Source organism: Crocuta crocuta, unplaced genomic scaffold, assembly GCF_008692635.1.
Source record: "Crocuta crocuta isolate KB4526 unplaced genomic scaffold, BGI_CrCroc_1.0 scaffold334, whole genome shotgun sequence".
Lineage (NCBI taxonomy): Eukaryota > Metazoa > Chordata > Mammalia > Carnivora > Hyaenidae > Crocuta > Crocuta crocuta.
The window spans coordinates 444,536-515,604 of record NW_027533260.1 but is presented as its reverse complement, the minus strand read 5'-3'; the positions used below and the strand labels follow the sequence as shown (position 1 = coordinate 515,604).

The 71,069-nt window shown below is 42.7% G+C and overlaps 3 protein-coding genes and 1 long non-coding RNA gene across 6 annotated transcripts in view; all 4 read left to right on the top strand.

Annotated features, from left to right (window-relative positions):
* The window catches only part of ZNF613 (zinc finger protein 613), a 14,356-nt gene extending 1,327 nt beyond the window's left edge, over positions 1–13,029 (top strand). Inside the window, exons 2-5 of one of the 3 annotated variants that reach the window (XM_077747252.1) lie at positions 3,533–3,733; positions 5,911–6,037; positions 6,284–6,376; positions 11,289–13,029. In XM_077747252.1, the coding sequence (XP_077603378.1) occupies positions 3,719–3,733; positions 5,911–6,037; positions 6,284–6,376; positions 11,289–12,973 (1,920 nt within the window). In that variant the 5' untranslated portion in view covers positions 3,533–3,718 and the 3' untranslated portion in view covers positions 12,974–13,029. Of the gene's footprint in view, positions 1–3,532; positions 3,734–5,910; positions 6,038–6,283; positions 6,377–6,888; positions 6,996–11,288 lie in introns of those variants that run through there. The other 2 variants (XM_077747255.1, XM_077747253.1) reach the window with 2 other exon arrangements.
* Positions 13,030–15,337: 2,308 nt separating this feature from the next.
* Positions 15,338–26,990, top strand: LOC144217641 (uncharacterized). Its single transcript, XR_013330927.1, has 4 exons — positions 15,338–15,553; positions 20,296–20,420; positions 20,689–20,784; positions 25,954–26,990. It is a non-coding gene; the product is annotated as an uncharacterized LOC144217641 (long non-coding RNA).
* A 5,143-nt stretch (positions 26,991–32,133) lies between these two features.
* ZNF432 (zinc finger protein 432) lies at positions 32,134–46,918 on the top strand. The gene is made up of 5 exons (XM_077747251.1): positions 32,134–32,313; positions 33,710–33,900; positions 37,135–37,261; positions 38,625–38,720; positions 43,418–46,918. Exons 2-5 carry the CDS (start codon positions 33,886–33,888, stop codon positions 45,133–45,135), a joined length of 1,956 nt encoding a protein of 651 aa, XP_077603377.1. The 5' UTR covers positions 32,134–32,313; positions 33,710–33,885; the 3' UTR covers positions 45,136–46,918.
* Positions 46,919–52,191: 5,273 nt separating this feature from the next.
* On the top strand, positions 52,192–68,140 carry ZNF614 (zinc finger protein 614). The gene is made up of 5 exons (XM_077747259.1): positions 52,192–52,339; positions 55,504–55,716; positions 65,369–65,495; positions 65,773–65,868; positions 66,447–68,140. Exons 2-5 carry the CDS (start codon positions 55,702–55,704, stop codon positions 67,961–67,963), a joined length of 1,755 nt encoding a protein of 584 aa, XP_077603385.1. The 5' UTR covers positions 52,192–52,339; positions 55,504–55,701; the 3' UTR covers positions 67,964–68,140.
* The last annotated feature ends 2,929 nt before the right edge of the window (positions 68,141–71,069 follow it).

The following is a 71,069-nucleotide window of genomic DNA, read 5'->3' as shown; positions in this document are numbered from 1 at the left end:
TAAAATTATACTCTTTTATCAGCTTTGCATGCTTGTTCCATTGTTTATTTTGCAACGATTCCTAAAACTGGATTTTTCTGGATGCTACCAAAATCTCTATTGAAAGTATTCAATACAAACTGTTAAACCATGCCCCTAAAATAGTCATGTAACACTGCTCTAAGAAATGTATTTTAGGNCTCTCTCCTAGAAATAAATAAAAACATTAAAAAAATTAAAAAAGAAAAGAAATGTATTTTGGAATGCTATCAATATATTTATTTAATTTTAAAAAAATGTTTATTTACTTTGGAGAGAGAGGAAAAAGACAGAGTGTGAGCAGGGGAGGGGCAGAGAGATAAGGAGACACAGAATGTGAAGCTGGCTCCAGGCTCTGAGCTGTCAGCACTGAGCTCGACATAGGGCTCGAGCTCACAAATCATGACATCATGACCTGAGCCAAAGTCAGATGCTTAACTGACTGAGTCACCCAGGTGTCCCTATTTATTTACTTATAAGTAATCTCTACACCCAATGTGGGGCTCAGACTCATGACCCCAAGATCAAGAGTTGCATGCTCTTTGAACTGAGGCAGGTGCCCCAGAATGCGATCTACTTTTAGATACAAGTTCTGTAATCAGCCATCTGACCAAAACATTTTTTTTTCACACATCAGAAATATTATTTTTTTAGTTCATACAATGTAAGATGGAAAACTTATTTTTGGTATATGTTCACTCGAATCTCTGAAGTTCTGACCCTTATTTAATCACATTGGAGGAACTTTTAATAATATCCTTCCTCTTCTCTGATATTGATTATTCTTATTTGGTTCTTTTTTTCTCTTATTTGATTATCAGATTAATTGGGTAGGATTTCCAGAATAGTGTAATGAGGTGTTAATTGCTCATCCTTGTCTTGTTCTTGGCTTTAAAGAAGGTACTTGAGGGGCACCTGGGTGGCTCAGCCGGTTAAGCGCCCAACTTCGGCTCAGGTCATGATCTCACGGTTCATAGGTTCGAGCCCCGTGTTGGGCTCTGTGCTGACAGCTAACTCAGAGCCTGGAGCCTGTTTCAGATTCTGTGTCTCCCTCTCTCTCTGACCCTCCCCTGCTCATGCTCTCTCTCTCTCTCAGAAACAGGTAGAACGTTAAAAAAAAATAGAAAAAAAAGGTACTTGATTGTTTTACTGAACATATGTAGGTCATATTGGATTTTTTTTTATTGAGGTGAAATTCACAAAACAACATTAACTATTTTAAAGTCAACAATTCAGTGGGTTTTAATATAACATTGTGCACACACCACTTCTCTCTAGTTCCTGAACATTTTTATCTGAGAAAAAAACCTGAGAAAACCCGAAGCTGTCCCTCTGACTAATCTCTACACTCAATGCAAGCAGGAAATGAACAGTAAGGCAGAGTTGTAAATAGCTGTAATAGTTTGGCTAAGCACTGAAGGAGTACCCGGGAGCATCCTGGGATACAACACACAACCATGAAACATATCAAGTGAAAGAAGCCAGACACAAAGGTCACATGGTTTATGATTCCACTTATATAAAATATCCAGAATAGGTAAATCCACAAAGACAGAAAGCAGATTGGTGGTTGTCAGGGTCTGAGCGAGCAGGGGGGTGTAGAGAGACAGCTTAGGGTTTTCTCTGTTTTTTTCTGAGCAGGTTTCCTACCCTGTGCATGTACTTGGCTTTATGAATTCCGCAGTATGCACTGGTACTTTTTTTTACTTTAGATTTTTTTTTTAACGTTAATTCATTTTTAGAGACAGAGTGTGAGCGGGGGAGGGACAGAGAGAGAGGGAGACACAGCATCTGAAGTGGGCTCCAGGCTCCGAGCTATCAGCACAGAGTCCAATGTAGGGCTTGAACTCACTAACTGTGAAATCATGACCTGAGCTGAAGTTGAACACTTAACAAACTGAGCCACCCAGGCACCCCGCAAGTTGCCTGTTTCTTGATTGAGTGATCACTCTGCTGTTATAAACCTATGACTTTTTCAGAGTTATGATAAAGGTTTTGTTTTGTTTTTTATTCTGACAGTTCTTACTTTTTTTTTTTTTATGTTTCTTTGGAGGTATGAGCCCTTGAAACTTCCCTCTCTGTCATTGTCATTCAATGGGAATTTTCCTTCATGATGTACATGCGGGCTGTTTTGTTGATCACTGGTACTTTTTTAAAAAATAAACTGAACATGGGGCGTCTGGTTGGCTCATTTAGAGGAGTGTGCCACTCTTGATCTCAAGGTCATGAGTTTAAGCCCCACGTTGGGTGTAGAGATTACTTAAAAATAAATAAATAAAAATCTTAAAAAAAAAAATACACTGACTACAAATGCAATTTAAGTGATGGCTTCTAATCCATACCCTTTCTCTCCCCAGAGGTAATGGCTTTCCTTCCTTTCTTTCTACTTTCCTTCCTTCCTTCCCTCCTTCCTTCCTTCGATTAAAAAAAAAATTTTTTTAAGTCCATTTAGTTTTGAGAGAGTGTGCATGTGCATGAGCGGGGAGGGGCAGAGAAAGGGGGACAGAGGATCTGAAGCGGGCTCTGTGCTGGCAACTGAGAGCCTACTGCGGAGCTCAAACTCACAGACTGAGATCATGACCTGAGCTGAAGTCAGACACTTAACTGACTGGGCCACCCAGGCGCCCCGAGATTTTACCTTTTATATTTAATTTTTGTTAATGTTTTATTTATTTCTGAGAGAGAGACAGTGTGAGCAAGGGAGGGTGAGAGAGAGGAAGACATAGAATCTGAAACAGGCTTCAGGCTCTGAGCTGGCTGTCAGCACAGAGCCCAACGCGGGACTCGAACCCTCGAACCGTGAGATCATGACCTGAGCCGAAGTCGGCCGCCCAACCAACTCAACCACCCAGGCACCCCAGATATTACCTTTTTAAAGTAATCTCTACACCCATTATGGGGCTTGAACCCACAACCCTGAAATCAGGAATCACACACTTCACTGATTGGGCCAGTCTCTCATGACTTTCTTGAACTTGGTTTAAAGCATGTTTTTATACTTTCACTCAATGTGTATATGGCCAGAAAGAATAGTCTTGTTCTATATGCTTTAATTTTTTTCCATTGGTTTGTCTTTGTTTCTTTCACATAATCATTAATGAAAATGGTTTGTTAGGTAATGTTTTGCTGAGCACATTTGTCTTCAAACTGAGGCATGTACAAAGACTTTTGAACAGGTCCGTGAGCACCCGTGATTTTAAAGGAATAGATGTCCAGCTCCTCACCTTTCACATGACTCCTTCCAAACACTGGCCTCTGTGAGAGGCTCCAGTTGGGGGCGTCAAACTGTGTTATATCTCCTTTCATGACTCCTTTTACAGACCCCGCTTTCACTTCCTAAAAGAAAGCCCCCACATACTCACAATCAGGTTTCTTTGCTCCAGAGTGCAGTAGCCTCTGGGGCTCCAAACAAAGGGACAGGTGGCCTTGAAATTAGGTGAGCGACAGTAGCAGTGATAACATCTGGGCCCAGAGGAAATGTGCACTGAAAGTGAACTTAATTTTCATTCTACAGGTCGTAGTTTTGGGAGCAAAATCCATCAAGCGAAGCAAGGAGCAGATCTCAGGACCTGCGTGCAGTCATTTGTGGGGACACCATTGACCAGAGACCAAGATTTCTAACCAGGAATTTAGGGCGGTGCAAAGAGAAACTAAAGACACAGCGTCACCATTACTGGCTGTTTTCCAATAACAGAAGAAAATGATTAAGGACCAGGTGGCTTTATTTTATTCTTCATTCTGTGATTGATTTTGGGGGGACTTTAAAATGCAACTGAATTAAATGGAAAAGTAGAAACTAGTAAATAGGATTTGTGCAGAAGTAGATTTAGATTCCAACTCCAGTATCAAGACAGATAGGCTCAGGACCATGTTATTGTTAGAGTCCACACTGACTAACTCGTGTTAGAACATCCCAAGTGCCTGGAGCATCTTGCAGGCTACGTTAGCTTCAGCTTATGTCCAGTGTCTCCGACGGCCTTTGCAACTGGAGAATCACGATGATCATGGGATAGAACATGACTGGGGAAAAAGCAGACTTGTTCCACAAGGATGTCACTATGTAGTTCATGGCACTTAGGCATCCGGACTTTTGTTCAGGGGTGCTTCCTAGACGTGATATGGCGCCCTGAACTTCAGCTTTCTCCTAAATGCAAAAGAGGGTTTGTCAGAGGCCTCTTTGAGAGTAGATCAGGAGACCTCAGGGGGCATAGTTTTTTCTGGGACCATAATGAGGGGACCCATGGACCTTGCCTTGCAGCTGTTAGGGTTAATCTGGAAATAAATCTGGAAATTTAATCTGGAAATAAAACCCATGTGACTTAAGAAAATGGAAAGACCACATGACTTTCAAAGGTCCTTATGAACAGGGGGCTGAACTGATTGGTGTTTGAGTTCAGATATGGCAGCAGGGAGTTGAAGGTAATGTTGTCGGGTAAGGTTGTTGGGATCCAGGGGGTTTCCTTTCAAACTCCCCCTTATGTTAGCACACGTTCCTTACTCACGTTCAAAGCCAATTTCTGTCTCCTATTTTATTTTATTTTATTTGCTAAAAATTTTTAAAAATATTTATTTATTTTTGAGAGAGAGAGAGCATGAGCAGGGGAGAGGCAGAGAAAGAGAAACACAGAGTCTGAAGCAGGCTCCAGACTGTATCAGAGTCCGATGTAGGGCTCAAAACCATGGACCGAGAGATCATGACCTGAGCTGAAGTTGGATGCTTAACTGATTGAGCCATCGAGGCACCCCATTGAGATACAGTATATTTTAAAGTTTATTTGTTTTGAGAGAGAAAGTATGTGTGTGAGTAAGGGAGGGGCAGAGGGAGTGGGAGAGAGAGAATCTCAGCAGGTCCTGTGACTCAGAGCTCAAACCCACAAACTGTGAGATCATGACCTGAGCCGAAATCAAGTCGGCCACTTAAGTGACTGAGCCATCCAGGTGCTGTCTCCTTCTATTACCTTTTAAAAATTAATCCTACAGAAATACCTAGATATAATTTAAAGGTAAAAAAACTCCAGTGATTACAGAGTTACACAGCAAAAGTAGGATTCTTCTTCATGTATATATACAGCCAGTGCTTCAAATATATACATTGCAAATGTTTTTAGTTTAGTAGAATTTAATGACTGCTTACTACAGAAGCTTCTGATTTGTTGAATGATGCTTGACTGCATGCTTACTGAATACTTTGTTATACATAGGTTTGAACATAGATGTAGATGTATTTGGCTTCTATAACAATGTAGTTTAGGGGCGCCTGGGTGGCTTAGTCGGTTAAGCGTCTGACTTTCACTTAGGTCATGATCTCGCGGTTCGTGGGTTCGAGCCCCGCGTCGGGCTCTGTGCTGACTGCCAGCTCAGAGCCTGGAGCCTGTTTCGGAGTCTGTGTCTCCCTCTCTCTCTGACCCTCCCCTGCTCACGCTGTCTCTCTCTCTCTCTCTCTCCTAGAAATAAAAAAATAAAAATATTTAAAAAAACAAAAAAAACAAAAAAAAACAATGTAGTTTAATAAATATCCAAAGACCTGGGGTGCCTGGGTGGTTCATTCAGCTAAGTGTCCGACTTTGGCTCAGGTCATGATCTTGCAGTTCACTCTTTGAGCCCCGCATTGTGCTCTGTGTGTCAGCACAGAGCCTGGAGCCTGCTTTGGATTCTGTGTCTCCCTCCCCCGCTCACACTTTGTCTCTCTCTCTCAAAAATAAATAAACATTAACATTTTTAAAAATAAAATTTAAAAATAAGACAAAAATAATTAATTTTAAAAATATATCCAAAGACCTAAGTGTATAGATGTGGCCTAGTTGGTGAAAATGAGCAGAACAACTTCTTCATATTCTCTCCATTTCAGGAACTAGAGGACCAGTCGTATTAAACAGGACCATGTCGTTACAGGAATCGCTGACACTGGAGGATGTGGCCGTGGACTTCTCCCGGGAGGAGTGGCGGCTTCTGGCCCCCTCCCAGAAGGACCTGTACCGGGACGTGATGCTGGAGAACTACAGGAACCTGGTGTCCGTGGGTGAGGACGACTCCCCTGTGTCTCAGAAGGTGTCCTCTGTGGGCTTCGGAGAGCTCTGGCGTGTCTGTGCTGCTCTGCAGTGTAGATTCTCAGTCCCCTCTCTGGCCCCAGATTTGAGGGTGTCCTGTGCCTTTCCCGAGAGATCTTTATCTTTGCCTTCCAGCAAATTGCAATTGCATGGCCCCTGTGTGGCAGACTACGGCCCAGGTCACAGAGTCTGCCTCTTCTGTCATTTCCCACCAACAGGGTATGTGGCCAGCAAGCCAGATGCGCTCTCCAGACTGGAACGAGGGGGAGTGTGGACGATGGAAGATGAAATCCGCTGGCGAATCTGGCCAGGTGAGGGAACCAGCAGGGAGGATGGCGAGGAAGTCGCATTTAGTCACTCAGAGGTATCACAGCTGCAAGGGTGACTGAGGACCTGTGTCACAGAGCTCCGGAAATATCCCATAGAAGGTCCTTTGTCTTTCAGGTGCTTAGAGGACCTATCTCTGTTTGAGTTCAATCCGTGTTTATTTCATACAGGTCTCCGTTGTTTTTCTCCTCTGGGTTTCTTTTTAGAATCCTCCAATCTCTTCAGCCTTCTTTGCCTGGCACTGTATCATCACCTCTGCCTTCTTCTCTTGCTCCAAAAGTCCACCTTCCATGCCTCTCTCCAAAGAGAAATGTTCAATTTGAGTACCGGCTTCTGACTAGTGCCCCTTCCTGTCCCTTTGGATAACGTCAATTTCCCTTCCTAACATTCACCTCCAGTCATTAACTCTCTCTCCAGTCTCTTCCCCTCTGGAGAATGGAGGGTGAGGCTGAAAGTTCCAAGCTTCTCATCATGGCTTCGTCTTTCTGCTGTCCAGCCCCCATCCAGCAAGCAGCCCACCCAGAGTCACTTTATGAGAACAAAAGGCATTCTTATTACCCAGGAAATTCCAAGCGACTTGTGAGCCCTGTGTCAGGAACCAAGGTCAGTAACCAATCATTAGAACAGAAGATGCTGAGTGCTCTTATCACTGAGGAAATTGTAAGGGTTTTGGGGGCTTTCTGTGGGAACCAGGGCGGTGAAGTGTGTTTTTCCCTAGACACTTCCTTACCTCCTTAGCTCCCTTATTTAAAGCCTTTTGATTTCTTAAAATTTCTCATTCTTTGTTCTCCGCCCAGATGACATCATTCAACCCCATGCCTGCTTTGTTTTAATTTTCTTGTATAATTGTTCATTCTGATCATTATTTTATTTTATTTATTTTTTAAAATATAATTTATTATCAAATTGGCTTACATACAACACCCACTGCTCATCCCAGCAAGTGCCCTCCTCAAGGCCCATCACCCACCTTCCCCTCTCCCCCACCCCCATCAATCCTCAGTTTGTTCTCTGTATTTAAGAGTCTCTTATGGTTTGCCTTCCTCCCTCTCTGTTAACTATTTTTCCCCCTTCCCTTTCTCCATGGTCCTCTGTTAAGTTTCTCAAGCTGATCATTATTTTAGTCTTCTTATTTGAGCTGCTGGATTCATTCTCGTGAGTCTTTCCTTTTCCTTGTGATAATCACCAACATTAAGTCCCAACTAATCACATTACCAGTCTTATATAGGATGGAAATTTCTCTTCGGTTAACTGTCTCCATAATATGCTGTCTCTTGCTTATTTAGAATTTGCTCCCCTTTTCCTAAAGTCAAGGTCAGCTGTATTTGAAGGAGTCTTTTTAATGTGTTCTATACATAAGGATCTTTCCTTGGTTCATCGTCTGAAAGATTTTCTGATTACCTTAAATGGATTTTTGGTGGCCCAGTACATATGAGCACCAACAGCCGTGAGCGACAACAGCAAAAACAAATTATTTTCAGAGACGACATTGTACGAAGAGAAAGTTAAGCAAAATAAGCAAATAAATGTGATGTCTTGTGGGGAAAAGTCCAGGAAGATCGGTGAGACAGCAGTGGAGACAGCAGTGGAATCGTATGCGAGGCCCCGGAGCTGCCAGAGGAGATGGGAGTCGGGCTGGGGCCTCTAGGCTTAGGTCTTCAGGGATGGGAGTAACTCTTTGGTAAGAGCCTTTGAGCAGCTGTATGAGGGGTGTGAGGGCCTGGGGTGAACTGAGTTGCCAGAGGACATCATAGCAAATTCAAAGGCCTGAGGCAGGAACATGTTTGAGGAACTTCAGGGAAGCTAATGTGAGTACAGGGAAGGGAGCCAGAGGGACAATGGCTGATGATCACATGGAGATAAGGGCAATGGAGTCGCACCTTGAGTTTAGATTAGACAGCTTGTGTATGAACTTGGAAGGACATTTCAAGGGCTTGATATTTTTAAAACATTTTTTTTTTTGAGAGAGAGAGAGAAGACAGGCAGGGAAAGAGCAAAGAGAGAGGGAGAGAGAATCCCAAGCAGGCTGCATACTGTAGGCACAGAGCCCGTGCAGGGCTCGAACTTGCAGTGAGATCACGACCTGAGCCGAAATCAAGAGTCTGTTCCTTAAATGACTGAGCCACCCAGGTGCCCCAAGAACTTGATATTTTTAAATAATGAGATAAGAAAGCATTAGAGAGTTTTCAGTAGGAGATGAATACAAAGTCATTTATATTTAAGACGATAGCTTTGGCTACTTTGTAGAAAAGAATGGTAAGAGCTGAGGCTGAGGGCTGAAATCCAGTTGGGAACCTGTTGCTATAGTCCAGGATACCTGGACAGAGAGGGTGAGGGTGGTCAGCTTCTGAATGTGTTTATAAAGAGGGCAGGATCCAGTAGATCTTGTATAGTATGTGGACAAGTTAAGAAGAGCCTTGGACAAGGGTATCTGGGTGGCTCAGTTGGTTAAGCATCTGACTTCTGCTCAGGTCATGATCTCGTGGTCTGTGAGTTCAAGCCTCGCATCGGGCTCTGTGCTGACAGCTCAGAGCCTGGAGCCTACTTTGGATTCTGTGTCTCCCTCTCTCTCTCTCAAGTAACTATTAAAAAAAAAAAAAAAGAGAGAGCCGTGACCAACTAGGAGTCAGAAAGATGGTATACATTAAATGCAGGGTTTTCTTTTCTTTTGAGAGTGTGCTTTTGTTCGATTCAGGGTGATGGCCTGGGCTAGTCTATATATAATGCCATAAGCAGGCCCTCTTGAGCCTAATTGGTTGAGCCACAGTCTTCATATGTGCTGGAAGATACTGAATTTAGTGAGAAGTAAAGCAATATATTCTAGGAGTAAGATTTTAGTAGAAAATAGAGGACAGGGACTCCTGGGTGGCTCAGTTGGTTGAGTGTCCGACTTGGGCTCAGGTCATGATCTTGTGGGTATGTGAGCTCGAGCCCCGCATTGGGCTCTCTGCTGTCAGTGCAGGGCCCACTTCGGATCCTCTGTCCCCTCTCTCTGCCCCTCACCTGCTCATCCACATGCATGCACTCTCTCTCTCTCACACAAATAATAAACATTAAAAAAGGAAAGAAAGAAAATAGAGAACAAAATGGCATGTAAGATGTGGAAGTTCAGCTTTTAAATGAGGTGTCTTGTGCTACAGTTCTGGGCTGTGTGAAGTTAATTGTCAGTGAACAGTAAAGCTTGGAATACTTTAGAAACCAAGGGGAAACAGCTTACAGTGACATAGATGGGGGAAGGGTAGCATGATATGTGGGAGCCATAAATAGGATTGGAGTAAAGATGATGAAGGGCAAAGAATGCAGGGATGAGTGTGGAAATGGCCATGGCTATGTGGGGCTGTCAGAGAATCAGCCTGACTCCAGCCACATAAAGACCAGGTTTAGAAGAAATTTGTAGGAGAACTAGTGGAGCATAAGCATGGATAAATGGGGTATCGTTGGAGACGTAACTTATTTCCAGGGTAACTGTTGGAGACTTGCTTAGTTATTGAGGTAGAATGGTGGAGCTGTTTGATTTGTATCGTCCTTGGATATAGGGTCTCCCTTTTTACCTGGGTCACAGCAGTGTCTATGCATACAGTAGGTCTAAGAAAAATGGAAGGCAAAGCCACCAAGAGTCTTGGTCTGGGATCAGAAGTGTGATCCTTTAGCACCCCGTACATGATGGAAACCAAGAGGGGCACCTGGGTGGCTCAGTCCATTAAGCATTCAACTCTTGATGATGGCTCCAGTCATGATTTCACAGTTTGTGAGTTCGACCCCCACATCAGGCTTTGTGCTGACAGCTACAGCGCAGAGCCTGCTTGGGATTCTCTGTCTCCCTCTCTCTCTGCCTCCTCCCCTGCCCCACCAATGCTCTCTCTCTCTCTCAAAAATAAATAAACATTTTAAAACCCAAACTCCTAATGTTCCAGTAATTGTAAACATGGGTCATTCCTTCATCTTTCAACAAACTCATTTTTCCAAGCACGAACCCAATCCGGTTTTCGGTCTTTATGTGCTCTTTATACACTGATGACTTCTACGTTGTTATTTCTTGTTGAGACCTTTCTCAGGATTTACATAATCAATCAAGCTCTTCATGTCTGAAGATAGCTCTTCAGGGCTATCATCATAAACCCCTCTGAAGGCTGATATGCTCACTTGATTTCCCCACATTCCAAAGCCCAATAATATTTCCCATCTTATTAAAAGTCACTACCCCCTGTCCATTGGCCCAGGTCAAATACTTTAGAATAAGACCTGATTCCTCACATTTATAATTCCCCCCCAAGTTGAAACCGGCAGTGAGCCTTGTCTTCTCTGTCCACATTATGTTCTGACTTCCCTCCACCTTACCCTCGGTTGCTCCCTGAACCCACTTTTCACAGTTTGACTTTCTCTGTCACTGCTTGCTTATTCAGTTTTTCCAAACTAGAATATATGCTTAGTGGAAACAAGAAATGTATTTCTATGCCCTCATCACCAGCACAATGCTTGGTACATGGTCATAGTTTCCTAAGGACTTGGGGGTGTATGAATGTGTCCCACAACATTTTGAAACAAATATCCCTCTATCTCCTTGTGCTTCTAGGAACTTGGTTTTAACCATTTTACAATCTCAGCATGCTTTGTAAGGTTACAGTTAGAAAGCAGCCAAATCTATGTTTATTCATTTTGAGTGATCTAACATTATTTATGTACTGACTATTCTTACTTTTTTTCTTTGCTTATATTATTGTGCTAACCTTTGTCCAAATGATAACAAACATATTTCCTTGGAGTCTCTTTAAAATAAGGTCATAGTGTTGTCAGTAAGGAGCCAGCCTACACAAAGCCACTTGTGAAATAGTTTTAGTATATACCAAGCTGATATATCAAGCTCACAGAAAGATTCATTCTTCTCTTCTTTCCTAGAGATCAAGAAAGATGGTGGTCATCTTCAGGGGCACTTGCAAAATCAAAGATGTCCAAAGAGAATGAAACAATGCCATGAACATAATGCATTTGGAAACATCGTTCATCAGAATAAAAGTAATTTTCCTTTAAGGCAAAGTCATGACATCTTTGGCTTACATGGGAAAACACTGAAGTCAAATTTAAGTTCAGTTAACCAGAACAGGAGCTACGAAGTAAAGAACCTGGCTGAGGTTAATGGAGACATGAAATCCTTCTCCCATACAAAGCATGACCAGTATTGTATTGAAATTAAATTTCCTGAATGTGGATATTCTGTGGGTACAAATTTCCAATTCATCAAGCATCAGAGAACTCAGAAGATGGAGAAACCCCATGTATGTAGTGAGTGTGGCAAAGGCTTCTTCAAGAAGTCTCAGCTCATGGATCATCAGAGAGTTCACACAGGAGAGAAGCCTCACAGATGCAGCATATGCGGGAAAGCCTTTTCCAGAAAGTCCAGGCTAACCGAACATCAGAAAACTCACACAGGAGAGAGGCGGTACGAATGCACTGAGTGTGACAGAACATTCCCCAAGAAATCACGGCTCCTTGTGCATCAGAAGACACATACAGGAGAGAAGCCCTATGTATGCAGTGAGTGTGGAAAAGGCTTCTTCAAGAAGTCTCGGCTCATTAATCATCAGAGAGTTCACACAGGAGAGAAACCCCATGGATGCAGTCTGTGTGACAAGGCATTTTCCAGAAAGTCCAGGCTCATTGAACACCAGAGAACCCACACGGGAGAAAAGCCTTACGAATGCACTGAATGTGACAAAACGTTCCGCTGGAAGTCACAGCTCAATGCCCATCAGAAGACTCACACAGGAGAGAAACCGTATATATGCAGTGAGTGTGGGAAAGGCTTCATTCAGAAGGGCAATCTCATCGTACATCAGCGGACGCACACGGGGGAGAAACCTTATGTATGCAGCGACTGTGGGAAAGGCTTCATTCAGAAGGGCAATCTCCTTAAACATCAGCGAATTCACACTGGAGAGAAACCCTATGTGTGCACCGACTGTGGCAAAGGCTTTAGCCAGAAGACCTGCCTCATATCGCATCAGCGATTTCACACTGGAAAGACTCCCTTTGTGTGTACCGAGTGTGGAAAATCCTGTTCCCACAAGTCCGGTCTCATTAACCACCGGAGAATTCACACAGGAGAGAAACCCTACACCTGCAGTGACTGCGGGAAGGCCTTTAGAGATAAGTCGTGCCTTAATCGCCACCGGAGAACTCATACAGGAGAGAGGCCCTACGGATGCACTGACTGTGGAAAAGCTTTCTCCTACCTGTCATGCCTCGTTTACCATAAGGGAATGTTGCATGCGAGAGAGAAAGACGCACGCCCGGTCGCGGTGGGGAATCCTTTCTCAGAGAGCCACAGCTCATCACATTCAGGTGATAGCACGCAGGAGAAAGACCCTGTTAATAAAGTGGACATGCCTTCTGTAGCAGCTAAGACATTACACCTCCGTGGGCTCCTAGCAGATAGGAACATAGCCAGAGTGGGACAGCCAGGTGCTGATGTGCACCATCGGCAGATAACCGAGTTTGCACAGGGAAACCTTTTGAATGCAGTGAATGTGCTGGTTCCTTCACTGATCAGTTGCCTCATAGTTTATGCCCCCAAAAGCCCATAGGAATAAAGTGTGATACAATCCAAGTGGAAAACCCTTGAATAAAACCTTCCAGGTCAGTGTGTGGCTGACAACTGTAACACATAGTGTAAAGACCAGGGATAGTCTAAGGACAAATAGGATAAAGAGCGAGAAAGCCTCTGTGGAAAGGTAGACCCTAGTGGGTGTCTCATGGGGCCCCGATCAGCAGCGAGCTCATAGCTGGGAGACCTACGATGACCGTGGGAAAGTCCTTCCCCAGAAAGAGGACCTTACTAGGTGCCAGAGGGCTCCCGGGGAAATCCTACAGGAAAAGGGGCTCTGCACACACCGACTGTGGAACGTCTTCAGCAAACACATCAAGTGAATAAGCCCTGTGAACGTGACTATTTCAGAGACTTCTGCCAGAAGTCTAACCTCATTTCACATCAGATAATGTGCATAGTGTCCATTTTAGGACAATATACCTTGAATCAGATTCCTAATTTATATGATGGTGACTCCTTAACTCAAAGGAGGTGGTATGTGCTGCACATCAGTGGTTTGAATTATAACAGTGCACCCCCTTTTCGGGGGGGGGGCATGAATCTTTCATTCCAACCCAGGGTCATTATTTGGTTAGCTCTTGTATTTCTTTGGTTCTAAATTGATTCAGTTTATTTTAGACTGCTGAAGTCCTTCAAATGGAAGGTGAATACATTTAATTCAGTAATGTACCATGGCATATTTGGATATGTTTGACTTTGTAAATATCCCCCAAAGGAACAACTGCTCGGAACTCCTGAATTACCTATCAGCCAAGTTCTTTACCTAGAAGACAATTCCCATCCAGTACACACATCACTCAGAAAACCTTTCATTAGCTATTTCCTTTACTTGGTAAAGTATGAGCTACAGATGCTGACAGTAGCGAACTAAGTAAGAGTCCTTGCTGCCTTTGAACTGGCATTTTTTTTAAATGTTTTATTTATTTTTGAGAGATAGAGACAGTGTGAGCAGGGGAGGGTCAGAGAGAGAGGGAGTCACAGAATCCGAAGATAGGCTCCAGGCTCTGAGCTAGCTGCCAGCACAGAGCCCGACACAGGGCTCGAACCCACAAACTACAAGATCATGACCTGAGCCGAAGTCAGATGCTTAACCGACTGAGCCACCCAGGCGCCCCTCTTTTTTCTTTTTAATCTGGATTACATGCATATAGCTATTTGACCCTGTGGCACATGTAATCAAAGGATGGTTACACCTACAATTAGTTGAAACGGACATGGGATAGAAGGTACAAAGTATCCTGGTCACTTCTTGTTCAAGGGGCATGTTATTATTTGGAGAGGGAAGGGGAAAGGATTCACTTGGTTTTATGCGTGTAAAATAGGATATGGATACTTTTTAGCAGATTCATATCTTTCTACCTGGAGTATAAATTCCTATCTGGATAATTTATAGATATTCATATATTCCCCTGCACATAGCAAACTGGAAACAATTCCCATGGCTTTGAAAGGCAGTTGAAAGAAAATGTATGGCCTAAATGAATGACCCAGTGGACTGATCAATTAAGCGGATTTGTGTTCACTGAAGGAAAGGAGCCACAGGAAAGAAATTTCAAAGATCAGAAAATTAAAAAAAAAAAATCCTGACTAGAGGCCCCTGGCAATAGAGAAGGGGAGGATCACAGAAGGAATAGGATCCTCAGAGCAAGCTCAATTGTTAGAAAATGACATCTCTTCTAACAGGGCAGTGTGTTAGATGGATGGAGGTGAGATTTCTTCGAGCCGTGAAGAGCCCTGACCCTCGTTTGTCATCTCCGGGATCCCGGCTCCTTTGTGATGTGATGAACTGGAACGTGATGTAGCTTCATTGTGCTCACTGACCTGGGAACGGGCCTATGTCCTGTCTCCTGTACTCGGGGTTCTTGCCTTTGCTTCAGGAAAGATCTATCCAGCTTAAAAGCTGAGTGCTGCTGACAAGGGAAAAAAGTGGAAATTTGCCGTCAAATGGCTCTCATCATCAAATTCCGAACTCTGGGTTTTTGACGAATTTACTGCAACAGACTTTTTTTTTTTTTTTTTGAGTGCCTGCAATGTGCCAGGCACTGTTGTAGACATGAGGTACACTCTAGTGAACAAAACATACAAAATAATGGCATCTAGCAGGATGGATTTGGGGCAGACACTCTTCAAAGATTCAGAAATGGACTCTTGTTCGACTCAGGCTTCAGGTCATCTCCACTCTTCATGTTGCGAATCTGCAGGGCCTCTCATGATGGTCTGCATCTTTCTTTCTTTTTTTAATGTTTTCTTTATTTTTGAGAGAGAGAGCGAGCATGAGCAGTGGAGGGTCAGAGAGAGAGAGGGAGACACAGAATCCGAAGACAGGCTCCAGGCTCTGAGCTGGCTGTCAGCACAGAGCACAACGTGGGGCTCGAACCCACGAACCGTGAGATCATGACCTGAGCCGAAGTCGGACGCTTAACCAACTGAGCCACCCAGGTGCCCCTGCATCTTTCTACTTAAATCTTCAGTCAGAGTCCCTGAGTGGGCTGCCCAGGCCTGCCTTGAACCCTGAGGCCCAGGTGGTGAACTCCCCTCTCCAAGGCTGGATTCCCAGGTAAATAAAACATTTTAGTAGGAAAGATAATTCCAGATGGTCCTCTTTGAGAAGGCAATGTCTGTTTATATCCTCTAGGACTCTACTCCCTTACCTTCATAAAAATCCTGTTACTGAATAAGTGTGCCAACTGCCAGATGATGATGGCGTTGTTTGGTTACTTAGTACTCTGGAATGCTCCATTTCCATCTTCTGTATTTTAGGGGGCTGCTTTTGTACCTTTGAAGCCTTATCACTTTCTCCTTGGGTCCAGGTACCATGTTCTCAGCTGTTGCACAGGGTGGGTAAGGGTCTTAAGGTCTGAGGGCTTGGACTCTACATGGGTCACTCTGCCTTGTCTGGCACAGCAGGGTGGGTGTACTAGTCCACTTGGGCTGTCATAACAGAGCAATGTCTGATTTATACAATAGACATTTCTTTCTCAATTCTGGAAGCTAAAGTCTAGATCAAGGTCCCATGGTTGGTTCCCTCCACGGTCTTTCCTCAATTTGTAGATGCCACCTCCTTCCTGTGTCCTCACGTAGTCTTTCCTCTCTGTATCTAGTCCAAATTCTTTTTTTATTAACTAAGTTTTTTAATGTTTATTTTTGAGAGAGAGCGCGACACAGAATTGGAAGCAGGCTCCCGAGCTGTCAGCACAGAGCCCAAGGTGGGACTCGAACTCATGAACTGTGAGATCATAACCTGAGCCAAAGTCAGATGCTTAACTGACTGAGCCACCCAGACTCCCTGTCTTCTTTTATTTAATGTTTATTTATTTTGCTGGGGAGGGTGGGGCGGTGGACAGAGTGTGAGCCGGCAGAGAGAAAGGGAGACACAGAATCTGAAGCAGGCTCCAGGCTCCAAGCTGTCAGCACAGAGCCCGACACAGGGCTCAAATTTGTGAACTGCGAGATCCTGACCTGAGCTGAAGTCAGACGCTTAACCACTGAGCCACCCAGGTGCCCCCAAATTTCTTATAAGAAGACCAGTTATGTTGGATCAAGGCCCAGCCTATGACCTCATTTCAACAGAATTACCTCTTCAAAGACCCTATCTCCAAATCCAGTCACATTCTGAGGTACTGGATGTTATTATTTGAACATGAGGATTTGGGGAGTGAGGAACAGTCGTATTTGTCCATGAATGCCATTCAAATTTGGAAATTTTTATTGGGCTAGTTGATTGAGCTGGCAGGTCACCAGTTAATGGTGGTGTCTTTTCCAGTTTGAGGATTAATATAGGGCTGTATGTCAGTATTGGGGGAGGTCCATGTGTGTTTGTGGTTGAGAAGCTGAAGCTTTAGAGGCCCAGGACCTCTGGGCTGTTGAGATAGACTTGGTGAATGTTACTTTCTCCGGAGTCCTTCAGAATCCCTCTTCAGGGACTAGTTACGTGTGTATATATATATATGCACACTTGTACATATATTACATAAACACATGCATTTGCTGGAAAAGCAGCTGGTCCCTGGGGGACAATGACAAGACACAGCCACTATTGGTAACAGGAGAGATTTGGTTGTATTGAAAGTGCTTTACGGACCATGAAGGCTCAAGCAGAAAGGAGAGTTGATTTTTGGAGGAGTGAGCCCTGGGACACACTCTTAGGAGCTGCATTCACTGATCTCTGTCCACGAGTATCCATGCATTTCAGCTGTGCACCGTTTCCCCTGATGGTGTTGCCAAGAATCAAGTATGAAGTTTCTGTGGCCTCAACTAAATTGCCTTGATATCTGAGATGCAGGCCAGGCAGCAAGAGGCCCTGTGAATCTGGAGGATGCAGGAAAATTACAGAATGTGGGTAAGGTTAAGTTAAAGTTCTGAGTAAGCTATTTGATTCCAGAGGCTTAGTGTGACTTAATGAGAAATACATAGTTTTGTCTCTGCTCCCAGTTCCTGACACAGAGCTTCTAAAACCCTTGTAATTTCCTGAGCAATGGGGGTGACTGGAGCGTCTTACTCAGAGCTGTTGAATCGCTTGGAATTTCCTGGGTGGTGTAAGTCTCTTTTGTTTGGGGCACCTGGGTGGCTCAGTGGGTTAAGCGCCTGGCTCTTGATTTCGGCTCAGGTCATGATCTCATGGTTTGTGGGATTGAGCCCACATGGGGCTCTGCTACGGAGCATACTTGGGATTTTCTCTCTTCCTGTCTCTGCCCCTTCCCTGCTTATGCTCATGCTCTCTCTTTTAAAAAAAAAAAAAAAAAGAAAGAAAGAAAGTGTCTTTTTTTGTAATAAGGTGACTCTTGGTGAGTTCCCAGATGGCTCCTGGTTTGGGGCTGGACCAGAAGGACCATCACCCATGACCAGAAGCTTGGAACTTTCAGGGAAGGGAGAGGACCTAGAAATTGGGCCTACAGACTGTCTTGTCTATCTGCCTGCCTGCCTGCCTGCCTGCCTGCCTGCCTGCCTATCTATCTATCTATCTATCTATCTATCTATCTATCTATCTATCTATCCATCCATCCATCCATCCATCCATCCAGTCATTTGAAACTTTTATCTTTAAAATTCATACATGGGGGTGCCTGGATGTCTCAGTTGGTTAAGCGACCAATTCTTGACTTTGGCTCAGGTCATGATCTCAGTTTGTGAGTTTGAGCCTCATGTTGGGCTCTGTGCTGACAGAATGGAGTCTGCTCGCAATCCTCTCTCTCCCTCTCTCTCTGCCCTTCCTCTACTTGTGCTTTCTCTCTCAAAATAAATAAATACACTTAAAAAAAATTCATACATGAATCAAGTAGGTTGTTTATTAAAAAGTAAAAGCAATATGTGTGTATGTCTGTGTGTATGTATTTTTTTATTAAAAATTTTTTAATGTTTATATTTGAGAGAGACAGAGTGTGAGCAGAGAGTATTTATAGAAATAAATATATTTATTTTTTAGTTTGTTTTTGAGAGCGAGCGAGCAGAGTATGAGCTGTCATCACAGAGCTCGACATGGGGCTCGAACTCACAAACTGTGAGATCATGATCTGAGCCAAAGCCAGACGCTTAACTGACTGAGCCACCCAGGAGCCCCAACATATATTTATATGTAATGGTTAATATTTGTCCATATATTGTATATATATTCAAACAAGTGAGCTCCCTTTTACATTGCAGGTCCCCAAGACCCCCTCAGATTTGCTAATTTGCTAAGAAGACTCAGAACTCAGAAAGCCTTTTATACTCAAGGTTACATTTCTGATAGAAAGGATAGAGATTAAAACAGCAAAGGAAAAGCCACAGCGCAACTTGGGATGAGGCCGTGTGTCAGCGCACCCCTGAAGAGGCTGGAGACTGAGGGCAGGCGTGCATGTGTCCTGCCCAGCTGAGGTGATCGAGCCCCCGCCCAGAGTGGATATCAAGGCTCAGGAGAGCTTTCTGTTGGCAGTTTCCCCTGCCTTCTGTCGTTCATGCCGAGGAAGTAACGCTGCCCATGACCCCTCTGTGGAAGGACAGCTGGAAGCTCCGTGTTTGGAACTTGCCTGTGCTCTGCCCTTTGCACCACTTTTCTTGGCTGATGTTAATCTATATCCTTTAACATAATAAGCTGTAAACTAAGTGTCCCAGCTTTCAGTGAGTTCTGAGTCCCGTGAGCAAATTTTCACGGTCTTACAGAATATCCTCCGTAGCTGCATTAGCTCTGTGCTGCATTTCGGGGAATTTCTAGTTCACTAATCATCCCTTCAATGCCTCTAATGTGCTTTCAACCTATAGGGCTGCTGCTTTTTTCAGAAATACTGTTCCTCAAAGCTGCCTACTTGTCTCTTTATAGTTCCTAATCCTTAGACATTTGAAAATACTGCTTGCAATATTGAAAAAAAATTATTTACTTATTTTGAGAGGGGGGTGCAGAGAGAGAATCCCAAGCAGGCCTCACACTGTCAGTGCAGAGCCTGATGTGGAGCTTGAACCCACGAATCATGAGATCACGATCTGAGCTGAACCAAGAGTCAGACACTTAACTGACTGAGTCACCCAGGTGCTCCACCTTGCAACATTAAAAAAAGAAATCCTTTTAAACACACTTATTAAACATGTCATATCTGGTCATTCTGTCATCTATTGTCTCTACGTGGTTAATTTAGATCCACCAAGTCTGGGAAGGCCCTTGATGAGTGTAATAATATGTTTTCTTAATCTTGGTATCACCCAAATGTATAATGTTTGACAAGTAGGTGCTCTCATGTATATGATTCTCCGTTAGCAAGAGTATCCTATCAACTTATTACAGAAATTTCTGACTTGTTGAATAAATGGACTACTGAATGTATAAATGCAGAATACCCCAATAGTATTTTCCTTCTACAAAGTATTTTTTAAAAAAACTGCTTGTACTGACGTAGCCCATATGGTTAAAAAAAAAAAAACCAGAATAACTTCCTTTACATTCCTTCCTGTATCAAAAGGGAGGGCACCTGGCTGGCTCAGTCAGTAGAGCATAGGACTCTTGATCTCAGGATTGTGAGTTTCAGCCCCATGACGGGTATAAGAAAGAGTAAACCTTTTTCTTTTTAATTTAATGTTTATTTTTGAGAGAGACAGAACAGGAGGGGCAGATAGAGAGGGAGACACAGAATCCCCAGCAGGCTCTGGTTCTGAGCTATCAGCACAGAGCCCGACATGGGGTGCTCCAACCCACAAACTATAAGATCATGATCTGAACCGAAGTCAGACGCTTAACCAACTGAGCCACCCAGGTGCCCCAAGAAAAAATAAAATCTTAAAAAAATAAATAAAAGGGAAACAGTCCTATTAAACAGGACCATGTTATTACAGAAATCACTGACACTAGAGGACGTGACCATGGACTTCACGTGGGAGGAGTGGCAGCTCCTGCCCTCTGCTCAGAAGAACCTGACAGGATTTGATGTTGGAGAACTACAGGAACCTGGTGTCATTGGGTGAGGATGGCTCCCCTGTCACTCAGATGGTCCCCATCAGTGGCCTTTCCTCTGTCAGCTGCTTAACGCTTCAGAGTATCTGCAGCGCTTTCTAGTGGTAGATTCTCAGGTCCTTTTCTGGCTTCAGACAAAAGTGTATAATGTGTCTTCTCCTGTGAGAGAAAAGCCCCTGTTGTGCAGATGTGAAACCTGTCAGTCCCTCAAATGTAGCGTCCTCCCACCCTGACAGAGCCGAGCCCATTTAGAAATCTGTCTTTCCCACGAGCAGGGCATCAAGCCAGCCAACCAGACGCGCTCTCCAAGCCAGAACGAGGGGAAGAACTGTGGGCGACAGAAGAGGAAGTGCGCAGCGGAACCCGTCCAGGTGAGCAAATGACAACAGCAAAGTGCATGGCCTAAGAAGCCACAGTCTAATCAGCCAGGGAAGGTTCCAGGGCTGTGGGGGTGTCTGAGGATGTCTAAACAGCCGCGCCTCGTGTCCTTCCCTGATGAGAGCTTCTTTGTAGGAATTGAGAGGAAAATATGCCCCTTTTCTTCTTCCAAGAGCCAACCCCTGTTCATTTTATGTACCTCTTGATTTTTAAAAAAGATTTTATTATTATTATTATTTTAATATTTTATTTACTTTTGAGAGAGAGAGAGACAGAGTATGAGTGGGGGAGAGGCAGAGAGAGAGAAGCAGGCACCAGGCTCTGAGCTGTCAGCACAGAGCCCAATGTGGGGCTCAGACTTGTGAACTGAGAGATCATGACCTGAGCTGAAGTCAGATGCTTAACAACTGAGCCACCCAAGTGCCCCTAATGATTTTATTATTATTTTTTTAAAGTAACCTGTACACCCAACATGGGGCTCGAAATCATGACCCTGAGATCAAGAGTCACATGATGTACCGACTGAGCCAACTGGGCATTCCCATCTTCATTTTTTTGTCATTGTTTGCTTAGTTCTCTTCTTCCTACATTTCTCAACTCTTTTTTATCCACTGTCGTAGTGTCTGTAACTACTTCTTCCACACCTCCCTTGCTATGATATTCCACCTTCTAGGCATTACTCAAAACGTAGCTCTTTGAATTCAAGATAGTCTTCCAACTGGTTCATGTAACTGCTTTATTGCAAACTAGTGAGTTCCCTTCCTAGCCTTCAGCCTTGCTTTGGATGCTGTGTCCACACTGCAATCTGATCTCTGTGTTTCCATGGCTTCTTAGCTTCTTGTTCTAGACTAAATGTCTGTGTCCTCTCAAGATTCAGATGTTGACATCCTGATCCCCAAGGTGATGGTGTTGGAAGGTGTGGCCTTAGGTGATTAGGTCATTAGGGTCCTGCCCTTTCTGCCATATTAGGTTGCGGCTAGAAGGTACTGCCCATGAGGAAGCAGGCCTCACAGACACTGGTACCCTGATCTGGGACTTCCCAGCCTCCAGAAATATGAGATACATTTCTGTCCTTTTTTGTTCTAGCAACCTGAATAAACTAATAAGACACTTCTCTTTCCCTGCTCGGAAATTGTACATTTCTGTCCTTTTTTGTTCTAGCAACCTGAATAAACTAATAAGACACTTCTCTTTCCCTGCTCGGAAACAGAAAAGGTTCTGTTTTCCATTTCTTGTTCTGTTTACCTGTCCTTAAACTTTTCCTTCAATTTGTGAGGTAAGCTCTTATCCTCGATAAAAACTCCTAAGTTCACAGAAACTCCTAAATGAATTCAGACTTTTTAGTAAGGAACTAAAATCACTTTCTCTACGAGAAAATTTCTTCCAACTTTTTTTTTTTTTTAAGTTTAGGATCTTCTAACAATTTAGAAAAATGACAACCTACTAAAGGAGGGTAAGAAAGAGCAATGGGGGCACCTGTGTGGCTCAGCCGGTTAAGTGTCTGACTTCAGCTCAGGTCACGATCTCACGGTTTGTGGGTTCGAGCCTCACATCGGGCTCTGCTGAGAGTTCAAGCCTGGAGTCTGCTTTCAGATTCTGTGTCTCCCTCTCACTCTGCCTCTCCCCTGCTTGCACCCTGTCTCTCTCTCTCTCTTAAAAATGAATTTAAAAAAAAAAGAAAGAGCAATGGAAATTAAGAAAGGGGTGGTGAGGTTGGAAAATCTAAGAGAGGCTGGTTCTCCAGAAGCAGAACAAAGATGTCTTTCAGGAAAGTAAGAGCATAAATGTTATCTGGAGTTGCTGATTCAGCAAGCAAGATATAAACTAAGGGACAGGGATGTGATCTTAGTGCTGTCGTCCCAGTCATACAGTTGAGTGTGTGTGTATTGCTGCACTTTGAATTCTCTGTTCATGAAATGGTCTCTAACGGCTCCCTCGTGTCTTCCTTCTATGAATTCTGTTAGTATTTTGTGCCCACAGCATTGAAACACCCAATCTTGAAAACATCGTATCTATTTTTCAAACATTTCTTTAAATTTTTTAAATGTTTGTTTATTTTTGAGAGAGAGAGAAGAGAGAGAGGGAGGCACAGAAACTGAAGCAGGCCCCAGGCTCCGAGCTGTCAGCACAGAGCCTGATGCAGGGCTTGAACTCACAGACTGTGAGATCATGACCTGAGGTGAAGTCAGACACTTAACTACTGAGCCACCCAGCTGCCCCATTTTTCAAAAATTTCTTAAATCCAAGGCTTCTGTTGGAGATAATACATGCATCCAGGCCTCTCTCTCTCAGCCTGGGTGATTAGATCTCTGGTACAAGTCTGGGGATGTCGCTATCTGATATTCTATGAGGTTGCTGTTGCAGCACTTTATTTGGGGACTCAGAGCTACAATGCTGAATTTCAGAGGAAGCAAAGAAATACCACCTAGTAGCAAAGATGTTTGTGGTGAATATAGGACATGGATCCATGAAAATCTATATGCAGTACAGGTTTTGAGCATAAAGTATTGTTGCTAGAATTCAAGGTTGAGGTTACATGTCAAAATGATTAGCAGAGATGTGATACTGTGGAAATCTAGAGGAAATGGAACCTGCAGTTATATAGAGAGCCTGGAGAATAATGGCAGGTTATGTAGGAGCATACCTTGATTTTAAATAAAGAACATAATAAAGGACAAAGAACAGAGGCATAAATAGTAGGAAATCTGCAAGCCCAGGGCCAAGATTGCCACAGATCAGCCTGAAGTTTCGCAAAGACCAGTGTCAGAGGGTATTTTGGGGGGAGCACTGGAATGGAAACAGGTAAATGGGGTAATCATGGCAATGTTGACTTTTTTTTTTAAGTTTATTTATTTGAGAGAGAGAGAGAAAGTACGAGTGGGGGTGGGACATAGAGTGTGGGGGGAGAGGGAGAATCCCATGCAGGCTCCACATCAGTGGAGAGCCTGATGCGGGGCCCGAACTCACAAACTGTGAGATTGTGACCTGAGCCAAAGTTGGAGGCTTAGCCAACTAAGCCACCCAGGCGCCCCAAGGCAATGTTAACTTTTATTGCCAGGCTGACTGTTGAGACTTTATGTATTAGTAATTAAAAAACTAGTTGAGGTAGCATGATGAATGGTAGGGGTTTTTTGTTGTTTTGTTTTTTCAGTTCTGGGTTGCCTTAATTTCTACCTGGTGGCAGCTGATTGGAAGGGCCAGAGGTTGTAGGAAAAACAACCTATCGCTTACCCGAGTCTTGGTTCGGAAGGAGGCAAGTGGTCCTTTAGGCTGCTTAACCGAGGCCAACACGGAGACAGAAGTGTGGAATTATGGAAGAAGATGTAGTCCGTTGCAAGATGAGGGGTCAGTGTCGTAGGGATATCAAAATGGGAGGAAATCAGATGCGACATCTGTATAGGTACAGCATGCAGAATGTGACTGAAGGTGACAGTCTTCTTCTCCCATGTGGAAGCACATCTGTCCCTGGAGAAGTCTGCGTGTCCACCAGGCTGGTGGAATTTCCTGGATGCTCATTCTCTCTCATCTTTGCCCCTTTCTTCAGGAACGTGCCCCAACTTGACTAAAAGTTGGAGTGTGAAGATAATAGTCTCTCTTTCAATGTTGTATGACCAGGGTGATGGTGCTCTGCAGAATGAAGAAAAGGGTACATTTTAGAAAGCGGACAACCCCCCCAAGAGTATCAGACCTATGTCAAGCTCAACTACAGAGGGCCCAGCATTCTGAATTGCCTCTCTGAGATGTTCGTAACAAGTCTTTGACCACCATAGTCTGTTTGTCTCCTTTGCTGGGATCTTCCAAACCAGAAGTCTGAATGTTTGAGGGACTAACATCTTTGTCCTTTGCCTCAACTTTCTTTCAGTCTTTGCATTCTCTGAACACGACCTCAGCTTATCCTTTATCCTTAAATATTTACATACTGATGTTTTCTGCATCGTTGTGTCCACTCAGGCCAGTTCTCAACATTTATATATCCAACTGGGTACTGGAACCTTGCTGTCTGATAAAAATCGAAGTGGGGCCACCTGGATGGCTCAGTCGGCTGAGCGTCTGACTTCGGCTCAGGTCATGATCTCACAGTTTGTGGGTTCGAGCCCTGCGTCGGGTTCTGTGCTGACAGTTCCCAGAGCCTGGAGACGGCTTCCAATTCTGTGTGTGTCTCTCTCTGCCCCTCCCCTGCTCATGATCTGTCTCTCTCTGTCTCTCAAAAATAAATAAATGTTAAAAAAAAAATCAAAATGTTTTTATACTTCAGAAAGTCCACTTATTTCCCCCACATTCTGAACCTCAGTAACATCCACCCTCTTGAAGAAAGTTTCCACCTACCTCTTGACTCCAGCAAAATATTTAGGAGTGAACCTTAAGTCTTCATGTCCTTTCTCCTCCCATTTTGAACTCACCAGTGAGACTTGTCTTACTCCAGTGTGTCCTCATTTCCTCCACCTCTTCATCTCCTTTGCTTCTTCTAACCACTTCTCATAATTTGCAGCTGCCGCCCTTTTTTGTTTTTTCTTTTTTTAATATTTATTTTTGAGAGATAGAGCGTGAGTGGGGGGGAGGGTGCAGAGAAAGAGGGAGACACAGATCCAAAGCAGGCTCCAGGCTCTGAACTGTCAGCACAGAGCCCGACACGGGGCTCGAACTCATGAGCCGTGAGATCATGACCTGAGCTGAAATGAGTCGCTTAACCGACTGAGCCACCAGGTGCTCCTGCCTCCCTTTTTTCTTTGCTTAGTTCATTTTCCTTACCTAGAATGTAAACTCCGAATAATACATTCATGTGTCCCCAACACCAGCACTGTGGCCAGTACCTGACAGGCATTTTATAAGGATTTGTGGAAAGACTGAATGCAGCCCTCATAATGCTGGAGGAAGTTTTCCTTCCACCTGTGTTTTCTAACAGTGACTTTCTTATTTTTACTCTCTCTGCTTGTTTTGTAAGATGCTATTTAGAAAGCAGCCAACTCTATAGTTATTCACTGTGAATTATCTAAACTTGTTTGTATGCTTTTTGCTTTTGCCTCTTGATTTTTGTGTATTATTTTTAACCAGTGTTCAAGAAATAAGGAACATTATTAGATACTCTTACACTGAGATCACACGGTCAACACTAAAGATTGGCCAGTCCACACCTAGGCATTCATTGTTCTCTTCTTTCCTAGAAGCCGAGGAAGTTGATGATCATCTACTGTGACACTTGCGTAGCTGGAGGTGTCTAAAGACAACTAGATATGGAACGGTGCTGTGAACATAATGCTTTTGAAAATATTGTCCGTCTGGACCACCATCATTTTCCTTTAAGGCAAAATTAGGGGAAACTCTGAAATCAAATTTAAATTCAGTCAGTTAAAGCAGAGGCTGTGAAATAAAGAACCTTGTTGAGTACAGTGGAGATGAGAAATCCTTTCTCCTTATAAAGTGTGAGAAAATTCATACTAAAATTGCCTGAAATTGGAAAACCCATCAGCACTAGGACTCCCATTTGTAAGTATCAGAAGGCTCACAAAATTGGGAAATGCACATGTGCAGTGAATGTGGGGAATCCTTCATCAGAAACTCTCAGCTCACTAAACATGAGAGGGTTCACTGGGGAGAAAAACCCCATGGATACAGTACATGTGGGAAAGCACATACCACAAAGTTCAGGCTCACTGAACACCAGAAAATTCATACAGGGAAGAAGCCTTCTATAGGTGATGTGGCAAAGCCTATTTTATAGGAAGTCATAAGTCATTATACACAAGAGAAATGGAAGAGGAGAAAACCCCGTTGATGTACTAAATGTGGCAGAACCTTGCTCATTAAATGACATCTCATTTTACTTTAGAAAACTCATACCTGAGAGAAACCCTATGTATGATTGTGGAAAGGGCTTCACCCAGAAGGTTAGTTTCGTTGTACATCGGTGAACTTGTATTGGGGGAAAAACCCCCTATATGCAATGAATGTGGACAAGGCTTCATCCACAAGGTGGGCCTCTGATGACATCAGGGAATTCATACAAACACGGCTTCCTTTGTATGTAGGGACTGTAGAAAATTCTGTCCTCAGAAGGCACCTGGGTGGCTCAGTTGGTTAAGTGTCCAGCTTCGGCTCAGGTCCTGATCTAGTGGTTTGTGAGTTCGAGCCCAGCGTAGGGCTCTGTGCTGACAGCTCAGAGCCTGGAGCCTGCTTCGAATTCTGTGTCTCCCTCTCTCTCAGCCCCTCTTCACTCATGATCTGTCTCTCTCTCAAAAATAAATAAACATTAAAAAATTAAAAAAAAAAAAAGAAAAAGTCCTGTTCTCAGAAGTAATTTCTCATTACACATCAGAAAATGCACGCAGGAAAGAAACTTCATAAATGTAGGGAATGTGGGAAAACCATCAGGAAGCAACTTCTCATTATGCATTAAAGAATTCCTTCAGGAGAGAGATCTATGAATGCACTGGGTATGGGAAAGCTTTTGCTTACAAGTCTTGCTTTATTAAACATAAACACACATGAAGGAGAAACATAGATTCATAAAAGTGGAAAACCCTTCCACAGAGTCACAGCTTCTTAGAAGTGAAACTCTTAATTTGGTGACTGTGGAAATGCCTTCTGTCACCTCTCAGACATTATTAAATAGCAGTGGGCTCCTAGCAGATAGGAACATAGTCCTTTTGGAACACCTCTTGCTAGATTGGGCCCTCCAGAGATAGCAGAAAATCTGCCTAGGGGAACAAAAATCTTATAAACGTAACTGTGCCTTCAGTGGTTCATTATTTCACATACTATGTCTCAAAAAAAAAAAAAAACCTATAGGAAGGAAACAGATATCTTCAGAGTAGACAGTGAAGAAAAAAATTCCAGGCTATTATATAGTTAAGTGTATTTTGAGAGAACTATGAATGCAGAGACCGGGAAAGCCTGATAAATTTCATTCTCTCTATATATTGTTGATACAGAGACATAGTCTGATGTTAGTAACCCTGTTGTTTCTCAGTCTGCCTCTTTTGTTTCCTCCCCTATGTTCATTTGTTTCTTATATTCCACGTGGGTGACATAAGGTATCTGTCTTTCTCTGACTTATTTTGCTTAGCATAATATTCTCTAGCTTCCACATTGATTGCTCAGTTTTGTCAACTAATCTGGAATGCCTGAGATCATAAGTGAAGCAAAACACTGCTGTGAATATGAGATATGGTAGTTGGTATCTGGATGTTGCTAGGAATGAAAATCTTTATAATACAGAGTTGGTTGATAGGAAAAAGCAATATTTGACTAGTGGAGTTTGGGGAACATGTATCTGTTCAATTTCCTGAGGATAGTGTGTTTCCTGAGGATACTGTGGAGGATTAATTGAAAAGTGGTGCCCCTTTCACAGATTTTCAGGACTTTATATTATGTGAAGTCACCTGAGAAACAGCCATACAATGAATCGCTGTTCATTCGGTGAAGATTTGTGAAGTACCTCCTTTGTACCCAGTATTATTCTACCAGTATTAAGGACACAGAGGTGAACAAAATGTCTTTGCTCTCCTGGAATGAGTGTTAAGTTAGCTGAATTATATGTAAGTGGTATCTTCACACTTCATCTACCATACTCAGAGTATATAAACTCTACATTAGGTGAAATAGGTGTGAAATACTGCATCATGGGGTTTGTATTTAAAATAATGTGGAGTTAGCAATAGCTAAAACATGGAAAGAGCCTAAGTGTCCATCAACAGATGAATGGATCAAGAAGATGTGGTTTATCTATACCATGGAATACTACATGGCAATGAGAAACAATGAAATCTGGCCATGTGTAGCAACATGGATGGACCTTGAGGGTGTTATGCTGAGCGAAATAAGTCAGGCAGAGAAGGACAAATATCATATGTTTGCACGTATAGGAGGATTAGGAGGAACTTGACGGAGGAACAAGGGGGAGAAGAAGGGCGGAAATGGTGGGGGAAAGGGAGAGAGGCAAACCATGAGAGACTCTTGAATGCTGACAAAAACTGAGGACTGATGGATGTGGGGGGAGGGGGGATGGGCATGGAGGAGGACACTTGTGGGGATGAGCACTGAGTGTTATGTGGAAACTAATTTGACAATAAACTATTAAAAAAAAATAAAAAATAAAATAATGTGGAGTTAGAAAGATCCTAAATACATTTTTCCCCAAGGAGAGTATTTGAATAGGAGACAAGGGAAGGACTCCTATTAATAATGTATAAATAATCAGCTGATGGATAAGGAAGATGTGGTATATATATACAGTGGAATATTAGCCACCAAAAAAATGTGAAATCTTACCATTTGCAACGATGTGGATGGAGCTAGAGAGTATTATGGTAAGCAAAATAAGTCAGAGAAAAACAAATACCTTATGATGTCACTCATGTGGAATTTAAGAAACAAATGAACATAGGGGAGAAAAACAAAGAGGCAAACCAAGAAACAGACTCTTAACTATGGAGAACAAACTGATGGTTACTGGAGGAAGGGCAGGGAGGGATGGATTAAATAGGTGATAGGGATTAAGGAGTGCACTTGTGATGATCACTGGATGTTGTATTAAGTGATGAGGCACTAAATTCTACACTTGAAACTAGTATTACACTGTATGTTAATTAACTGGAATTTAAATCAAAACTTGGAAAGAAAAAAATAACATATAATTCAGGATACAAATATGTTTTTTAGAAATGCCTATGTCTTATTTCCCCACATTGGTTATACATTCCTTGATAGTTTTGTACTAATTCAGTAGCCATTAGCCACATGTGGTTATTTAAATGTAAATTAATTAAAATTAAACATGTATTTCCTCAAAATCAAGAGTTCACATTCCAAGAGTTCAGTAGTTATATGTGGCTAGTGACTACCATGTTGGACAATACAGATGTATTACATGACAGTTACATCATCACAGAACCGTCTGTTGATTGGTTGCTGCTTTATAGGGTCATACATTCTTTGTGACACAGAAGAATTAAAGGGATTATATGTTATTTGGAAGATGGTGAATGGACTATAAAGAAAATGTCCTATCAGTGCAAAGAATGAGCAATTGTAAGGCAGTTCTAAAGAATGGAATTGTTTAAAAAAAAAATCCTGTGTATATGTATGTTGTTAGGCTAAATGTTTGCCTATGAAAGGGGGAGAAGAGGAATGGGATCCCCAGAGAAGCAGAATAAAAAGCATGAGAACCTCAGTCTAAGATGGAGAAAAGCTGGGATATGAAAAGGGGTAAGATTCCTCTTGGGTGTACTGGAGAACCCTTAAATTTTTCACAGCCCTGTCGCCTTGAAAGTTGCTGTAATTTGAGTTCCCATTTCCTCTGTGACCTGCGTAACAGCACATGTGGTTTGTTCTTTCTATTCCTTTTTCCTCTTAAGAGTGGGGCTCTTGTCCTCTCTCTTCTTTCCAGAGTCTTCCTCTTGATCATAAAGATATTCTGCTTGAGTCCTGGTTAGAGAAAAAATGGATGTTTGCTACGCAGTAGCTGTTTTACATTTCCATCAGAAACCCTGGATTAAGGGGTAAATTCAACCCAACACATATTTTTTTTTACATTTTTATTTTATTTTTTGAGAGAGCATGAGCAAGGAGTGACAGATAGAGAGGGAGACACAGAATCCAAAGCAGGCTCCAGGTACTGAGCTGTGAACACAGAGCCGGAGGTGGGGCAGGAACCCAGGAATGCGAGATCATGACCTGAGCTGAAGTTGGATGTGTTCAATGGACTAAGCCATCCAGGTGCCCCACCTCAACATATATTTTTAAGCTCTTAAACTTGGTTATCTCAATACTTGAGATTTTATTCTGTAATGCAGTCATTAGATAACTGAGAACAGGAAAATTTTCATGATTGAGTTGTGTTTTACAAGCATCACTTTGCCTGCTATATGAAAAGGAGCTAGCACGGACCAACGGTGCAAGCAGGGGCAGTTTTAGTACCACGTGGGAGACTCGGCCAGCATAGTAATGATGGGGGAGTGTGAAGATGGAACTGTTTTTGTGCTTTGACCTGTGGTTACAGGACTTTATCAGGTGCATTATGAAAATTATAAGGGCCTACAGGTTTGCACATACAGGGGCAAACAGATTAACCTGGCGTCTGTGACACAGCCTGTGTTCTTGAGATCTCTGGTTCCTCGGGTGGGGGAGACTTCTAAGCTCAGGAACTGGCATTGCGGGGTGGGGGCGGAGAGGAGAATATGAGCCAGAGCAGGGCTAGAAATGGGTAGCAGGCCTGCAAATGGCTGGCAAACATGTCTCGGTGTAGCGATGCAGATACACAGGGCTGTGGTCAATCTGCTTTTTGTGCTCATTTTATTTCCTGCACGTGAATGTTCACAACTGGTGCAATATCCAAAACACTGGAAACAACCCAAAGGCAATTATGCTGTGTACAAGAAGCCAGAAAAAGGAGCACATAAGTACATACACGACTAATTTCATGAATATGCTGCAGACTAATCTTTACAATTTTTTGAATTAACATTTATTTATTTATTTTTGAGAGACGTAGCACGAGTGGGGGAAGGGCAGGGAAAGAGAGGGAAACACAGAGCCTGATTCCCGGCTGGAACCCACAAACCGTGAGAGCATGACCTGAGCCAAAGTCCCATGCTGCACTGACGAAGCCACCCAGGCGCCCCGAATCGTTAGTGACAGAAGCGGCTGCCTGGGATGAGTGAGGGACATGGAGGGGACGAGGCTGGCAAGAAGCTCACAACGTCCGGGAGTTCTGCTTTCTTTGCGACCGCCGAATGCCTCCACCGCGAGTGACTTTTCCAAACCGCGGTCTCCCCGGCACCCTCGCGGAGCTCCCGGAAGCGCCGGCTGCCTCCCGGCCGACGGGCACTCGCCCCGGGGCGCAACCCTCTCCGGCCACGGCGCACCTCCTGCTTTCCTGGCAAGCCTGCTGAGCTTTTACACGGCCTCCGAGGCTTTTCTTAATGAGAACCGAGGCCGAGGTGCCCAAAGGTTGTTTTAATTTCCCGCCGAGCTGAGACATCACGGCGGTAGGAGCCGAAGGGCTCTGGCCTTGGTCAATTGGGCGCCGTTCCGCGTCCCCTACAACTAGGGCCCTCTGTCCCTTCCAAGGTTACCGCCGTGTCACGTCTGCTTCGCGTGAGCCCGAGACTCAACATCTCCCCATCTTCCTGTGAGGCCCGGGGGGCGGCAGGGAGTGCGAGGGTTTCCGCGGCGCGCTCTCACGTCCGCGGCGCGGCGCCGACACCGCCGCCCAGGGTTCCGTACGTCAGGCGTGCCAAGATGGCGGCCCCCAGCGCCCCGAGGAGACGGCCGCGCGGATGTATGACCTCATAAGGAAGAGCCGGAAACCCGTATCCGTTCTCCATAGAAACGCGCCAGAAACGCCGCTGGTCCTCGTCAGGTGTTCCCGACAGAGGAGGCTGGACGAGGGAACTAGAGGGAAGGAAGTTTGGGGAAGTAAATTAGACCCTGAAGAGGTCGCTGCAGGTTCAGGAGAGACTCAGGTCATTGTGTGGGTCGGTTTGTAGAAAAGGCGGGGAGAGGGACGGCCTGTCGGCCTCTAGGTAAGTTGTTGCTCCCCTCAGTCGGTGAAGGTAGGGCAGGGCGGGTATGTGTTTGGAGGTGAGCACGCAGGAGTCTGTATTGAATGTGTGAAATAGAGATGTCTTTGGGGGTCAATCCTGGGGGGCTTTGGTGGTCAGTGATTAAAGGTGTCAAGAGATCAACTACTGAAAGTCCTGAGGTCAGGGTTGAGGGTCTTCGCAGGTCACTCAGCCTGTAGGTGATTGGCAACTGGTGGGGTGGTGTTTGCCAACGAAGGCGGCGTTTGGCTCTGGTTCTGCAAGAATTTGGAGCTTAGTGATTGAGGAACCATTAAGGGAGGTCAGTTTACATATGCAGCTGATCTGGTTTTGGTATTGATCCGGTGGGGTCGTGGCTTGTCTTTTCTGCAGGATTGTGTGACAGCAGGCTTGGAGGCTCAGGAGCCCTGGCTGGTTCTTGCGTTGGACTCAGACTGGCTCCTGGAACAGACGTGTTGAATGTTAACATTCCTGAAAAACTTTAGGTTCAAGTTCCTCCTGCATATAATTTTCTAATCTCTTTTGGCTCCCCACATCATTCCATCCATCTCAATACCCGGAAATGAAAGTTTTGGGGGAGATAAAGAATTCAGCAGATTTTGAATTAATTAGCCTGTTTTTTTTTTTTTAATTAGGCTTCTATTTAAGATTCTGTGTTGATCCTTCTGTAATTTTGCTGTGTATTGTTTTGGATATTTCCTCTCAGGTTATATATATATCATGTAAGGTCTGCTATTTTCCCAGTATTTATTTTTCAATTTTTTATGTTTATTTTTTTTTAGAGAGAGAGACAGTGTGAGAGGGAGAGGAGCAGAGAAAGAGGGAGATACAGAATACGAAGCAGGCTCTAGGCTCCAAAGTGTTAGCACAGAGCCCAAGGTGGGGCTCAAACCCATGAACTGAGAGATTATGACCTGAGCCCAAGTTGGACACTTCATCGACTGAGTCACACAGGCGCTCCTCAGTATTTATATTTTTGAGTTGTCTTTTAATTTTTAATTTTTGGAGGTTTTTTAAAAATTTGATTCTATAGCTCATATTCTCTCTCTCTCTCTCTGGGGTGCTCGTTGTTCTGCACATTGAAGCGTATGTACATAGGGTAAAGAGATAGGAGAGCAACATAAAGGAAAAAGTCACTGTTCCTCACTGTCCATATGGCCTTATTTCTAAAATTGATCTGAAAATTACTTGCCACTGAGGCATAGTTATGTTCTGATCTCCTTTGCCACTTCCCTTTACCTGCTACTTCAGGGTCTTACGGCTAAGGTGTGATTTCTGGGGAACCAAATAGACACAAATACTGGGGATCATATGTCAAGGTGAGTGCACAGCAAGAGAGGATGTAACACTGAAAGTAATTTTGCTCTTCGGCCTACAGGTCCTGACAAGAGACAAGAAATGAATTAAGAAAGAGGAGGTTCCAGGACCTAGACAGTGTCATTTCTGGAGCACTTTTGAGTGGCGACTAGATTTCTAACTAGAAATTTAGGACATATCCAGAAGAGACAAAGACAGACTATCCCAGTTGCTGGCCATTTCTCAGAACAGAAGAAAATGATCAATGCCCAGGTGAATTTTGTCTTTTGTTATTCTCTCCTTTCTTCCCAAGTGGATTGATAGAGGCTTGTAAAAAATTTAGAGAGCCTGGGTGGCTCGGTCGGTTGGTTAAGCATCTGACTCTTGGTTTCGGCTCAGATCATGATCTCACAGTTGGCGAGTTCAAGCCCTCCATTGGGTTCTGTGCTGACAGTGCAGAGCCTGATTGGGAATCTCCTTTTCTTCCTCTCTCTCTCTGCTTCTCTGCTCACATTCTCTCTCTGTCTCTCAAAATAAATAAACTTTATGTTTTAAAAAATCAGTTCAGTATCTAGAGAGAAATAAACTTAAAAAAAGTTTTTTTAAAATTTTCTTCTGAGAGAGAGCGTGAGCAGGGGAGGGTCAAAGAGAGAGGGAGACACAGAATCCAAAACAGGCCCCAGGCTCTGAGCCGGCTATCAGCCCAGAGCCTGACCCAGGACTCGAATCCACAAACTGGGATCATGACCTGAGCCGAAGTCAGACGCTTAACCGATTGAGCCACCCAGGCACCCTTAGAGAGAAATAAACTTTGAATCTAACTCCAACATCTTAGCAAAGTAGAATCAAGAATATAGTGTTCATGTGATTCCTAGGAAATGACCAGCAGTGGAACATAAAGGATCCTCTGGGTTACAGCAGCTGGCACACTGCATCTAATACGTGTGACAGCCGTTACAAGAGAGTCATGCTAAGTTATATGATACGCGGTGACTGAGAGGAGAAAGCAAAAAGGTTCCTCAGGCGATGTCAATATTTCTTGGCACTGAGGGCTCAGTAAAAAGTTTAGATTCTTTTTAGAGGTGATGGGGTGGACAATGTTTTTTTAAGTAACATCTTTTTTTTTTTTTTTTTTTTTTAGAGTTTATTCATTTTGAGAGAGAGACTATGAGTGTGGGAGGGGCAGAGAGAGGCAGAGAGAAAATCCCAAGCAGGCTCTGCGCTGGTGCAGAGTGTGACATGGGCCTGTGAGTTCACGACCTGAGCTGGGATCAAGAGTTGAATGCTTAACGAACTGAGCCACCCAGGTGCCCCAGAACAGTAACCTTCTAATGAAAGCAGCCGCTGACTCCCTACTGCTATTTATTACAGACTTACACAGAGACTTGTGGGGGGATGGACCAAGCCAATTCAGTGAACACAGTTTCTTCAGGGGACCAAACCAAAGCTCCAGGAGCAGGTGCCTGTAATGGCATTCAAGTACACATTTGGCATTAGATAGTTGCAGAAAATTTTGTCTGGTAAGGGTTTGAGGTACTGGGTTCCAGGGTGTTTGCTTTACCACTTCGTGTTATCTCAGAAAATGCAGAATCCTTTCCCATTTTTAGATCCACGTTGTTGTTTTTTTTTTTTACCTACTCTTCTTTTTAGTGTTTTTGTTTCCTATAACTATACAAATTGCTTACGAGTACCTTGTAAAGAAAAAAAAATCAGGGTACCTGGGTGGCTCAGTGGTTAAACATCTGACTCTTTTTTTTTAAACAATAGTTTTTATTTATTTCTAGGAGAGAGAGAGAGAGACAGCGTGAGCAGGGGAGGGCCAGAGAGAGAGGGAGATACAGACTCTGAAATTGGCTCCAGGCTCTGAGCTGGCAGTCAGCACAGAGCCTGACGCGGGGCTCGAACCCACGAACCGCAAGATCATGACCTAAGAGAAAGTCGGACGCTTAACCGACTAAGCCACCCAGGTGCCCCAAGCATCTGACTCTTGATCTCAGCTCAGGTCATGATCTCCTGGTTTGTGAGTTCAAGCCCCATGTCAGGCTCCGCAATGATGGCGTGGAGCCTGCTTGGGATTCTTTCTCTTCCTCTCTCTGCCCTTCCCCTGCTCATGCTCTCTCCTCTCTCTCTGTCAAAACAAATAAATGAAACTTAAAAGCAAAAACGTAAATTCCCTCTTCATGTCCTCTGTCCTCATTCCCTCATACCACTATAACAGATGTTTGGTACGTCCCTGCTGTCCCCGGACCTGTGTGTGCCTCTGTGTACATGAGCCCACTTAACAAATGTCATTGGATCTATGTACATCTGTGTATGTAAGCACATCTATCATGACATTTTGTGTATCAATGGAATCATACTTCAAAGAACACAATCTGCTCTTAATGCAAGTATTTAAAGAAATAATGACTGCAATGGATTGATGAAAATTAACTATAGAAAATTCCATTTGTGTGGAGTCATACTCAATGAATTAAACTGTGTAAAGGATTTAGTGGCTGCCTCCTAAGTGATCTGTGGATCATCTGTGCCTGAAATCTTTGCCAATGCTTAATGATAGGATATTGTCAGATTGCATAATTGCATTCTGGGGCTTGAACCCACAAACCGTGGGATCATGACCTGACCCGAAGTTGGACGTTTAGCTGACTGAGCCACCCAGGCGCCCCTAAAATCCTTGTAATTCCCTAAGTGAAAAGAGTACTAGAGGCATCTTTGGTCCAATATTTGGTCTTCGATCTCATCTGTGACAGAGTTCCTAAATCCCTTGGAATGTCCTGGGTGATAGGAACAGCTCTTGTTCTAATGGTGTGACTCTAGGTGGGCTCCTTCATGGGGGTGGTCTGCAGAGAGGCCAAGGCATGATCAGAAGTGTGGACTTTTCAGCTGTATCCCCATTATCCAGAGAGGGGAGGGGCCTGGAAATGGAGTTCATGACTCACCATGCCTGTGTAATGGAGCCTCCGTAAAATCCCAAAGGTGTATGGTTTGGAGAGCTCCGAGCTTAGTGGGTGTGGCTGCTGAGAGGGTGATATCCCCTCATACCTTGCCCATCCCTTTCATCTGGATGAAATCTGTGTCTGTATCATATATAATAAACTAGTACATGGTTAAATAAACTGAGTTCTCTGAGCCGCTTAAGCAAATTAATCAAACCCAAGGAGGGGGTCAATGGAACCTCCACTCTGTAGCTTGTTAGTCAGAGCACAGTTGACAACATGGACTCGGATTGGTGTCTGAAGTGGGGGCAGGGGCAGTCTTGTGGGACTGACCCCTTGACCTGTGAAATGTGACACTGTCTCCAGGTAGGTAGTGTCAGAATTGAGTTGAATTATAGGCCATCCAGCTGGTGTCAGAGAAGTGCTTTAAAAAACACAAAAAAACACCTCATATACTTCAGACTTGGTCTCAGCATCATAGTTGTTATTAGCAGGGCAACTTCCTTTATATTCCTCATGAATCAATAAAAGAGAATCGTTCATATTAAACAGGACCATGTCATTATAGGAATCGCTGACCCTGGAGGATGTGGCCGTGGACTTCTCCCGGGAGGAGTGGCGGCTCCTGGCCCCCGCCCAGAAGGACCTGTACAGGGACGTGATGCTGGAGAACTACAGGAACCTGGTGTCAGTGGGTGAGGACGGCTCCCCCATGTCCCGCAGAAGGTGCTCGGTCAATGGCCTTTCCTTTCTCAGCTGCTTACACTTCAGGGTGCCTGCACTGCTCTGAATGGCCAATTTCCAGGACCGCCTCTGGCACATTCTAAAAGGGTCTGATGTTCTATTCGCTGTTTTTATTACCAAAACAAATGATGCCAAGCATGTGGGGTTTTTCTGCACCAACAACCAGGTCTCCAGCTCTTCAGGTACCAGCTAGGTGTCCTGCAATCCATTTCGGTTCTGATGCTACCCAGAGTGGGCGTCAGACTCCACAGGTTTAAGGCTCAGTACCACAGGACTGCCCTCTCTTTGGATTCCAGTTGCAAGTATTGGGTACCTGGTGTACCCACACTTCAGTCCAATTATAAATTGAGCATTCCTGCAACCCCCCCCTTCCAGTCTGCTAATTTGCTGGCACAGGTCACAAAGCTGAGGAAAGCACTTTATTTACTTAAGATTACCATTTTACAGGGAGTTGGTCAGGTGTCTGACTCTTGATTTTGGCTCAGGTCATGAGCTCATGGTTTGTGAGATTGGGCCCCATGTTGGGCTGTGCTGACAGTACAGAGCCTGCTTGGGATTCTCTCCCTCTCTCTGTGCCCCTCTCCCACTCATGCATGCACACACTCTGTCTCAAAATAAAGAAATGAACGTAAAAAGGAGGTTACTGTTTTATTATAAAGTATAAAACTCAGGAGCAGCCGAGAGGAAGAGATGTAGATGGGAAAGTATGAGGGGAGGGGTGTGGACCTTCCACGACCTGTCCAGGTAAGCCACCCTCCCAAGGCCTCAATGTGTTCACCAGCCTGGAAGCTCGCCCAGCCTGGTAGTTTAGGACTTTTTATGGAGATTTCATTATGTAAGCAGGACTATGAAACCATTAGCCACTGGTGATTAACTCAGTCTCCAGGGGGAGGCGATGGCGGTTGGAGCTGAAGGTTGCAACCTTCTCATCAGTCTTGGGTTTTTCTGGCAGCAGCCTTCAGGTTAAAGCTAGATTGGGGCCCCTGTCACCAGTCATTAGTTCACAGAAAGACACCCCTCACTCTGGAGAGTCCAAGGGCGTTAGAAGTTCTTGTGTCAGGAACGGGAACTTAGACCAAATCCTGTGACTGATGTTCCTGTCATGGCTGCCACTCAGGAAGGGCCTCACGAGCTCTGTGCTGGGAGTCTGGTACGAAGACTAAAGATGTATTATTGTATCACAGCATCACGTGAGCCCTCTCCCGGGAGAAGAACCCTTACTGTGCAGATATGAAAACTGCCTCAGCCCCTCACATGTAGCGTCCTTCCATCCTGACACACCCCAACCCATGTGTCTGTCTTTCCTATGAGCAGGGCATCAAGCCAGCAAACCAGACGCACTCTCCAAGCTGGAACGAGGGGAAGAACCGTGGGCGACAGAAGAGGAAGTGCGCAGCGGAAGCCGTCCAGGTGAGCGGGAGCCAGCAAGCTGGGTCACTGCGGAAGTCCCCCTCCAGCGGTGCGCCATGCATGTCTGCCTCACAGGAGAGCTTTTCTTCCAGGTCTTCAGAGGGAAGTAGAACTCTTTTTTTCCACTTCTGATATTTGATCCTTCCTTTTTTTCATTTTACACCTTAACTTGTGTGACTTTTGCTTAGGTTTCTTCCATGGATTCTGCAGCTGACCCCTTCTTTGTGCCCTGTCAGAGTGGGTGTCCCCATTCCTCCCACCCCGGCTGTGAAATTCCACTCTCTGAGGCTGAGTCCAAAGAGGAATGCGTGAATTCACTCTTTTTCTGACTTCTGCACCTTCCGGCCCCTCTGGAAATGCTGATTCCCCTCCTGCCAGCCAACTCCTCTCTGTATGTCGTGTCTTCACAGTAACCCCGTCTCTTCCTGGCATTAGTTCACTTCCTAGCTTTCCCCCAACACAGAGGTCTTCAATTCCTCTCCATTTTCTCTGCTGTATTCCTGATACTTGAGATTTTCCTTTTGGCCCATGAATTAAGCTCTTTCTGTTGTCTGGATGAGCCTCCAAATCGATACCTCCCTATGTGCTGTGTAGAACTTTCGGTTCTAGATATTTTAGCTGCCTAAGATTTCTGAGTCCAGAATGAGGAATAGGAATCCTCTTCCCTCCACAAAATAATTCCTTTCGATCCCATTTTAACGGTAGATTCCCCCTTAGTACTGCACACCTTACCCTGCCCACGCTGTTAGCTGTGGTGTTCTCTTCTTAAAGATCTCTGCTGTTTCTGTTGACTGTTTCACTGGAAAAAATGGTTCAACATCATCAGTTCTAGCCTAAATCAGCTGTGGCAGCTTCTGTGGCTTCCTTCCTATGGTTGATATTTCTGATATTCCTTTGGTTCATTGTAGGTCTTCCCATTATACTACATTCTCTAAATCATTTGTTTTCCCATTTTTCTTTTTTGTAAGTAGCTTTAAGATAATTCACATAACCTACAATTTGCCAACTTAATGCATACAATTGAGTGCTTTGTAACATATTAACAGGGTTATGTTACCATCCCCAATTTTGAAAGATATTAATCACTTTAAAAAGAAATATTTCTGGGGCACCTGGGTGGCGCATTTGGTTAAGTGTCTGACTCTTGATTTTGGCTCAAGTCATGATCTCATGGATTCTGTGTATCTCTCTCTTCCCCTCCCCCATTCACACTCTGTCTCTCTCTCTTGAAAATAAACAAACATTAAAAGGGGCGCCTGGGTGGCTCAGTCGGTTAAGCGTCCAACTTCAGCTCAGGTCATGATCTCATGGTTTGTGGGTTTGAGCCCTGTGTCAGACTCTGTGCTGACAGCTCAGAGCCTGGAGCCTGCTTCAGATTCTGTGTCTCCCTCTGCCTCTGCCTCTCCTCTGTTTGTGCTCTGTCTCTCTCTCTCAAAAATAAATAAACATTAAAACAATGTTTTTAAAAAGTAAAATCTTTTTAAAAATAAGATAAAGAATAGAAAGAAAAATCTCTTCCCAGGCCTCCAGCCCCAGGCAACCACTGCTCTACTTTCTATCTCTACAGATTTGCCTGTTCTGGATATTTCATATAATCATAAAATATCTGTCTCTTGTGTCTGGCTTCTTGCATTTAGCCTAATGTTTCTGAAGTTCTCCTGTGCTTTAACACGTATCAGCACTTAATTCCTTTTTATTGGTAAATAATATTCCCATTATATAGATATACCACATTTTATTTACTTATTCATCCACTGATGGACATCAGGTTTTTCCACTTTTTTTTGGCCTTTATGAATTATGCTATGAACATTAATTTTTCTTGGATATACACCAAGGAGTGGAATTCTTGGGTCATATGGAGCACAGGAAGGGCTCAAACATGGGGCTTCCAGACTCACGGTCAGGATTTCCTCCTCCCAGCCACAGTGTGTGACAATTTAGAGAGTATTGCCAGACAGGAGACCTCACTTGATCCTTTGGTGTCCAGTGTTTTTACTGGGGCTCAATCACACATTGTCCACATGGCTGAACTTTAGTTTCTAGCTCCTCCAGAAATCAGGCTAATTCATAGAGTCTCCAGTTCCTGTGAGGATCTGGAGGTTGGAACTGATATGGCTGGCCCAAAGCCTCCATCATAAATTACGTTGTTAGAATGTTCAGTGGTCAAAGACCCCAGGAAAACAGAGACGCTCCTATCAGGTAGGACATTCCAGGGGCCTAGAGATCACTTTTCTGGAGCTGAGGGCAAGGACCAGACTTCTCTTTGGTGAGGGTAAATCTTCACTGAAGGTACTGTGAACACAAACAAGACAAGGATTAATGTAGAAATAAAGAGGAAATCGAGCTCATGGCCATCCAATCAGAATAGAATGACAGCATGATATGTATAAGGTATATCTACATTTTGAATTATGAAGATGCTGCCATGAATTAGGAATGAAGATATGAAATAGGAAATGTGCAAGGTCATGGGGTTGACTATTCAGAGTGGCCTGGAGTTGGCTGGATGAAAGCCAGCATTAGAAGGTGTCTATAGGAGAAGCAATGGGGACATGGGTGTATGGGAGTATTCAGGATAACATACACGTTTATTGCCAGGATGACTGGGTTTGATAGGTGAGTAATAGAGGTAGCATGGTCGAGGGCTGTGTTTGCTTTTGTACTTTTTGTAGCTCTAGGTTGTCTGACGTTTTGACCTGGGCAGTGGTAGTACAACAATAATAAGGAATAGCTAGGAGTTCTCAGAAGAAATGAGGGTAAAGCTGACACACCTCGGTCTTAGAGGAGAAAGTCGGTCCCTTAGTACAATCTATTGCCAATGGAGACACAAATGTTGAACTACTGAAGTAGATGCTGCTGGTAGCAAGTGAAGGTACAGCACAGCAGAGATGTCGAAATGGGAAAAGCTTGGGTAGGACTTGTTTCCATATCCTGTACAGTAGCACTTTAGCTTCTGAAGATGACTGTGGGGTTCACTATCCAGCTGCAAGATTTCCTGCCATTCACGTTTGCCTATTCCAATATGATTGGAACACATGATAATATGACCCGGCTAGACCAAGTTTGGACTGTTGTCCACTAAATCTGATTGATGTTTGGAAAGTTAGTTTGATGGTGGTCTACAGAAAGGCAAATTTAGGAACAGGATTACTATGCAAGAGTCTCTTTCAGCTCATGTTAAATTCTAAAGGCCTTACTCTCTTACTTGCTAGGTTACAAATGCATTTATTCTATATACACCTCGGTATGCATATTTCCCTGATCTCTCTAGTCAGAATTTGGTTTCTCTCAGTGAACTTAAAGAATCCCCAAACTGAATGTTGGACTGTCTAAAACTTTCCTCATCTTTCTTTCTCTACGTCCTCCCAATGTTTCACCTGGTCCTCTTTTCTTAAATAAAAGGTGTGTATTATTTCCACGTGACTATCTCCATTTATACCCCCAACCAGATCTTTATTTCTATACTACATTTCTTTTTTTTTTTTTTAAGTTTATTTTGAAAGTGAGAGAGACAGAGAAAGACCATGTGTGTGTGTGGTGGTGGGGGGCAGGGGGGGGGTAGGGGCAGAGAGAGGGAGAAAAACAACCCCAAGCAGGACACAGGGTTCCCTATCCCACAAACCATGGGATCGTGACCTGAGCCAAAACCAAGAGTTGGATGCTCAAACAACTGAGCCACCCAGGCTCCCCTATACTACATTTCTAATAATCCTCTCAATGTTTACAACACAGACTTTCCAACACTTTCTGGACTTCAGTAATAATCCTCATCTCCATTTGACAAGTTTCTACCTACCCAGTGGCTCAAACTGTATAGTTAGCAGGGTAATCCTGATTCCTAACCACTGTCAGCTGAATTCATCATTTAACTGTCTTTTCTTTATGCAAATATATCCTGTTTTTCTCCACTTTCCAGACTCCATTTCTCCTTTAATCACATTTAACAATATCCAACTCCTTTCTTTTTTTCTTTTCTTCTTCCTTTGGTTTTCCCCAGCTAGATTTAAGAGCAGTGAAAGTGAAGCATGTTTCATATGTTCCAAACACCAGAATAAGTGCCTGTACACAGGAGCCATTCAATAAACAGCTTGGAGTGAATAAACGCAGCCCTCCTAGTTCTGATAGTAGTCTCTTCTACCTCCGTTCTGTGGAATGGTGTTCCTCCAACCTTGTCATCTGCTGCCAAAAATGACTTGTGTTTTAGTATCTCTGCATGTTTTACCACTTCCTAGTTAGAAAGCGGCCAAATGTACATACGTTGTCAATTGTATAACCTTATTGGTACACTTATTGCTTTTTCCTTTTGTCTGTATTATTGTGTTTTTACCAGTGTGTAAGAGATCAGGAGCATTTATATATGGCATTCTGTATTATACTGTTGTCACTAAAATGCCGTTTTTAAGAAACACCAAGGAATTTTTTAAAGTTTTATTCAGGGGCACCTGGGTGGCTCAGTCAGTTGAGTGTCTGGTTCTTGATTTTGTGTTGGGTCATGATCCCCAGGGTCATGGGAGTCCCACATCAGACTCCAAGTGTGGAACCTGCTTGAGATGATCTTTCGCTCGCTGTCTCGCTCTCTCACGCTCTCTAAAATAGATAAAATAAAATAAAGTTTTATTCTCTCTCTCTAAAAAATAAAAAAGCAAAGTTTTATTCAAAACAACATTATGATTCATTGTTCTCTTCTTTTCTAGAAACTAGAAAAGTTGATAACCACCTGCAAGGTCACTGGGAAGATCAAAGAATGCTGAAAGGTATGGAGCTGGACCCTGAACATAGTGCATTTGGAAATGTCGTTCCTCAAAGCAAAAGTCATTTTCCTTTCAGGCAAAATCATATGTTTGAGTTCTATATAAAAACTTTGAAATCAAATATAAGTTTAACCAACAAGAGCAAAGTCTATGAAATTAAGAACTCTACTAAAGTCAATGGAAATGAGAAATCATTTCTGCATGGTAAGTGTGAAGATTTTCATTCCTCAGTTAAATTCCCTGTAAGTGCAAAACCTGTCAGCAACAAGTCCCAAGTCACTAAGCATCAGAGAACTCATGAAATAGAGAAAGCCCATGTGTGTGGTGAATGTGGAAAAACCTTCATTAAGAAGTCTCAGCTAACAGATCATCACAGAGTTCATACAGGAGAGAAACCTTATGGATGCAATATTTGTGCAAAAGTTTTCTCCAGAAAGTCTAGGCTCAATGAACATCAGAGAATTCATAAAAGAGAGAAATCCTTTATATGCAATGATTGTGGAAAGGTTTTCACCATGAAGAGCCGTCTGATTGAACACCAGCGAACTCACACTGGAGAGAAACCCTATGTATGCAGTGAGTGTGGCAAAGGTTTCCCAGGGAAGCGTAATCTCATTGTGCACCAGCGAAATCATACTGGAGAGAAGTGCTATGTGTGCAGTGAATGCGGGAAAGGCTTCACTGGGAAGAGCATGCTCATTATACACCAGCGAACTCACACAGGGGAGAAACCCTACATCTGCAGCGAATGTGGGAAAGGCTTCACCACGAAGCACTATGTCATCATACATCAACGGAATCACACAGGAGAGAAACCCTATCTATGCAACGAATGTGGGAAAGGCTTCACCATGAAGAGTCGACTGATTGAACATCAGCGAACTCACACCGGAGAGAAACCCTATGTATGCGAGGAATGTGGAAAAGGCTTTCCCCGGAAGAGTAATCTCATTGTGCATCAGAGAAATCATACGGTAGAGAAGTCCTATGTGTGCAGTGAATGCGGAAAGGGCTTCACTGTGAAGAGTATGCTCATCATACACCAGCGAATGCACACCGGAGAGAAACCCTACATCTGCAGCGAATGTGGGAAAGGCTTCCCCCTGAAGAGTCGGCTGGTTGTACATCAGCGAACACATACTGGAGAGAAACCTTACAGATGCAGTGAATGTGGGAAAGGTTTCATTGTGAATAGTGGGCTGATGTTACACCAGCGAACTCACACTGGAGAGAAACCCTATATATGCAATAAATGTGGAAAAGGCTTTGCCTTCAAGAGCAATCTTGTGGTACACCAGCGAACCCATACTGGAGAGAAACCCTTTACGTGTAGTGAGTGCGGAAAAGGTTTCACCATGAAACGCTATCTCATCGTACATCAACAAATCCATACAGGAGAGAAATCCTACATCTGCAGTGAATGTGGTAAAGCCTTCGCTGTGGAAACCGAGCTCATTTTACATCAGCAAATTCATACTGGAGAGAAACCTTATGAATGCAATGAATGTGGCAAAGGCTTCGCTGTGAAGAGCCGTCTAATCGTTCATCAGCGAACTCATACAGGAGAGAAGCCTTTTATATGCAGTGAATGTGGAAAAGGCTTCTCCTCAAAGAGAAATCTTATTGTACATCAGAGAACTCATAATGGAAACAAACCCTAATGACACAGTGGACGTGGTCACACCTTGAGGAGGAAAATATGCCTTGTGCAACATCAGAGATTTCACACAGGATTGACTTCCTTTATTTGTGCAAACTGTGGAAAATCCTATTCAGTACCTACCAGGGAATTTATGCAGGAGACAAACTGCATGTATGTGGTTGATGTGACAAAGTCTTCCTACACCAAGTCAGCACCCATTGTACATCGAAGAATACATAGAAGAGAAAGACTCGATGGATTCAGTAACTGAGGATTACCTTTCTCTCATTTGTCAAGCCTTGTTAATACACATAAGAAATGGGGGCATCTGGGTGGCTCAGTCAGCTAAGCATCCAACTTGGGCTCAGGTCACTTTCTCACAATTTGTGAGTTTGAGCCCCACATCAGGCTCTGTCTCCCTCCCTCTCTCTCTGCCCCTGCCTGCATTCTCTCTCTCAAAAATAAACACTAAAAACATACACACAAGAAATGTATAAGTCAAAGTATATAATCCTTTGCAGGGAATCTGAAATTACATACAAGTGAACTTAGGCAGGAGACAAATCATGATAGTTCAGAGAACTCATTAAACCATCAGTGTGCTCCCAGCATACCTGAAAAAGTCAGTGTAGATTAATTAGCTTGTTAGATTTTCACCCTTGGGAAGTTGGGGAATTTGCATAGGAGTGACATCTAATGAATGCAGAGAATGTGCTAGTGCCTTCAGTGATCAATTACCTCACACCGTAGGTCAAAACAGAAAAAAACCTCTGACACATTCAATGCAGAAAAGTCTTGAGGAAACATTTTTTAGGTAATTATGTATCTGAAAAGCATACACTAGGATGAATCTTGTGACTGGAAAGAGCAGGAAAGCCTCCTATGGGAATAAAGATCCTGTCTAATGAGTGATGATAACAGATCACCAGTGGGCTCACACACAGTAGCAACATGATGATCGTGGGAAAGTCTTTGCCTAGAAGTGGAACCTCAATAGTTGCCTGAAAGTCATGCTGACGGAAAATGGCAGTGAATATGGGAGGATTTTAGTGATACATTCTGCCTCATCACTTCTCATGAATTCATATAGAAATAAAATTCATGAACACACTAAATGTGGAGTAACTAGCAAAATATAAGAAATTCTGAAGAAAAGAAACCTCATGGAAATGATGCATACCTGAGTTTTCTGTCACAAGTCCAACCTTAATACCCCTGAGGGCCGGGTACCTTACACCATATTCTCAATGATTCCATAATTTTAAAGTAAGGTGTTCTCAACACTGATCAAATGTTAATGTTGTACACAAGGAAGGGGTGTTCTGTGCCCAACCTGTGTCATCTGATTAGCTGTTGCATTTCTGAGACTCTAAATTCATCTCTTTCGGGCAAAAGAAAAAGGAATATATTTATAAATGTAATTTAACATATTTGGGTGTTATTTATCCAAGTTTATAAGTAGCATTAAGTAGTTTACAAAAGTAACCTTATATATGATTTTTCTAAAATTTTTTGAAATAATTTTAGACTCACAAGAAATTATAAAGTGTACAAAGTTCCTGAGTACCTGCACTCAGCTTCCTCAGTGACATGATCTTACATAACTGTAATACACGATCAAAATCAATGTTTCCCCTAGTTTTTGCATGCGCTAATTTGAGTGAAGTTTTATTTTTTAGTGGAGAGTTCTAAGGAACTTTATCACATATATAGATTTCTGTAAGTTCCACCACAAGCAGGAAGCAGAATTGTGCCAACACAAAGAAGCATCCTTGTGCAGCTCTCTACAGTCACACTCTCCCCGCAACCCTGACCCATGGCGACCACCGACTCCATCACTCTGATTTTGTCATTTCAAGAATGCTGTTAAAATGAAATGATACGGTATAGCCTTTGAGACAGGCTTTATTTCATGCAGCAAATTGCCCTTAAGTTCCATCCACTTTGTTGGGCATATAGTTTTACTTTTAGTTATGGAGTAGTGTTCTTTGATGATGAATGTAACATGGTTTATCTGTTCATTGTTGATGGACTTTGGGTTGTTTCTAGTATTTCACTGTTATGAATAAAGATACTAATGAATCCAGTTTCGTGTGGACGTAAGTTTTCATTTCTCTGGGATAAGTACCTATGTTAAGTTTGTGTTTGTAAGAAACAGCCAACCTTTTCCCAAGGAGCCATACTAATTTACATTCCTACCAGCAGTGTACGGATGCCTCAGTTGTGTCTTTTCTAGTACTTGGCACGGTCATATCAGATCCTGGAAATCCCATCTGGTGTGTGTAGCATATAATGGTGGTCTTATGTTTCCCCAACAGCACGTGATGCTTAGCACCTCTACATAGGCTGAGAACCATATCAGGGAAAGTTGTTACTTTAGCTTTCAACCATCAAACATCATTTTAAAAACTCAAAGGGAAACAGCCTATTACATCTGATGATATATTTACCTTTTCCTCTTTTTATTTGATATTTGTATTCTATTTTTAAAATGTATTTATTGTTTAATATACATCCAAGTTAGTTAGCATATGTTGCAACAATGATTTCAGGAGTAGATTCCTTAATGCCCCTTACCAATTTAGACCACCCCACCTCCCACAGCCCCTCCAGCATCCCTCTGTTTGTCCTCTATATTTAAGTGTCTTATATGTTTCATCCCCTCCCTGTTTTTATATTATTTTTACTTCCCTTATATTCATGTTTTGAATCTTAAATTCCTCATCTGAGTGAAGTCATATGATACTTGTCTTTGTCTAATTTTGCTTAGCATAATACACTCCACTTCATCCATGTAATTGTAAATGGCAAGATTTCCTTCTTTTTGATTGCTAAGTAATACTCCATTGTATATATATACCACATCTTTATCCGTTCATCCGTCAGTGGACATTTGGTCTCTTTCCAAACTTTGGCTATTGTCGATTGTGCTGCTGTCAACCTTGGGGTGCATGTTCCCTTTTGAAATAGCACACCTATATCCCTCAGATAAACACCTAATAGTGCAATTGCTGGGTTATAGGGTAGTTCTATTTTATATTTTTTGAGGAACCTCCATACTGTTTTCCAGAGTGGCTGCACCAGTTTGCATTCCCACCAGCAGTGCAAAAGAGGGCCTCTTTTCCGCATCCTCATCAACATCTGTTGTTGCCTGCGTTGTTAATGTTAGCCATTCTGACAGGCATGAGGTGGTATCTCATTGTGGTTTTGATTTATATTTCTCTGTTGATGAGTGATGTTGAGCAATTTTTCATTTGTCTGTGAGCCTCCTGGATGTCTTCTTTGGAGAAGTGTCTATTCATGTCTTTTGCCCATTTCTTCACTGGATTATTTGTTCTTCACTGGTGTTGAGTTTGATAAGTTCTTTATAGATTTTGGATACTAACCTTTTATCTGATATGTCATTTGCAAATATCTTCTCCTATTCTATCAGTTGCCTTTTAGTTTTGCTGATTGTTTCCTTCTCTGTGCATAAGCTTTTTATTTTGATGAGGTCCCAATAGTTAATTTTTGCTTTTGTTTCCCTTGCCACTGGAGATGTGTTGAGTAAGAAGTTGCTGCGGCTGAGGTAAAAGAAGTTTTTGCCCGCTTTCTCCTCTACGATTTTGATGGCTTCCTGTCTTACATTTAGGTCTCTCATCCATTTTGAGTTTATTTTTGTATATGGTGTAATAAAGTGGTCCAGTTTCATTTTTTGGCATGTTGCTGTCCAGTTTTCCCAGCACCATTTGTTGAAGAGACTGTCTTTATTCCATTGGATATTCTTTCCTGCTTTGTCAAAAATTAGTTGGCCACATGTTCTCTTTTCTTCATTCTTGATGTTTCATGTTTCCTTCTGTCATTTCCTTTTTGTTAAAACTTCCTTTATCAATTCTTGAGCAGGTCTGCTGGCAACAAATTGTTAGTTTTCTTAGCAAAAGGGCTCTTGTTCTCTCTCTTTTTCTTCTGATTCTCTCTTCTTTGGTCAGTAATTTCTCTTGATATAATAAGGATATGCAATCCAGTTTACAAATCCTACTTGTGGCAAAAAAAAAAAAATTGCCATGTAGTGTTATGGTAAAATTCATACCAAATTAGTGTTGGGTAATTCATTTCTTTAAAAAAAATTTTTTTAATGTTCATTTTGAGAGAGAGTGTGGGTGCATGTGCATGAGTTGGGAAGGGGGCAGAGAGAGAGGGAGAGAAAATCCCAAGCAGGCTCCACACTGTCATTGCAGAATGCGGGGCTTGAACTCATGAACTGTGAGATCCTGACCTGAGGCTAAATCAAGAGTCAGATGCTTAAGTGATTGAGTCACCCAGGTGCCCCTAAAAATACAGTTTTTGAGCATTTACACTGTGCCAGGCACCATTGTAGTCACTGGGGACACATCAATGAACAAAATGAACAAAACAGGCAAAGTCATGGCCTTTATGACGCATGTGGTGTCGTGAATGTGACTGAGTAAAATATATGATAGAAATGTCAGTTCTGCTAAGAGCTACGAAGAAACTTTAAGCCTAGTACATAGGTTGTAATGGAGGAGCTATTTTATTAAGGGTTTTCAAGAAAGGCTGTTCTGAGCACATGTAATTTGAACCAAGACCTAAGTGTACTGAGGATAACCAACCAGCATATTTGTAAGCCAGGAACACTCCAGATCTAAGTGTTTCTAAGTGTTTTTTCTGGGCTTCCTGCCTCAGGATTCTCTGAGAAACTTGAAAAAGATACAAATCCTTGAGTCACACCCCAGACCTCCTAAACCAGAACTTCTAATATTGGGGCCCAGGACCCTGAGTTTAAAAAATGATCTTTGTGAACTATACTTAAATTTTAACATCTCTGCCCTAAATCCTGGATTAGTGTTCCCGTCACCATCTCCACACTGTAATAGAATGGATTCTGGGCAGACAGTTTACGGTAAGAAAATCAGACACAAATGCTCTAGCAACCAAACCCTTAGAACCCTTCCACTTCTTATCCTTTTGTGAATCTACACATCCTGCCATGGCAAGGTCTGATCAGCTCATTCCTGAAACTGCTCAGGCAGGGTCGAAGAATGGGCCACCGAGGCTGCCCTGAGCTCTCTGGACCAGATGCTGAACTCCCTTTTCAGAGCTTAATATCCCAGGTGAATAGGGCTGCCCACTTGATCCCTGAAGGGAATATAATACTCTTACTATTAAGAAATTATACAAACAATAAAGTTCTAAATGTATAGAAATTAGAAAACATATATAAGCAAATGAAGAAATTTGAAATCACCCATAACTGTACCTGAGTCTAGCACTATTAACAGTATCTTCTCCCAAATTTTCAAACATACATACTTATGTCTTTCATGAAAGAAAAATGAGGTCGCTTTTTATATTTACTATGTTTTGAACATCATTAAATACTCTAAAACTTTTCTAAAATTGACATCTTTTTATAATACTAAAATACCATAGAATCATGATGCGAAGATGTATTGACAATGGAAAACTGCAAAAATTGGCAATGTGAAATTTTTTTTTAAATGATCATACCTGTTTAGTGACTCAAGAATGAATTTTTTATTTTTTTTCCAAGATTTTATTTTTTTAAGTAATTTCTACACCCAACATGGGGCTCACACTCACAACCCAGAGATCAAGAGTGGTGGCACGTTTCATGGACTGAGCCAGCCAGGCACCCCAAGAATATGAAAACTTCTGACATTCACTACCCATAAGTACAAACCCTGAAGTAATCCAAACTAAATATTTATTTAACCAATCACAAATATTTATGATTTGTTCCTACAATGGGGTTTATAATATTTATACTATTCAGTAGATGTGTTTTTTCTTGAGAATATTAGAAAAGTTCTATTTCATTATATAGACAATTGTAGTATATTCTTTTCCCTCTTTTTTTAAGCTTATTTATTTTGAGAGAAAACAAGCAGAGGAGCGGCAGCAAGAGTGAGAGAGAGAGACAAAATCCCAAGCTGGCTCTGCATGGTCAGCGCAGAGTCTGATGTGGTCCTCTGTCTTATGAACCCATCTCATGAAGAGTGACATCATGACCTGAGCTGAAATCAAGAGCCAGAGGCTTAACCGACTGAGCCACCGAGAGGTCCCTGTAATATATATTTTTAAAATTGTATATACTGTTTCTCTGAGTGGATATTCCACAATTTACCAAAGTATTCGTGTATTATTGTACATTTAGGTTTTTTCTTTTAACTTACAAAATTCAATGTGGTTAATATTAAGAAAAAGTTTTTACCAAGTAAGCTATTGCAATTAGAATTTCTTAGTCAAAGAGAATCAAATTTTTAAATAGATTCAGGTTGCCTTCTAAAAAGGGAGTAGCTACTTAACATCCTCTATGATTAAACCTTCCACGCCTAAATAATACAATTTTAAAGTGTGCTTTTTTTTTTAATTTGGGAAATGTGCAATGTATGATCATTACAACATCTCGTAATTTCATATTCTCCCAATGCCCCACGGTCACCTTCATCTATCTTTGTAAGGAAACATACACGTTTGAACTTTCACTTCATCGCTTCCCCATAGAGGTTAGGTAGCAAAGTATTCCCTGCCAGCGGGACATTAGCATTTCTTTAGGAAGCTCTGCCCTATTGACTTCGTCTCTCCAATAGCTGTCTTCCTTAAAAACAACCGCTCTCTCCCCACCCCCAAGACGTCAAATGACCACCGCCTTTCCAGTGAGGTCTCAGCTTCTACAAACTTTTTTCCCCGCCACCAGTTAGGGTCTGAGCCAGTCTCAGCCGTACGGACACCTGCCTTCCTCTAAGATGGCCGCACCCATGCTGCTCCAGTCCGACGGCGGCGCTAGGCCGTTCACAAGGGTGCCGCCATCTTTTTCCCCTGACCAGGCACCAGGCCTGGTGGCCTTAGATAAACACCGGCCTTTGAAGTCTTGCCCGGTTAGCACCGCTTTGTTGGTCATCCCTCATAAGGAGAAGGTAAAAACACTGAAGTGGCCAGTAACGATTTTGCCCTCCTCTCATAGCCGCTCTTGCCCCTTCCGTCAGAAACTCCGGGATGGGCGTGGCCACTTACGTCATAGAGCGGAGCCCGCCGTCCGAGCTCCGAAATCCCGCAGAGCTCTCAGGTCCTCGCGGGATTCACTGGCTCAGGGGGATCTGGGTCCCCAGGTATCTTCAGGAAGGGCTTCCGAACAGGAAGTAGCTTCGGCCGTGGGCGGCGTTTCGTCTCTACCCGCGGCGTTTGGAGAGGTTCGGGTTCAGGTGAGTCGGGTTCTGGGCTTGGCTCGCGGCCTGTGGCGTCCGTGAAACGGGATCGTGTGTGAAGGACCGCAGTCGAGATTTTGTTTGGTTTCAGTCATTGAGGAATCTGGGGTAGCGATGGGGCCTGCGGGAGTCGGTGATAAGGAGACTGAGGAAATCATCGACCGAGAGGCCGACTGTGTTGGGGTTCGAGGTCCACGTGTGTCACTCTGCTTGTGGAACTCGGTGCTGAGAAGTGGGGTGGAAAGTTTTTTTCCGTGCGCGCTTTAGAGAAGCCTGGGTTGGTTCAGTATGGCGTTTAACGGAGGACACACTCTTAGAGACGCCTGGTGGGCGCTGTCAGTGTTTGAGGAGGTCCAGGGTCCCCGAGAATCGGAAGGTTCAGGCTCAAACCCTGAATACCCCAAATAGACCAGAAGCCTACATTTCCCCAGCTAATTCAAACCCAGTTCACTCCTTCAAGGTCTTCACGAACTTTAGTAAAAACTTTGTCTCCCTACATCACCACTCTTTTCACTGTTCCCTCAAAATTCAGTGTGTACGGAGTGAGCTGGTGATACATTTAAGTTTACTATACTTTTGGAGATTTAAAAAACATGTTTATTTTTTAAAGCGCGCGCATGTAAGCGGAGGAGGGGTGGAGGGAGGGGGACGGGATCTAAAGCAGGCTTTGCGCCCACAGCAGTGAGCCCAGTGCCTGCTGGAACGCAAACCTTGAGATCGTGACCTGAGTGGAAGTCAGGCACTCAACGGACTGAGCCACTCAGGCGCCCCTGGAGATTTCTTTTTAGGGTCATTCTAATTAAAAGCATCTCCCTTACCTTATATTCTGTTCTCTAGTAAGAGCTTCCCCCCTCCCCCCAACATATTTGGGATAATCTGTATATCTGTATAATGACAACTGATTGTATCATGTAATTTATCATCCTCCACATATCTGCATAGGAGATATTTATACATTTTTAATCATTGAAGTAGTGTCAACAGAGGTTGGTGAGCCAGTGACATGTCTGAATGAAACATAATCATTAATACAAGTAATAACATAAAATATTCTAAAGTATTCCATAATAATTTTAGTAGTAGTTTTATTGAGGTTTAATTTACATACCATAAAATTCACCAAGTCTGAGTATGTACATTTTAGCGATTTTAACTGTTTCTAGAGTTGTGCAGCCATGAGTACAATCCAATTTTTTTATTTTATGAATATAATTTATTATCAAATTGGTTACATGCAACACCCAGCGCTCATCCTAACAAGTGCCCTCCTCACTGCCCATCACCCCTTTTCCCCTCTCCCGCACCCCCGCCATCAACCCTCAGTTTGTTCTCTGTATTTAAGAATCTCTTATGGTTTGGCCCCCTCCCTCTCTGTTTGTAACTATTTTTTTCCCCTTCCTTTCCCCATGCTTCTGTTAAGTTTCTCAGGATCCACATATGAGTGAAAACATGATATCTGTCCTTCTCTAACTGACTTAGTTCACTCAGCCTAATACCTTCCAGTTCCATTCATGTTGCTGCAAATGGCATGATTTCATTCTTTCTTGTTGCCAAGTAGTGTTCTAAGCACAATCCAATTTAAAGCAATCCAATTTTAAAGCGTTTTCATTACTCGGAAAAATTTTCTTGGTTTTCTTTCCACTCCTTCTCCACTCCCACCCCCAGCCATGCACAACCACTGATCATCTTCTTGGGTCTATTACTTTGCAATTTCTAGACATTTCATATAAACAGAATCATAAAGTATGTATAGTCTTTTGTTGCTGCCTTTTTTGACTGGCATTAAATTTTGGTCTATATTCTAATTTTCACTAGGTTTTCCCCTTTCTCCCAGGTGATTTATTGAGGCAAAACTGACTTATAGTAAGTTCCAGATAGTTAAGTCATATTGATTGGGGGGCACCTGAGTGGTCAGTCATTTAAGCACATGACTCTTGATTTTGGCTCACATCATGACCTCATGGTTTGTGTGTTCGAGCCCACATGGAGCTCTGTACTGAGAGTGTGGTGTCTGCTTGGGATTCTCTCTCTGCCCCTTTCTTGGTTTCTCTCTCTGTCTCTCTCTCAAAATAAATAAATAAACTTTAAAAACCCATATTGATTGGTAAATTTGATATATATATTCATGAAAGTGTCACTACCATGAAGATCATAAACACACCCCTCACCACCAAATTTTCTTTGTTCCCCTTCTTAATCTATCCCTCTCATACTTCCCCATCTCTCCCCAAACCACCACGCATCTATTTTTCATTACTATTCTCGCCAAGCCACCACTCATCTATTTTTTATTACTATAGGCTAGTTTATATATTTTTAAGTTTTATGTAAATGGACTTATACAGGATGTACTTGGGTTTTTTTTTTAATTTTTTAGTGTTTATTAAATTTTTTTTGTTTTTAATTTTTGTTTTTAATTTTTTTTAACGTTTTATTTATTTCTAGGAGAGAGAGAGAGACAGCGTGAGCAGGGGAGGGTCAGAGAGAGAGGGAGTCACAGACTCTGAAACAGGCTCCAGGCTCTGGGCTGGCAGCCCAGAGCCCGACGCGGGGCTCGAACCCAGGAACCGCGAGATCATGACCTAAGCGAAAGTCGGACGCTTAACCGACTAAGCCACCCAGGCGCCCCTTGTTTTTAATTTTTGAGAGTGGGAGCAGGAGAGAGGCAGAGAGAGAGGGAGACACAGAATCTGAAGGAGGCTCCAGGCTCTGAGCTGTCAGAGCAAAGTCCCATGTGGGGCTTGAACCCACAAACTGTGAGGTCATAACCTGAGCCGAAATTGGATGCTGAACTGACTGAGCTACCCAGGTGCCCCTGGGCATACTTGCTTTTTAAAAGCACAATGTCCAGATCTTTGAACCTTCCATATATCCTAAATGGATGTGCCTGATAATCTGCCTCCGTGGCATCGTGCTCTTATGCTTTTGCTTTCCCACCTCCTCTTTAATAGCCATGCCACATCTCTACAGAGGAAAGGCATACCTTTCACACATTTAGATCCCCCTACTTTATTGCTTTACAGTGTGAAAGCCTCAGGGTCACCAGATAAAGGCACAGTTGGAAATATTGGGGTCCTTTAAGGTAAGTGTATAACAGCAGTAATAACACCTGCTCTCTGAGGGAATGTATAGTCAAAGTCAATTTGCTCTTCACCTCACAGGTCTTGGGTCCCCAAGAACAAGAGAGATCAAGAGAAGGAATGAGGGAAGAAAGAGGAAATTCTTTCACTTGGATATCATTGCTTCTGGGGACAACTTCAAGCAGACACCAAGATTTCTGACTCTAAAAACCTCGTCGTAGATGCAGGAGACACAAAAGTCATAGAACCCATGTTACTGCTTCCTGAGCACAGAAGAAAATGATCAAGGCCCAGGTGATTTTCGTTTGTTACGTCTTTTCTGTGTTTTCTGGCAGATTTGTAGTAGCCTGGAAAAAAAATCAGTTCAACTAAAAGAAGTATAAATTGGGATATTTGGATTCTAGGGAGAAATTAACTTAGACCCTAAATTCAGAACTAGGGCAAAATGAGATCAGGAATGGATTACTCTTGGGGTCATCCTGAAAGACTAACATCAGAACTCTGTGGGTTATGTTAGCCGTCACTTGGCCTCTGGCATCTCTAACAGACATCACAGCCAGACAGACATGAAAAGCTACGTGATGTCCACTGACTCTGTGGGGAAGGCAGACCAGTTTCTTGGGAAATTCAATAATTTATGTCACTTTAGGTCTTAGGAAATTTCTTTGGTTGATGTTTTTGGAGGGGATCATTGGGGTATATCCTCAACTCACAGCCTTATGATAAGTGGAAAAGCAGATTTCCTATAGCTGTTTCTTACTTGGCCTCCTCTGGGAATATGCCAAGCAGAGCTCAGTGGATACAGTTCTTCAGGGCACCATAGCCTGTTTACCCAGGGACCCAATTTCATAGCAGTCTGGTTTTATTCAGAAATAAAACAACTGAAATGGCCGAGGAATGTGAAAAGATTGCATGACTTTCAAATGGTCCTCCATTTGAATAGGTAGCTGAAGTGGAGTTTGACTGGAGATTTGGCAGTAGTAAGCGGAAAGTGTTTTTCTCTATTAAGGGTTTGGATTGGGGCTCTTGGGTGGCTCAGTTAGTTAAGCATCTGACTTTGGCTCAGGTCATGATCTCTCAGTTCCTGAGTTTGAGCCTCACATCGGGATTTCTGCTGTCAGCACACAGCCCGCTTCAGATCCTCTGTCTCCCTCTCTCTGTCTGCCCCTCCCCCACATGCACTTTCTCTTTTTTTCTCTCTCAAAAATAAATAAATATTAAAAATAAAAAGGTTTGGGGCACCTGGGTGGCTCAGTCGGTTAAGCATCTGATTTCAGCTAAGGTCATGATCTCACAGTTTGTGAGTTCAAGCCTCATGTCAGCTGTGCTAACAGCTCAGAGCCTGGAGCCTGCTTCAGATTCCGTGTCTCCTCTTCTCTCTCTACCCCTCCCCCACTCACTCTGTCTTTCTTTCTCTCAAAAATAAATAAACATTAAAAAGATTTTTTTTAAAAAGGTTTGGTTGTTGACATTCATGGGGTTTGATTTAAAACTTTCAGAAAGTATAGAAAAAGGGGTGCCTGGGTGGCACAGTCAGTCAAGCGTCTGACTTCAGCTCAGATCATGATCTCATAGTTCATGGGTCTGAACTCTGCCTTGGGCTCTGTGCTGACAGCTTGGATCTTATTGCCTGCTTCATCTTCTGTGTCTCCCTCTCTCTCTGCCCCTCCCCATTCATGCTCTGTCTCTCAAAAATAAATAAAAACATAAAGAAAAGAAAAGAAAAGAAAAAGAAAGTGAAAAAAAAACCTTTCAGAAGAAAAGTTTGGTATCTTGAAAAGAAAGTGTAGTATCTTTTCTTATGTTTAGGTTACCTCTCTTTTTTTTTTCTTTTAACCTTTTTCTTTTATGTACACAGGTGACTCATGATAAAAGAGTTCCTTTTAATCCCCTGGTGTAACATTAGCAAACACCTGATAGTGCACACTTTCTCTGTGTACATGTGTGTGTATTTACAAGTACATGCGTACATATCACATACCTAATATGCATTTATCACGACATTCTACATGAATGGAACAATACTCCAAACAACACAGGTAAGTATAAAGCGGCTTCCTTTTAGCTGAATGACCACAGGCCCAGTACCAGTTGAGCAGGAAAGATGACTGCATGTGACTGAAGCTCAGTACCTGTACAGCCATACGATCACGAGTTCATGGTCATACTCAAAACACAAACTAGGGCACTTGGGTGGCTCAGTCAGTTAAGCCTCCGACTCTTGGTGTCGGCTCAGGTCGTGATCTCATGGTCATGAGATTGAGCCCCACGTTGGGCTCTGCACTGAGGGCGCAGCCTGCTTGGGATTCTTGCTCTCGCTCTCTCTCTCTCTGCCCCTCCCCCGCACATGCACATGTGCACTCTCCATAAATAAACGTTTAAAAAAACCCAAAACTTTGGAGTTTGATGGAAATGAAATATTTGATTTTTTAAATGATAAATAGTATACTCACACATATGTTTTGAAGTTCACTCTGAATTTAATAGATTCAGGGTGAAATCATGCAGCCTTCACTGATAGTAGCTCAGTACACCTTGCTACTAACACTTGTATGTGAACCGCCTCTGCTGGGTGAACCATAGTTATCGTCAACGTACTCGCTTCACGCTGTTTTTAGGGTGTTGGCATTTTTTCCTTCTGGTGCCTCCAAGCCAGCTTTTGTGTTGATTACCTGACAGCAGTGAACTCCAGATGTTGCAGGAGTAACAATGAAATCATTCACCTATTGATGAACATTTAGATATTTTTGTTCTTACAAACCATGAGAATGAATGGCCTTGTTAATGGCTTTTTGTGAAATTATATCAGTGTTTGTTGCAGGATGGCTACAGAGAAATCAGTTATGGGGTGTGGTCATTTCACATTTTAATGTACACTTCCCGTTGCTGTCCAGTTGACTCTTCCAGCTCATGGTCAGTGTAGCCTCATGGTTAACAGTGTTGGTTCTGGAGCCAATTGCGAGCTGTGTGACTGCACAGGTCAGGTACTTCTCACACGCATGAGTTTTCTCGTGTCGAATGGGGTTAATGACAATGCACCTACTGTGTAAGGTAGGATCTAAAATGAGTTAATTTAGGGGCGTCTGGGTGGCTTAGTTGGTTGAACATCTGACTTTGCTCAGGTCATGATCTCCCAGTTCTTGGGTTTGAGCCCCGCGTTGGGCTCTGTGCTGACAGCTCAGTGCCTGGAGCCTGCTTCGGATTCTGTGTCTCCCTCCCTCTCTGCCCTTCCCCTGCTTGTACCTGTCTCTCTCAAAAATAAACATTGGGGCGCCTGGGTGGCTCAGTCAGTTAAGTGTCCGACTTCGGCTCAGGTCATGATCTCATGGTTAGTGGGTTTGAGCCCCTTGTCGGGCTCTGTCCTGACAGCTAGCTCAGCCTGGAGCCTGCTTCAGATTCTGTATCTCCCTCTCTCTCTGACCCTCCCCTGCTCACGCTGCCTGTCTCTCTCCCTCAGAAATAAATAAAACATTTAAAAATTTTAAAAATGAATAAATAAAACATTTAAAAAGTTAAAAAAAATTTATCTTACTGATTTATAGTTTATCTTATGGTAAGTTGATCCTTTTATATGTTGCAAATATTTTTCTAGAATCTTCTTGTCTTTTAGCTTTTGTTCTTAATATCTTCTTCCATGCAGAAGTTTTATTTTGTATTCAAATTAAAATTTGTTAGTGTTTTTCTTCATGGCTTTTTACTTCTGCTGTAAACATTCAACATTTTTTCTGTTTTTTCATAAGTTCTTTTTTTTAAAGTTTATGTCCCATATTCATTAACTATTGGTGCTGTGAAGTAAAAACATATAATCTCTGCTCCTGCTTCCTGTTAATATTTAGCCTTTTACCCTGGCTCGTGACAAAAGAGTTCTTCTGAAACCTGTATAATGTCCTGGGTGATAGGAATGTCTGTCACAGAGCTTTTAAATCCCTTGGAATTTTCTGAGTGATAGGACCATCTTTTGTTCTAATAAGGTAACTCTTGGTGTGGGCTCCTGTATGTCCCCTGTGGGGGCTGGTCACTAGAAAGACCAAGCCATGATTAAAAGCATAGACCTTGTAGCCCAACCCACCATCCTCCAGAGTGGGGAGAGGTACTGGATAATGAATTAGTAAACAATTATTAGATCATGCCCATGCAGTGAGGTCTCCATAAAAATCCCCAAAATACAGGGTTCGCAGAGCCTCTGGATTAGTAGACACCTCTACATTCTGGGAGGGTTGGCATACCCCAGCTCCACAGGGACAGAAGCTTGTGGGTGTGGGACCTTCTAGACCTTTCACTGGGTACCTCTTCATCTGGCTGTTCATTTGTATTCTTTTAAAAAAAAATTTTAAATAAACTTTATGCCACATGTGGGGCTCAAACTCATGACCCAAAATCAAGAGTTGCACAACTGAGCCAGCCAGGCTCTCCTCATTTGTATCTTGTATAATGTCCTTTATAATATAATAAACCAGTAAATGTAAGTAAATGTTTCTCTGAGCTCTGTGAGCTGTTTTAGCAAAAGATTGAATCTATGGAGAAGTTGTGGGAACCTCTGATTCTTAGCCAGTTTGGACAGTGTGTTACCTGGAGACCCCCTACTTGCTATTGGCATCTAAAGCAGGGGGCAGTCTTGTGGGACTAAGCCCTTATCCTGTGGGGTCTCTGCTGACTCCAGGTGGTTGGTGCCAGAATATCGTGGTGTGGGAAAGTCACACATCTGGTCACAGAGGTGTTCTGTGTGAGCGCGTAAGGGAAAACAGAAGTGAGTTTTTCTGTGCTGCCTGACAAATTACTCCAAATCTTAGCAACTTCAAACAGCACATATTTTTTAATCTCATATTTTCTGTGGTCAGTAATTTTAGCATGATTTAGCTAGACTGTGTTGTTTTTACTCAAAATACTTTTGACACCATATGAGATTTTTTCCCCTCCTGATGCCAAATATGTGATCTCTTCCAACACCATTTCTCCGGTTCTTGACACTGAGTACCTGTGGTTAGCAACTGGTTACACAAATTTAAGATTGCAGACCTGCAAGAATGCCCCCACTTCAGATGCCAATCACAAGTCTTTGTCTCCTGCACTGACTGATGGGCTCTAATTTTTTTTAATGTGTGTTTGTTTTTTTGAGACAGAGAGAGAGAGACCAGAGTGTGAGTGGGGGAAGGGCAGAGAGAGAGGGAGACACAGAATCCAAAGCAGGCTCCAGGCTCTGAGCTGTCAGTGGGGAACCTGATGTGGGATTTGAACTCACGAACTGCAAGATCATGACCTGAATGTGTGATGCTGAGCGAAATAAGTCAGGCAGAGAAGGACAGCTACCATATGTTTGCACGTATAGGAGGATTAGGAGGAACTTAACGGAGGACCATGGGGGAGAAGAAGGGGAAAAATAGTGGGGGAGAGAGAGGGAGGCAAACCACGAGAGACTCTTGAATGCTGAGAACAAATTGAGGACTGATGAGGGTGGGGAAGAGGGGAAGGGGGGTGTTGGGCATGGAGGAGGGCTCTTGTGGGGATGAGCACTGTTATATGGAAACCAACCTGACAATAAACTATTAAAAAAAAAGATCACGACCTGAATGAAGTTGGATGCTTAACTGACTGAGCCACCCAGGTGCTCCTAAATCATGGTTTCCATGGTCCCTTTCTCACGACAGAGTGTGGGGGATTGCAACCCTTCCAGGACCTCGATGTGCTCACCAACTTGGAAGCTTGCTGAACCTGTAGTTTTGGGGGTTTTGTGAAGATTTCATTATGTGGGCATGATGGATTAAATTATTGGCTGTTGGTGATTAAACTCCATCTCCAGCCTTTCTCCCTTCCGTGGAGGTTGGGAGGTGGGGCCAAAAGTTCCAACCCTGTAATCACGGGTTTGTTTTTTTGGCATCCGACCTCCATCCTGCAGCATTGTGATGGCCTAGGCTACCAGTCATCTCATTAGCACACAAAAAACACTTAACATTGGAGATTGTAGGCATTTTCAGAGTTTTGTGTACTTGGAACCAGGGCCAAAAGCCAAATATTTTTTGTCATGTCACTGCTGGGTACTTTGTTTCACACTCTCTCCTGAGCCTGTAATCGAGGTAAGCCAGGGTGGTGTCTCATCTGGAGGCTCAGGTGGGGAAGGATGCACTTGTAAACTCACTTACTGGGTTGTTGGCAGGATTCATTTACAGAAGGGTGATCAAATGAGATCCTCAGTTCCTACCTGTCTGCTCATATAAGATTCTTACTTTTTAGTTCCTTGCCACATGGGTCTCCCCAGCATGCCCATGTTGTTACATAAAAGTCATCAAAGGACAGGTTCTGTTAGCAAGATGGAAGTCACATGCATAATTGTATGAGGTGACCTCTCAACCCATGGAATTACCTGTGTGATTGGAGTGTCTTTGTTATTCATCTTGGGCCACGGGGACCACTCTTTCTAGTTTATGTCAATGAAGTGACTCATGTAGGCCCTACATAGTTTGTGCTAATGAGGTACCTCAAGGTGGGACTGTCCATGCCAGAAAGACCAACCATATGATTTATGGCTTTGAGCCAGGTGACCTCCAGAAGGGGAAGGAACCTGGAGATTGAGTTCAGTGATGTAGTCTGTGTTTCAGTAAATCATGCATAAATCATGAAGCCTCAGTGAAAACTTTGGGCACTGAGGTATAGGTGAGCTTCCTTGGTTGGCAGTAGTGTTAAATACTGTCATTGTGACTAGGAGTAGACAGTGCTGTCCACACTTCACAAGGAGAGTCCTTTGTTGCAATATCAGATGGCCTCCATGCCTGGCCATTTTGGCACAAAAAGTCAAGACTTTCAAAAGATTATTACGTGGGCACCTGGGTGGCTCCATTGGTTGAACGTCTGATTTCAGCTCAGGTCATGATCTTGCAGTCCGTGGGTTCAAGCCCTGTCTCGGGCTCTGTGCTGACAGGTCAGAGCATGGAGCCTGCTTTAGATTCTGTGTCTCCTTCTCTCTGTACCTTCCCTGCTCAGACTCTCTCTCTCTCTTTCTCTCAAAAAACCATTTTTTTTAAGTTAAAAAAAAAAAGAATTATTACATTCTTTTCTGAATTTGGTTGTTTCTTCTGTAGGTGATCTGGCTTTTGTCTCTGGATGCTTTTATAGTTTCCCTTTGCATTTGGCATATCATAGTCTTAGTCTAATGTGTTGAGGTAGATAGACTTCCTGCTTGGAGTTTATTGGGAGTCCTGAATCTGAGGTTTGGAGTATTTAATTAGTTGTGAGTTTTTCAACTTTTAGGCTTTGGATGCTGCTTCTTCATTACTCCCTTTTATTTTTGAGAAACTATAAGATCTGGTATACATCAGATCTTTTGACACTGTGTGTTTATTAATATCATCCTTATGTTTTCCTTCTCTTCTATGCTGCATTTTTGGTGATTTGTTCAGTTACATTCCAGCTTACTACAGTGTATCTGATATGCTGTTTTTCTGTCCACTGATAGATGTATGCGTATGTATATTTGTCTATTGGAAGTTTCTCTTCTCCCCCCATATTTTCCTAATCAACTTTAATGGTCTTTTTTGTAATAGCTATACCTCATATGGTTTCTCTTATTCTTTTACATTTACTAAAAACACTATGTTGTAAACTCTGGATGTGGAATCTAGTCATGGTTGATGCTCATATTGGCTGTGAAATTTTCTTGTAAAAATATTTTATTTGTCCTGGTGTTATTTGCCTATTTTTAGTATTTGAAAATGGTGCTTATGTAGTTGACTAATCTTTGACAAAGCAGGAAAGAATATTTAGTGGGGCGGGGGGAAGCCTCTTCAACAACTGGTGTTGGGGAAACTGGACAGCTTCATGCAGAAGAATGAAACTGGACCCTCTCTTATACACAAAAATAAACTCAAAATGGAAAAAAGATCTAGATGTGAGACGGGAAGCCATCAAAATCCTAGAAGAGAACACAGGCAGCAACCTCTTTGACCTTGACTATAGCAACTTCTTACTAGACACGTCTCCAGAGGCAAGGGGAATAAAAGCAAAAATGAACTATTGGGACCTCATCATGATAAAAAGCTTCTGCACAGCAAAGGAAACAACCAACAGAACTAAAATGCAGCCTATGGAATGGGAGAAGATATTTGCAAGTGACATATCTGATGAAGGTTAGTATCCAAAGCCTATAAAGAACTTATCAAACTCAGCAGCCAAAAAACAAATAATCCAGTTAAGAAACGAGAAGAAGACCTGAATAGACACTTTTCCAAAGAGGGCATCCAGATGGCTAACAGACACATGCAAAGCTGCTCAACATCACTCATCAGCAGGGAAATACAAATCAAAACCATGATGAGATACCACCTCACACCTGTCAGAATGAATGGCTAAAATAACAACACAAGAGACAACAGGTGTTGGCAAGGATGCAGAGAAAGGGGAACCCTCTTACACTGTTGATGTGAATGCAAACTGGCACAGCAACTCTAGAAAACAGTATGAAGATTACTTAAAAAGTTAAAAATAGAACTACTGTATGACCCAGCAATTGCACTACTAGGTATTTATCCAAAGGATACAGAAATAAGGTTTTGAAGGGGTACCTGCACCCCAATGTTTATGGGAGCATTATCAACAATAGCCAAAGTATGGAAAGAAAGTATGTCCATCAATGATGAATGGATAGAGAAGTGGTATATATATGCAATGGAATATTACTCAGCAGTCAAAAAGAATGAAATCTTATCATTTGCAACCACATGGATGGAGCTAGAGTATATCATACTAAGCAAAATAATCAGAAAAAGACATACGATTTTACTCACATGTGGAATTTGAGAAACAAAACAGGTTAACATATGGGAAGGCGGGGAGAAAAGAGCAAGAAACAAACCAAAAGAGACTCTTCATTTTTTTTAATGTTTATTTTTGAGAGAGAGACAGTGCGAGCAGGAGAGGGGCAGAGAGAGAGAATCTGAAGCAGGTTCCAGGCTCTCAGCTTTCAGCATACAGCCCGTTAAACTTACGGACCACAGGATCATGACCTGAGCCCGAAGTCAGACATTCAACTGACTCTGCCACCCAGGCAGCCCAAACCGTAAGAGACTCTTAAGAATAGAGAACAAATTGAGAGTTAATGGAGGGAGGTTGGGGGGTGGGCTAGATGGGTGATGGATATTAAGGAGGGCACTTGTTATGATAAACACTAGGTATTATAAGTAAGTGATGTACCACTGAATTCTTTTAAGTTTTTTTGTTTATTTTGATAGAGAGCAAGCAGGGGAGGGGCAGAGAGAAAGGAGAGAGAGAATTCCAAGCAGGCTCCACGCTATCAGCACAAAGCCCAGTATGGGCTCAAACTCCCGAACCAAGAGATCATGACCTGAGCCAAAATCAAGAGTTGGATGCTCAACCAGCTGAGCCACCCAGGCGCCCTATGATGAACCACTGAATTCTATTTTTAAAACCAATATTGCACTGTATGTTAAGTAACTAGAATTTAAATAAAAATTTGAAGGAAAAATAAATGAAAAAAAACAATGGTGCTGAAATATATAAAAAGATAGCATTTTACTTCTACTAAAATGCATTTAAGAAAAGTAAATATGGGTGTCTGGGTTCCTCAGTTGGTTAAGCCTCTGCCTTTAGCTCAGGTCATGATCTCACGGTTCCTGAGTTCGAGTCCCACATCAGGTGAACCTGAGCTATGCATCAGGCTTTGGGTGAGCTTGAGTCTTGCTTGAGCCCAGCATTGGGCTTTGGGTAAACATGAGCCCTGCTTCAGGTGAGCCCCGCTTCTCCCTCTCTCCCTCTACCTATCTCTTCCTCTACCTATCTCTCCCTCTCTCTCTCTATCTGTCCCTTGCTCACTTGCACCATTTCTCTCTCAAAAAAGAACAACATATATAGATGAGGCTATGTTGATTACAGCTTCCCTCATGCTTCCATATTAATAAAAGTAATTCACATCATATTAAACAGGACCATGTCGTTACAGGGATCGCTGACACTAGAGGACGTGCACGTGGACTTCTCCCGGGAGGAGTGGCAGCTCCTGGCCCCTGCCCAGAAGGACCTGTACCGGGATGTGATGTTGGAGAACTACAGGAACCTGGTGTCAGTGGGTGAGGACAGCTTCCCTGTGTCACTTAGAAGAGCCTGGGCACTGGCATTTCCTCTATCACTCAGTGATAGCTTTGCCATCACTGTGGTCTTGAGAAGAGTCCAATGTTTGGTCCCCTATCTCGACCCCAAACAAAGCGGTATAATCTTTTCTATCCTGAAAGAGAATCTTTGCATGTGAGAAATTGTTTTGTGTCTAGAGTGTAATATTTTCCCATCTCAACCTACTGTACCCCAGGTCATTAAGCATCTAAGTCTTCTGTCATTTCTCATGAACAGGGTGTCAAGCTACGAAACCAGATGCAGTCTCCAAGTTGGAACACAGAGATGAAGCATGGATGACAGAGGATGAAATCCAAGATAGAACCCGTGCAGGTAAGTGAGTGAGAACCAGCAAGGGGAATGGCTGAGGAGATTCTGTTCTAGTCATGAAGACAAGGTGTCACAGCTGTGAGGGTGTCTAAGGATATCTAAACAGCTCTTCCTCATACTCCATCCCCAGTTGATAACTCTTTTTCTTTGTGGGTGTTTAGCTTTAAATATGCTCCTTTTCTCTCCTTGGATCTGCCATTTATCTTATCTTACATTTTTATAAATTTCTTTTAAACTGGGATCACGTGGGGGCACCTGGGTGGCTCAGTTGGTTAAGCGTCCGACTTCGGCTCAGGTCATGATCTCATGGTTCATGGGTTCAAGCCCCACATCAGGCTCTCTGCCGACAGCTCAGAGCCTGGAGCCTGCTTCAGATTCTGTGTCTCCCTCTCTCTGTCCCTCCTCTGCTCACACTCTGTCTCTCTCTGTCTCTCAAAAATAAATAAACGTTGAAAAAATTAAAAAATATAAACTGGGATCATATGATCAATAATAAAGAGCCATCCCCACTATGTCATCTTTAAAACACTTGTATTCCATACTGTTCTCATGAGAGAATTTGTTATTCTCTTTTTACCTAGGAATTGGGAAGGATGACAGTCATATGCAAGAGCACTCTCAAAACCACAGATTTCTGAAGAGCATGCAACAGTACAGGGAAGAGAATGCATTTAGAAATGCTGTTCACCTGAGCAAAATACATTTTGCCTTGACACAAAATCATGTGTTTGACTTATGTAGAAAAGCTTTGAAATCAAGTTTAGTTAACCAGAAGAAAAGATATGAAATAAAGAAGGCCATTGAGTTTAATAGAGATGAGAGATCTTTTCTACATGGTAATCATGAACGTTTGTATGCTGGAATTGAGTTCCCTGAATGTGCGAAACATATCAGCACTAAATTCCAAGTCTTTAAGCATCAGAGGACTCCTAACATAGAGAACTCCCAAGCATGCATCGAAGATGAGAAAACCTGCATCAGGAAGTCCCAGCTTCTTTATCATGAGGGTGGCCATAGAGGAGAGAAGCCCCATGGGTGTGATCCGTGTGGGAAATCCTTCTCCAGAAATGTCATGTTCACTAAACGTGAGAAAACTCCTGCACAAGGCAAAGTCTGTATAATGAATGACTACAGGACAGGCACTAGTGTGAAGAGCAGTCTCCCTGTGCCTCAGCAAACCCATACAGCAGAGAAATCTTATATGTGCGGTGAGTGTGGAAAAGGTTTCACCATGAAACGTTATCTGATTGCACATCAGCGAACTCATAGTGGAGAGAAACCTTATGTCTGTGATGAATGCGGAAAAGGCTTCACCGTGAAGAGCAATCTCATTGTGCATCAGCGAACTCACACTGGGGAGAAACCCTATATATGCACTGAATGTGGCAAAGGCTTCACCATGAAGCGCTATCTTGTTGTACATCAGCGTACTCATACCGGAGAGAAACCCTATATATGCAGTGAATGTGGGAAAGGCTTCACCGTGAAGAGTAATCTCATTGTGCATCAGCGATCTCATACTGGGGAAAAATCTTACATGTGCACTGAATGTGGAAAAGGCTTCACCACAAAGCGCACCCTCATTATCCATCAGCGAACTCACACAGGAGAGAAATCTTACTTATGTAATGAATGTGGAAAAGGCTTCACCACAAAGCGCACCCTCATTATCCATCAGCGAACTCATACAGGTGAGAAACCCTATGAATGCAGGGAGTGTGGTAAATCCTTCAGCCAGAAGATCTGCCTCATACAACATGAGAGATGTCATACAGGAAAGACTCCCTTTGTGTGTACTGAGTGTGGCAAATCCTATTCTCACAAATACGGTCTCATTACCCATCAGAGAATTCACACGGGGGAGAAACCCTATGAGTGCAGTGAATGTGGGAAAGCCTTCACCACAAAGTCAGTACTCAATGTCCATCAAAGAACTCACACAGGTGAACGACCCTATGCATGCAGTGATTGTGAGAAAGCCTTCTCCCACTTGTCAAATCTTGTGAAACATAAGAAAATGCACACAAGGGGAATGGGTAGATTCAGTCAAGTTGGAAATTCCTTTAACACAGAGTCACAGCTCATTATTTACAAGTGAACTCCTGCAAAACAAAAGCCCTTTGAATGTGACTGTGGAAATGCCTTCTGTGGCAACCAAGACTTGGTTAAACATCAGTGTTTCCAGCAGATTGGAAGGTAATTGTGGTCCTGCCTGTTTTCATGTGTGCCCTGGGGAGATTAAAGAACTGGTCCAGGAGGTGGTAAACCTGGTGAATACTGTGAATGTGGTGCCTTCTGTGATCCTTACCTCCTATTTTCTGTCAATGAAAACATGCTGGAAAAACTCATACATTCAGTGTGGAGATACCTTGAGCAAAACTTCCTAGCTTCGTTATGTTCTGAGAAGTAGATACTGAGACAAATTCTGTGACTGCAGAGACTAGGAAGGCCCTCAGTGGGAAGGTAGACTTTGTTATTAGGGATCACAATAGATCATCAGGGAGCTTATTGTTCGTAGAAATACGATTGAAAAAAATATATGATGACCATAACCATGGGAAAGCCTTTACCCAGAAAGAAGACCTCAGTGAGTGTCAGATCCACACTGGAGAAAAACTTTTGGAGGACAATATATACATATGAAAGGATGTCAGTGATACATCCTGCCTCTTTTTGTCAGGAAATCATATAGAAATTAAAACTCTCTGAATATGCTAAATGTAGAACACCTTTAGTCAGATATCAGAGAACTTGTGAAGGAATGAAGTCCTGTGAAAGTCGTAAATATTTGAATGCCTTTAAAAAAATTTTTTTAATATTTTAAAATGATTATTTATTATTGAGAGAGAGACAGAACATGAGTGGGGAAGGGGCAGAGGGAGGGAGCCACAGAATCTGAAGCAGGCTCCAAGTTCTGAGCTGTCAGCACGGAACCGGACATGGGGCTTGAACTCACAGACGATGAGATCATGACCTGAGCTGAAGTCAGATGCTTAACTGACGGAGCCACCCATGTGCCCCCCCCCCCAATTTTTTTAATGTTTCTTTTGAGAGAGTACCAGTGGGGGAGGGACCAGAATGGGGTGGGGAGGGGAGTGGATCCAAAGTCAGCTCTGTGCTGACAGCAGAGACTCTGCCTGATGCGGGGCTCAAACTCACAAACCGTGGGATTATGACCTGAGCCGAAGTTGAACGCTCAACTGACTGAGCCACTCAGGTGCCCCTGTTTGAGGGCTTTTAAATATTACAAGTCTGACCTCATTGTATAGATCAGATAATTCACCTGATGTGCATTTTCAGATAATACTTTGGGAACCCTTTTCTAGTTGCCTTGTCAGTAATTCCTAGTTTTAAGGTAATTCCTAGTTTTAAAAATTAGTCTGCTTTCCTCATCACTGATTAATATTTATTGTTCTATGGAGTGTTCTAGGACTACCCTGTATTATATGATTTATAAATTTAGTATATTGAATTCTTTTAGAAGGAAACTTTAAATTTATAAGATAGCAGATGTTTGTACTTATTTAAGTTTATAAGCATGACCAGATATTTTATAAAACCACCTTCCAAGTTTAGAAAAAAAAAATTTTTAATGTTTGTTTACTTTTGAGAGAGAGACAGAGCATAAGCCAGGGAGGGGCAGAGAGAGGAGACACAGAATCCGTAGTAGGTTCCAGACTCTGAGCTGTCCACATAGAGCCTGACATGGAGCTCAAACTCACCAATCTTGAGATCATGACCTGAGCCAAAGTTGGATGCTCAGTCAACTGAACCACCCAGGCGCCCCCCCCCCCAAGTTATTTTGAAAATGTGTAATTTGAAATCATATTATCTTAAATTCCAAGATAGTCCAGAGATTTCCCTAGTATCTTTTACAATGTCTCCCAGTATGTAAACCACATTTTATTATTGAATCCAGGAAAATGACATTGGTAGTATACTGTTAACTAAACCGTTAACCTTACTTGGATTTCATTAGATTTTCATGGTGTTTGTTTTGTTTTATTTTTTTAGGTTGTAATTCTAAGAAGCTTTTTTATATGTATAGAGCCATGTAAATCACTACCACAACCAGGATGTAAAAGTATAATCAACACAGATTCTCTTATACCGTTTTATGTCCATATCCAAACCTACCTCCTGCAACCACTTACATTTCCCATCAGTATAATCATGTAATTCTATGAATGCTATAAAAATCATTTTTATAACTGGATTTTATGTATTTTATAGATATGTTGTATTTATAGAATTTTATAATTTTGATAAAAGTACAATATTGACCATATGCAAATTTATATTTTTTTATTAATAGGGAGCATGTAAGCTTTTCATGTTTTTGTCATTCAAAAATTGTTCTGAAGACTTAGAGTTGCTGGATGGTTTTTTTATTTTGAGTAATACACATATACAAATGTGTCATTACTGATACATTTTATTAGTAATACACACGATCAGTTTGTTTATCCCTTTACTCTTTTTAATTTTTTAAATTAAAAATTATTTGAGAGAGAATGCAAGTGAGTGAGGGGCAGAAAGGAGAGAGATGGAGAGAGAAGTGGGGCTCACTGGATGCACAGCATGAGTTCACCCAAAGTGGGTCTTGTGCTCACCTGATGTGGGGCTCAAACTCACCTGATACGGGGCTCGAACTCATGAACCATGAGATCATGACCTGAGCCAAAATCCAGTGCTTAACTAACTGAGCAACTCAGGTACCCCTATCCCTTCACTCCAGATTTCCTGGTTTCAACTGTTATAAAGATGGTATGAAATCTGCATACAGGGCTCTGTGTGAACATAAATTTTCATTTCTCTACAATAAATATTCAAGTGTATGATTGTTGGGATGTATGGTAAGTTATGTTTAGACTTTTAAGAAAGTAGTCTCTTGGNAAAAAACATTAAAAAATTAAAAAAAAAAAAAAGAAAGTAGTCTCTTGCACTGTGCTTGTGCTCTTTTACATTCTCACCAGCAGTGTATGAAATATTGCTCCACATCTTCTCCAGCACTGGGTATTTAGTACACTTGGCCCTTGAATAATGTAGGGATTAGGGACACTGACCCCCACGCAGTTGAAAATCCACATGTAACAATAGCCTACTGTTGACCAGAAGCGTTACCAATAACATAAATAGTTGCTTAATGCATTATTTTGTATACTATATGCTGTATTTTTTTAAAGTAAGCTATGGAAAAGAAA

What these genes read in the sequence shown, in the direction of transcription:
- ZNF432 (XM_077747251.1), top strand. An exon ending in CAGGAACCTGGTGTCAGTGG is followed by an intron (nt 37,262 to 38,624) that starts GTGAGGACGGCT and finishes TCCTATGAGCAG; the next exon opens with GGCATCAAGCCAGCAAACCA. An exon ending in GCGCAGCGGAAGCCGTCCAG is followed by an intron (nt 38,721 to 43,417) that starts GTGAGCGGGAGC and finishes CTTCTTTTCTAG; the next exon opens with AAACTAGAAAAGTTGATAAC.
- ZNF614 (XM_077747259.1), top strand. An exon ending in CAGGAACCTGGTGTCAGTGG is followed by an intron (nt 65,496 to 65,772) that starts GTGAGGACAGCT and finishes TCTCATGAACAG; the next exon opens with GGTGTCAAGCTACGAAACCA. An exon ending in CCAAGATAGAACCCGTGCAG is followed by an intron (nt 65,869 to 66,446) that starts GTAAGTGAGTGA and finishes CTTTTTACCTAG; the next exon opens with GAATTGGGAAGGATGACAGT.